The 72,089-nt window shown below is 39.8% G+C and overlaps 2 protein-coding genes across 3 annotated transcripts in view; both read right to left on the bottom strand.

The window, feature by feature from the left end:
* The window catches only part of gmds (GDP-mannose 4,6-dehydratase), a 201,305-nt gene extending 162,933 nt beyond the window's left edge, over positions 1–38,372 (bottom strand). The window contains exons 1-4 of the mRNA XM_085375860.1: positions 38,188–38,372; positions 23,265–23,309; positions 17,599–17,686; positions 16,777–16,886 (exon numbers count right to left, since the gene is read on the bottom strand). Coding sequence (XP_085231986.1) covers positions 16,777–16,886; positions 17,599–17,686; positions 23,265–23,309; positions 38,188–38,286 — 342 coding nt within the window. The 5' untranslated portion in view covers positions 38,287–38,372. The remainder of the gene's footprint in view (positions 1–16,776; positions 16,887–17,598; positions 17,687–23,264; positions 23,310–38,187) is intronic.
* Positions 38,373–46,602: 8,230 nt separating this feature from the next.
* Positions 46,603–69,292, bottom strand: mylk4b (myosin light chain kinase family, member 4b). 2 transcript variants are annotated; one of them, XM_085375583.1, is made up of 13 exons: positions 68,981–69,292; positions 54,487–54,568; positions 53,047–53,449; positions 52,634–52,854; positions 51,538–51,643; positions 50,814–50,907; positions 49,471–49,580; positions 49,244–49,385; positions 48,898–48,968; positions 48,687–48,815; positions 48,373–48,604; positions 47,956–48,004; positions 46,603–47,816 (listed from the first exon to the last, which is right to left on the bottom strand). In XM_085375583.1, exons 1-13 carry the CDS (start codon positions 69,116–69,118, stop codon positions 47,806–47,808), a joined length of 1,788 nt encoding a protein of 595 aa, XP_085231709.1. In that variant the 5' UTR covers positions 69,119–69,292; the 3' UTR covers positions 46,603–47,805. The 2 variants fall into 2 exon arrangements, with proteins under 2 accessions (XP_085231709.1, XP_085231708.1); XM_085375582.1 differs by lacking the exon at positions 68,981–69,292 and adding an exon at positions 55,569–56,276.
* Positions 69,293–72,089: the final 2,797 nt, after the last annotated feature.

Raw genomic sequence — 72,089 nt, 5'->3', positions numbered from 1 at the left:
AGGAAGATTGATGAGTTTAATAAATATTTAGCGTAATCCCTGGTTACCATCTCTTACCAACTACACCAAACTCATTAAACAAACGAGCCCTGCTTTGTGTGTTCATTGTGGTATTCGCATCGTATCGTAACAACAAACATGCTACGGGCTATTGTCAATCACTCGTCAAAGAACTAAAAAATGGAAGGAAGAATGTTAGAGGAGGAAAGGATCCAGGCATGATGGAGCTGTTCAGGAAAACAGTATTACAGCATTAATCTGGCAGTTATGTAGAATAGCATTTCTCCATTGTCAACATTGTACCTGGTTTGATCCCTTTCCTGTCTTTTGTTTTTCCTCACTTGATTTATTGGCGTCTTTTTTTTCTTGATTCATCTCAATGAAAATTGGACACCAAACCCAGAGAAGCCTAAACTTGCTATCGAATTTGCTTACCTGTAGACAACCTGTAATGACCCACACGAACCTGCAGGGGGCAACGTCCTATGACAGCTTCGAGTAATATTAAAACTTAAAACCAATTCAAAAATTTTTTATGTGCGTGCATTTTGTGAATTGTGGATCCAAGGAGATTGTTCATCATTATTATGTGGCTATAATGACCTATTCTTTATGGTTTAGTCAAGTTTTTCAAATTCCCCATATAAAAATAATACCTAATGACCAAACATCAACATTAATTACCAGTTTTTTGTTTTTGTTTCTCAATTCTTCAGAAGCTAGATTACTCTTAAGTATAAAATATTTCTATTCAATTTATTTATTGTAACAAATTAAAATGAAGGTTCTTATTGAATTTTCAGTGTTAGATCAATCAACTTATCAATTACTCTAGAAATTGGTGGGAAAATACCCAAAATAGCCTCAGTATTTTTCAACAGCTTGTTTTGTCTTATGAATATAAAATAAAAAATATATTTAGTTTCATTTGAACTGACAAATTATCCAAATGATTACATAATACTGGACAGAACTGTTTTTCCCCACATTGATTTCATTAACAAATTATCAACAACAATGTAAATTAAAGTCCAGCTTAGAAAACTGTGACTTTTAAAAAAATTCCCACTGAATAAATAAATTAATGAATCAATTCTGTTATTTTTTTCCCTTTATTTAATTATGGGGGTTTTTTGTTACAAAAATAAAAATAAAAATAAAATTGTAATGTGAAAAATGACTTTGGAGATTACTTTGGATGCAGAAGCCCACTGGTGCAGAATGTGGCTTACTTCTGCACACCTTCTGTTTGTGTGCTACAACCCTGACACAAACTACCAGGGGAATCGTCCACAGCAGCTCTCTACTGCCACCTATAAATCACACGAGAAACTACATCTCCAGAGTTTGGCTTCTGCTTGTCGAACGAACTGCACAGTTGATGTGAAATATTTGGGCCTTGATTTAAGATTAGACTTAGATGAAATCACATTTAGCTTTATGATACCATTTATTGACTGAGTGTATTTACTTTACTTCTTAACTAACCTCAAAAAGCTTCCCCCTCCCTCCCCACTTTCCTGCTCTCTCCTTCCTTCTATCTTTTCCCGAAATGCGTGTTTCCATGTGTTACAACTGTGCTGGAAAACAGAAAAAAAGAAAGAAAAAAAAGGCCTGAGTCATGAGTGGAGCAACAAATCTGACCCACAAGGAACAACCACAAAACATTCCCTGACTCTGAACGAGGAAAGTGCAGACTTGTTTCTCTTGGCACAGAAGCATCTATTCTTAAGCTAAAGTTCACTTTTTAAAACCATCTAGGCCAGGCAGCCTGCCTCGCATGAAGGCCTAACCTTTAAAAACAGGAATCGGTCCATTCGGGGAGCTATTCTGACCGCTGACTACCAGGCCACCAACGCAACGCGGTCCTGCTTTTCCTCATTCAACAGGTGGCGGGCATGAGAAAATGTGGGCACGGAGATTACACTCCATCTCCATTTGGCCAAAACTGCCAGTATTCTGATGCTGAAACGCAATTTTAAAACAATGGAAAGCACGGCACCTTAAATACTCGCAAACCGCACACACGCAGCTAATGAGTCCTTTGAGACAGAAAACACACACTTGAGCGGGGAATGCGCTAATTTGGTTCCAGGCGAGCCTTGATCCCAGTGAGATACACACACCACTGCAAGCGTGCCACTGAGGGCTGATTGGACGGTGTTAATGTAAACACCAATCAGAGAGTGAGCAAACCCAGCCAGTGGGCTATTACCAAGGCAAGACCGCTCATCATTCACAGAGTTTACGAAATGATAGTCACTGTCCTCTGAATGACTGTTTTCTCCTATGCTTTGTATGGACTCGGGACATTAAACAGATGCAGAACTTGTGTTTCACGCTCATGTATAAAAAGCCTACAAACGAGCAGCAAATTCTGTAATATAAAGGGTTGTAAAGTGAACTAATTACGAGTTTACTTATTCTCTATTGTGTTACAGCAGTCAGTGCTCATATTAAACATGCCGACAGGGTTTGTAGAAATGCAGTGTACAAGAGTCAAACGTTCAGGCTTCATTACGCTCCAAATGCTGGGTGACAGACAAAGGTTCTGCATGATATGATGGATAGTCCATCTTAGACTTACTGCTCGGTCTCTAAGCACAGAAGCTCCACCCACCTGCTTTAAAACATCCTTATTTCTGAGGGGCAGCCAATCAGAAGTAAGGTGGTTTAAAGCCAGTGCCAAAAAAAGGATTATTTTGAACTGTGATAATTCAACAATATGTTAGTTGCTTCCCAAAATAAAAAATATGGTCTGAAAAAGTATTAGGTGCCCTTAAAATACACATTTTGCCTTAGAAGCAGTCAAAATGACAGTCATGTTTCTCCAAAACAAATGTAAACAGATGGTTTTACCTTTTTGCAACACTGGGTATTATTTGCTCAGTTGTATAAATCCCAGTGTGTCCTCACTGTTCCACCAAACTGTTCTTAAAGAACAGTTGTGTTTTGGAATTAGCTATCGGGTAATAATAATAGGAAGAATACAGTAAGAGGAGTAACTACAATAAGTAGAAGAAGACCACTTTAAATTTAATACCACGAGAAAAAATATTAACATTTCGTAGAGTAATTCTAACTGTTCATAACTGCATGAGAATCATTTCTTGTTTATAAGCAGTTTAGTCGCCGTAAGGAGCAGCAAAGTCTTGGAATTTGCTAATGTCGTTTAGTTTAAAAAAAATAAAATAAAAAAAAAAGATTAACATCTAATGAATTTTAAGCCTCATGACAATGCATTGTTGACAATCTAATAGGTTTTTAAAGAGAGTTTTATTATCCTCAGATGAATAATTTCAACCCCAAAAGGAGCATGATTGCTTCAGTTCATCTAAAATACAAAACTCACCACCAAATTTGGAAACGAAGGGCTTTCACTGCAAAGCTAGGTTAGGCTTTTTTGGAGCAGAATTGGCACGTGAGGACAACATAGATCCCCAACAGTCAAGAGGGCCAATAACACAGGAAATTGTAGCTCCAAACAATGTAACATCCACTACCCACAAACGCTGCTGGATGATACACAAGGAGTCAAAACAACCGCATCACATTACTTACCAGTTAAACAAATTGCATAACAAGCCCACAGACTGTAGTAAGTAGTGGTATTACTGCCTGAGAGTAAACTGCTGGCAGGCTGCACAATAGCCACTTTAGGCCTATAAACGCATCAACACACCGAACAAACAGTGCAGCGCTTTGTGGGGAAACAGGCGTGTTAAATCCTGTGTGTCTCTGGCGTGGGAGCCTCTGCAAACCCGGATGGGGGAGAGACCAAAGGGTAATGGAGAGATGGAGTGAGCTGCAAGAAGATAATGGGATGATGGTAATTCTTTCTGAGGATGGAATTCAGATATGGATAATAAAGGATATACATGGAGGAAGTTTGTCTCCAGAGCGCAATCTGCACTTATGTCTTCAAAAGCCGTCAAAAACAAAACCTTCTGCTTCACTGTATACACTCTCTCACCTCCCCAAACTCTTTCCATCTTCTCTTCATCCCCTATTCTTCCCGTCATGTCATTTTCCCCTGTCATGACTGAGGTGTGTTAATAATTCAGCCCATCTCCCTGTGTGTCTGCTGTGACAGCTGCAGGTGGGAAACCTCGCACAGAGAGCAGAGTTAAGGGGTTTTGTTCGTGCCCTTCCTGTGAAGCGCTTCAGTGGGAGAACACAATGGGATCATACCGAACTACTCAGATGCAGAACAGATTAGTGTGAGCACTTCCTCATTTCAGTTCGTTGTTAATGCACATTTCACGAGTATGTTTCCGTACTACAAATGTTTCAGTACTTATTGTCACAAAGATGAATAATTCATCAACCATGGCTACTGTTTTTTGTTTTTATTCTTATATACTTGTTCAGTTTTTCTGGTATCTAAATCTTGTTTGATCACACTAGACAGCAGCCTGTCCAAGGTATATTCCATCTCCTGCCAAATTCTAACAACCTTTGATCCTAGTTGGATAAATAATAAGAAAACAGATGGAGTGATGGTTGCTTCTCTTCAGCTACTCTGGCTTCCTCCCACATTCCACAGACATGCATGTTAAGTTAGCTGGTGATTCTAAATTGGCTGTAGGTGTGAATGTAAGTGTGAAAGGCTGTCTGTGTTTGCACTGGCCCTGGCTGCGAACCTGTCCAGGGTTTAGCCTGCCTCTTGACCTGTGACAGCTGGCATAGGTCATTGAGATTTGTGTCGACTTTGAGGTGTAAAATAAAGCGATCGTGGCTCAAGAGTTGGCAGTTCGTCTTGTAATCGGAAAGTTGCCAGTTCGAGCCCCGGCTTGGACAGTCTCGGTCGTTGTGTCCTTGGGCAAGACACTTCACCTACCGCCTACTGGTGATGGCCAGAGGGGCCGATGGCGCGATATGGCAGCCTCGCTTCTGTCAGTCTGCCCCAGGACAGCTCTGGCTACTGTAGCTTGCCTCCACCAGTGTGTGAATGTGAGAGTGAAAGAATAGTGGAATTGTAAAGTGCTTTGAGGGTCTCGAAAAGCGCTATATAAATGCAATCCATTATTATTATTATTATTAAAAGCTATTAAAAACTGAAGTTGCTTACTACTAGCATCCTACTAGAACCGTGGCAATCATGTCCCAGTACTCTGCAGTCCACAGTCCCATCCCTTCACTGTTCAATTCTTCTGCGGTAAGTACAAAGCAGGAAACCATAGCATGGTTCTAACACAGAAGCTAAATGGAATGTTAATGTGTTAGATGCCAAATTTGCTGTAGCCAAATAAAAATTTAGTCAAGTTGGGTTAACTTGTTTTGGGCACTTAGGTCGGTATCAGAAAGCTCGTTTTCTGGTGAAGGACTATAGCTACCGTCACAGCTTCCTCAAATCCACCAGACTTTGCTGGGTGTGGAAAAATACAAACAAACAAACAAAAAGCAAAACGTAATTTTACCTGTTAGAACGCGCGCCCCCTTGGCTTAGCGCTGTCTCGTTTAGTTAGTTTAGTTTGTTCCAATTTGTGACTTTGGTGTTTTAACATGTCAGACCTGAGGAAAGCTAATATGTTAAAGCTTTAACATGACAGTTCACAAACCAATTGACACCACCATGGTTGTCATGGTTATGTTTTTACCCGTCTTTTTTATGTACAGTCTGTTTAACATGCTAACATGCCAACTCTATAAATGAAACTTTTACACCAAGAATATTAACATTGTTAAATGATAACACAGTTGGCGAAAAAGACCCAAAGTTGTGTTGACAATATAAACTCTTGGGCCCTGAGGTTCATAACCATGATTCTGAATTTGATTATGGTGTTAATATTTAGAGTTGGCAAATACTGTGTAGAAATCACAATTTCCAGAAGGAACTGATGTATTCAGCTGTACTTGAGTGTAGCTATGCATATCTCCCATTCCTTTTCAAATAGTAAGGTACTCTACTAATTCTGCTCTTCGAGGATCAAATACAGCTTGAAGATGTTACTTGGCAATGCTCCATAACCAGAGGATATTTTATTAGTGTGGAGTTGTGTAATAAACAATCCACCACAGGCTGACACTAAGAATATTGTTTTTACAAGCTCTTTTTACAAATTCTTTGGCCATCTTTCCTGCAGGCGGTGAAAACATATTTGAAATATTACTTTAGGAAAGAAGCCTAAGCACAAAGATCAAACTGATCAGTCGGAGTCAAAGAAGGTCCCTTCTGCTTTGTTTGCATGCTGATCTTTTGATATTGCAGCTGGCTGCCTTAGGCCCTCCAGTGCCGGTTGACTTTTCCCTGTGCACCTCCACCCCTGCAGCATTAGAAAATAGCCTCGACTCTGTTCTCACTGATGACTCTCTGCAGCGGAAACCAGCACCCACACATCCCATACTACAAATTAAGCTGCCTGGATGAGTCTCATGAAGGCAGAAGGGCTAGTGGGAAGCAAGAGAGACACACTGAGTAAGTGGTCAGTATGAGAGATCTTTTCCTCCGTGGCAGGGCAGACTCCACACCACTACTGCCAGTAATCTAGTACGCTCAGCTGTCGGGAGCGTGTAGCATGTGGTCGAGGAGGTTCCCAGGCTGGTTTTATTGGTGTGGAAATAAATAAACAGAGCGGACCCTCACCCCATTCATATACATGGATGTTCTGTTGCTGAAAATGTGTGTGGCATTATGGTGATCTAACCATGTGGGCGATGGGAGGACAGTCACAGCCTCTAACCGCAAAGAATGTGGATAGACAAGTCATCATTCTCACTCTCCCCTTCTCTTCTTTTCCTTTGTGTCAGTCATTCATTCAGGCCTCACTTACTTTGTACAAATACCGGAACGTCAGGAAACTGTTGTCTCGGCCAGTCAACAAAATTTTAATAATAAAATGAGACAGTTACAAACCTACAAAGAATTTCCTCAGTTCCATGTGGCTTATTAGTCTGTTTTACTTTATCGTTGTCTCAGAACTAGAAGTAAGCTGGAATCAGCAAAAAACAGCAAACAGCTGAAACATCTTTTGTTGATTGTTTGCAATTAAATTCGATCTAAAACAAAAAAAAAGAGTAAATTTTATACCTTAATTTTAGTGGCCAGACTTACAACTCCCAAACGATAATGCTACTCTCCTCTGGGTTGACCACTGACCACAACTTTATAAGGTAAACATTTGTGTTTTTGAGCATCTTCTGTCCACAAGTGGCCAAACGATCATTAAAGCTTTAACCTCCAGTTTCATTATTTATTATTATTTTTTCATTATTTACTTAAAAAAAAATGAAACCATCATAGTGAAAATCAGAAAAACAAATATAGTCATACACCCAAGAGATCTGCCGTCTGACTGGACTCTTTCAGCTTTAATAAGAAATTCAAGGACTGCATTCAAAATAAGTTGAACAGAGGGCGGATTGCTATAACTGAAACGTAATCTCCCACGCAGTCACATGAGACATTGGTTATTACCGGCTATCTGTGATCTGACTAAGCTCTTGGCTCTATATCCCATCAAACCCATGATGATGAAGGAGGATCAGTCCTGCCTGGAGACTGTGTGTCAGATCCCAATGTGGAAGGGCAGAGGGGGATGGGGGTGGGGGTGAGATCTCCTGGGATCACCGTGGAGCTCCGAGACAAAAGGGACATTGTGGCACAGACTGACCCATCCAAGAAAACATTACTTCCTGTCCCACCAGCTCCAGCAAATGAACAGCTCACTTCCCAGAACTAAGTCTCTTTTTAACATCATCTGCTGTTAACTGTTTCCAGCAGCAGTCACTCCTGACCATATGCAGACACAGTAACTATTTGCAGAAGAACTGAATTTAAAACAGTCTTGAAAAATACAAACAGGCAAAGAACATGATAAGTCATTACCCATTTATTGGTAGGAAAAAATCCAAGTAGGTGACAGACAAAACATGAGCTGAGAGTTTGGGTAGCTTGTTGATCTATCCATGTAATGAAAACATCAACCTGAAAATGTCACTAGTAAGCAACGCTTGTCTAAGATTTAGTGTTAAAAAGATTACTTTGGGACTTCCGGTGTCATGGTGGCGAGAGTAGCAGCATAAACAGGAGCTCCTGCATCGATAGCTAAAATAATCCGCAATTCAAGAATATAGTCCATTAAAAGCGACTTTCCCCTCAAGAATAATGAGCGGAGATAAAAATAAGAAGGGACGAGCCCCAGGCCGAAGCTTAGAAACGCGACTTGAGAGTAAGACAAATGAAACACGCTCTGAGCAAGAGGGCGAGAAGATGGCGGCGGAGGCCACAACATCAGCACTAGGCCCCCTCAGACAGGTGGTGAGTGAAGTAGTGGCAGAGGGCATGCAAGACCTTAAGGCAGAGATGAAGAAGGAGCTATCACTCGTGAGAACAAGTTTGAAAGAGGACATGAAAGCCCAAATGAGCGAGTTAACACACGAGATAACTCAACAGGTTACCGCCGCCACAAGCAGGATGGAGGAGGTGGGGAAACGTCTGGAAGAAATGGAAAGAAACATGGTAGGGAAGGAGAAATGGGACATTGGAGTGAGGGATGCCATTGTTCAGCTGCTGGATAACCAGAGGCAGCTCCAAGAGAAGGTTACGGATTTGGAGGGGCGCTCACGCCGTAATAACATACGGATATATGGCATCCCTGAGAACATAGAAGGCACCTCCATGCTAAGGTATGTGGAAAGCATGATGATATCGGAATATGGCACGTCGATCCCCCTTTGATCATGGAGTGGTGAGGGTCCGATGCAGGTGACTCACATGTTTTTTGTTTTTTAGTTTCCCTTTTTCTTTTAAAATAGGAAACGAGAGGGGCCCCACACTGTGGCATTTCCCCCCAGACTGAGAGGAGAGAAAAAAACCTCTCTTATTGAAGACCTGGTTAATTTGGTTAAGACAAGTTCTGTCTTTGTTCATGTGTGTTTATTATGTGTTCTGAGGGCTGGGAGTATTGTTATGTTGGTGCAGGAAAATAAGTTGGAAATACATAGAACATATGCAGTATTATAAGGTATTGTCTTTGAATATAAATATATAAAGAATCCCATTAAGAGGAGTAAGATAGTTTCAAAGCTAAAAAGGGAAAAAAATCGATATTGCGTTTCTACAAGAAACGCAATATCAAAGGAAGAACATGAGAAGTGGAAGAGAATGGGATTCAAAAATATTTATTATGCCTCACATAGATCTGGCAAAAAAAGAGGAGTGGCCATTCTGATACCGAACAAGGTTGGTTTTGAGTTTACTGGAGAACATAAAGATAAAGTGGGAAGATTTGTGTTGGTGAAAGGGAAAATGGAACAGGAAGACGTCACGCTGTGTAATATATATGCACCCCCTGGTAGTAGTACAGGGTTCTTTAAGGAGATATTCAGTCTTATTGCCACAGAAAGTGTTGGTACATGTATATGTGCAGGAGATTTTAATTTACTTCTCCATCCAAAATGGGATACAACTAGCCGAGACCAGAGGGGAACTAAATTAGAGAAACAAGTAAAAACAATGTTATCTGAGTTGGGGCTTATAGATATATGGAGATATTTACAAAAAAATGAACGCAAATTTACATTTTATTCAGTGAGACATGATATGTACTCGAGGATTGATTATTTCTTTACTTTTAGTAAAGATCTCCCAGAGTGAAGGATTGTATAATAGGACAGAGAGATTTATCTGATCATTCAGGACTGACTATGAAGATTGGGTTTAAAGTTAGCCCCAAAAACACTTTATGGAGGCTTAACACAGGTCTGTTAAATAATGACTCGTTTAAAAGAGAAATGGGACAGGAGTTAAAAACATATTTAGAACTCAATGACAATGGAACAGTTAATCCTACAATTTTATGGGATGCGGCTAAGGCATACCTTAGGGGTAAAATTATTGTAAAAGGTGCAGTCCTAAAGAAGGTGAGAGCAAAAAAGCTGTCAGATTTGCAGGAAAATTTGGAAAAATTGGAACAACTGCACACCGTTACAAGGTGCCCCCAGGTATTGGAGCAGATGAGGCCGGTTAAACAGGAGATCCACAAAATTTTAAGTGAGGAAATTGAAAAAAAAATTAAAATATAATAGACAACGGTGGTATGAGGCAGGACCCAAAGCTGCTAGGCTATTATCATGGAGACTCAGGAGGCAACAACAGGAGAACACTATTCATAAAGTTCGAAATTTAAAAAAAAAAAAGATAACTAATAAACTCGAAGAAATTCAGAGAGCATTTGAAGAATATTACGCTGAGCTATACACACAACCGGATAAAGCAGATGAGCATAAGATTCAGAATTTCTTATCCAGCCTAGATCTACCATTTATAGGTAAGCAGCAGAATGAAAAACTCATCAGAGAAATATCAGCAGCCCTCATCTGGGACTCTCCTCAGCTCTTACTGAGACAGTGGCGCGGCTGCCCCTCTGTTGGTCTTCCTTGGTCTCTTGTGTTCTGGGGGCCTCTGGATGTCTGGAGTTTTGATCTCCTCCATACCTGCTTCATACCCTGGAGGACGGGGCTGTGGCTCCCCACACTCCCTAGCAGATCGTTACATGGAGAAACCTTTGGAATACAAGCATGCTGATCCACACAGGTATGCACACAGGTGTACACACGGGTATTCACAGACGCGGACTACAGCTTTCTTGGCTGCTGCCTCAAAGCACATTGTGCGCTGTCTATCTTGCGTTCTGCACAATATCGTTTATTACTTAGTATCTACTGATATCTACTGCTAGCTAGTTTATTGTGATGGTGCCGTTTTTTTTATTATGTTGCTCTTTGTTGTTTGCTTTCTCTTCTGTTTTTTTCTCCATACAGGTGACCCAGGTGTTTTGTTTTTTTTGTTTGTTTGTTTTTTTTTCTTTCTTCCCTCCTTCTCACCGTCTCTTCTCCCCTTTGGTTTTCTTTCTCTCCCTCTCTTTCTTTCATTCTTTCTCCCTGTCCTATCCCCCAGTCATGTCTGTCCCGTTTGTAGGAACTGAAAATAAAATAAATTCATAATTATAATAAAGGTCAATCAAATGGACCAATATGGCAAGGCCATGATGATCCACTTGGTAAAATAAATCCGCTTGGCATCTTTCTTGGCCTTAAGACAACAATTCTGATGGCTAAAGATCCAAACGGGACACAAAAAAAAAAAAAAAAAAAGAGAAATATCAGCAGAAGAGATTAACATTGGGATCTCAAAACTCAAGACTTTTAAAGCCCCAGGATGTGATGGATTTCCACCAGAGTGGTATAGGCAGATGAGGGAACCCTTAATCTCGCTACTAAAGGCCTCTTTTAATTACACTCTGAGTGGGGGGGCGCTCCCACCATCGTGGCGGGAGGCGTATATCTCTGTCATACCAAAAGCAGGGATGGATAAAACTGACCCCAGAGGTTATAGACCTATTAGCGTGTTAAATATAGACTATAAACTATTTTGGCTAGGAGATTGAGTACATTGATGCCCACGCTGATAGAGGAGGATCAAACTGGCTTCATTGGTAACAGACAAACACACGATAATATCAGAAGGGCCATTCATATTATTGACCGGATACTTAAAGGGAAAACTGGAACAGTTCTCATTGGGCTTGATGCGGAAAAGGCATACGATACGGTCGGGTGGGAATTTCTGTTTCATGTGTTGAAGAGATTTGGGCTATGTGACAAGCAGAGATGGGCAGTTACTGTAATCTGATTACTTTTTTCAAGTAACGAGTAAAGTAAGGGATTACTATTGCAAAAACGGTAATTAGATTACCGTTACTTTCCCGTAGGAACGCTGCGTTACCGCGTTACTAAAACCGTGATTTTTTGCGAGAATGTCTCACGACAGTGACGTAAGCGAGTGCGCCGTTAGTGACAACAGCTGTGTGCAGATCAACAATGAATCACATATCAATTGTGGGAGAGAGTATGAGCGTGCAGCGTTTAAAGCGTGGAAGTACTGACCTTACTTTAAGTTTGATTCCATAAAAAGGGACAAAAACATTAGCGTCCATCGTGCGTGGGAAGAAAACTTCTTTTTACAGCGAAAAAAACCGCTAAATTTCCAAGCAAGCACCGAGTGCGCAACGACGTAATGGGAAACTCACAGAGAAACTCGCGGATTCTTCAACTAACCGCGGCACACCTGCACCAGGGTAAACCTCCGCCTACCGCAGTCCTGCTTTACAGGTGAAAATAGAGCAACAGGACCGCTGAGTCTTTGACTTTATTTATTTTCTGCTGTGTTTTACTTGCATCTATTTGAAAGAGTGAGTGTAAACACAAAAAATATTTTATTTTATGTGCTGGAATGTGCAGAAAATATGTTTAAATGTTAAACTAATTTATTCAAGTCAGAGAATGTTGCATATAATTAAATTTTTGCTTGATGCATAAAGTTAAAAGATTAAAACTGATAAAACAAGTTTAAAAAAAGAGACTTTTCCATTTGATTACATTTTGTATGATGGATTATGCAGAAAAAGTAGAATTGGGCTGAAAGATCTATCGCTTTATCACCTCTTCAGGTCGTAAATCGTGTTTTTAAAAAGTAACTAAGTAACTAAGTAATTAATTACTTTTGAAAATAAGTAATCAGTAAAGTAACGGGATTACTTTTTTGGGGAAGTAATCAGTAATTAGTTACTGATTACTTTTTTCAAGTAACTTGACCAACACTGGTGACAAGTTTATTCAATGTACAGGGAGTGCAGAATTATTAGGCAAGTTGTATTTTTGAGGAATAATTTTATTATTGAACAACAACCATGTTCTCAATGAACCCAAAAAACTCATTAATATCAAAGCTGAATGTTTGTGGAAGTAGTTTTTAGTTTGTTTTTAGTTTTAGCTATTTTAGGGGGATATCTGTGTGTGCAGGTGACTATTACTGTGCATAATTATTAGGCAACTTAACAACAAACAAATATATACCCATTTCAATTATTTATTTTTACCAGTGAAACCAATATAACATCTCCACATTCACAAATATACATTTCTGACATTCAAAAACAAAACAAAAACAAATCAGCGACCAATATAGCCATCTTTCTTTGCAAGGACACTCAAAAGCCTGCCATCCATGGATTCTGTCAGTGTTTTGATCTGTTCACCATCAACATTGCGTGCAGCAGCAACCACAGCCTCCCAGACACTGTTCAGAGAGGTGTACTGTTTTCCCTCCTTGTAAATCTCACATTTGATGATGGACCACAGGTTCTCAATGGGGTTCAGATCAGGTGAACAAGGAGGCCATGTCATTAGTTTTTCTTCTTTTATACCCTTTCTTGCCAGCCACGCTGTGGAGTACTTGGACGCGTGTGATGGAGCATTGTCCTGCATGAAAATCATGTTTTTCTTGAAGGATGCAGACTTCTTCCTGTACCACTGCTTGAAGAAGGTGTCTTCCAGAAACTGGCAGTAGGACTGGGAGTTGAGCTTGACTCCATCCTCAACCCGAAAAGGCCCCACAAGCTCATCTTTGATGATACCAGCCCAAACCAGTACTCCACCTCCACCTTGCTGGCGTCTGAGTCGGACTGGAGCTCTCTGCCCTTTACCAATCCAGCCACGGGCCCATCCATCTGGCCCATCAAGACTCACTCTCATTTCATCAGTCCATAAAACCTTAGAAAAACCAGTCTTGAGATATTTCTTGTCCCAGTCTTGACGTTTCAGCTTGTGTGTCTTGTTCAGTGGTGGTCGTCTTTCAGCCTTTCTTACCTTGGCCATGTCTCTGAGTATTGCACACCTTGTGCTTTCGGGCACTCCAGTGATGTTGCAGCTCTGAAATATGGCCAAACTGGTGGCAAGTGGCATCTTGGCAGCTGCACGCTTGACTTTTCTCAGTTCATGGGCAGTTATTTTGCGCCTTGGTTTTTCCACACGCTTCTTGCGACCCTGTTGACTATTTTGAATGAAACGCTTGATTGTTCGATGATCACGCTTCAGAAGCTTTGCAATTTTGAGACTGCTGCATCCCTCTGCAAGATATCTCACTGTTTTTGACTTTTCTGAGCCTGTCAAGTCCTTCTTTTGACCCATTTTGCCAAAGGAAAGGACGTTGCCTAATAATTATGCACACCTGATATAGGGTGTTGATGTCATTAGACCACACCCCTTCTCATTACAGAGATGCACAACACCTAATATGCTTAATTGGTAGTAGGCTTTCGAGCCTATACAGCTTGGAGTAAGACAACATGCATGAAGAGGATGATGTGGACAAAATACTCATTTGCCTAATAATTCTGCACTCCCTGTATAAGAATGACTCCAACAGCGAGGATCAAAGTTAATGGAAGCCTCTCAAATCGGATAACACTACAACCTGGCTGTAGGCAGGGCTGCCCGTTGAGCCCACTGCTCTTTAACCTTTTCATTGAACCGTTGGCTCAATGCATCAGGGAAGAGACTCGATTGGCGGGGGTTAGAACGGGGAATGTGGAAAATAAAATTTGCTTGTATGCAGACGACGTGCTGGTAGCGCTAGGAAACCCGGAAGAGGGAATTCCTCTGCTTATGGAAATACTGGAAGAATATGGCAGACTATCTGGTTATAGACTAAAAATTAAAAAAACTCAAATCTTGACATTTTTTTTTTAACCCCTCAAGACAATTGGTAGCAGGATATAGATTCGGATGGCATCAATCTCAAATGGAGTATTTGGGGATCCTGCTGACAAAAGACCTTGCATTGTTCTATGAAGTTAATTATAATCGGGTGAACAAGAAGATATATGAAGATCTGGAGAGGTGGGGTCTGCTCCACCTCGATCTGGGCAGCAGAGTTAGAGCAATAAAGATAAATATCCTCCCAAAGCTGCTATATTTGTTTGCAGCGCTTCCAGTGGAGGTTCCAGCAAAACAATTTAGGGAGTGGGATATGCATTGCTCAAGATTCATATGGGGAAATAAAAGGCCAAGAGTGAAATATGCAACAATGCAGCTGCCTGGTGAGCGGTGGGGCATGGCTCTACCGTGCTTTGAGGATTACTATCTGGCAGCCCAGATCAGACCTCTAGTGTGCTGGTGTAACTCTAAGTTTGAGGCAAAATGGAAGGACATTGAGCTTTCTTTGATGGATTTCCCAATACAGTCTTTTCTGGGGTCTCTTGAGAGTTTACCACAGGCATATCAGATGCAAAATTTATGTGTAAGTTTTTCCCTGAAAATATGAGCAGATGTGATTAAAATATTTGGTCTTAATAGGGAAATAGGGTTGCTGGGATGGCCAGCGTATCTCCCACGCTTCCTTCCAGCATTGTTAGACCATAAATTCAGGGAGTGGTCCAGGCATGGAATCACTGCAATCTGTAAGATAGTGAAGCATGGGGAGCTGATAAATTTTGAGGATGTGTCAGATTTACGAGATCGGCAGGGAAGATTTTTATCGTTACCTACAGGTTCGGAGCTTCTTCCAGAAGGAACAGAGGCGGTGGTTTACGACACCAACTCTCTGCCATCTATAATCCAGTTTTGAGATCCCTTCCCAGACGCCTTAACGCCCACTCACATCCTGGGCCATCTGATCTCAGGAATTTGCATGATAAGGTGGGGCCAGGTTTCACAATGAACTCACCCGAAACTCTGGCTGATTGGGACCCACGCCCAGTTTCACACCTTGGCTCAGGCGATTAGAGGATCATCAGGGGGTCCTTTTGTCCCTCTGTGGGGGGATACTCCCACTAGGTTTATATCTGGGACTCTCCACCATTTGACCTTAGAACTGAAGAAGCTTCTCGGATGAGAGGTGAAACGTCTTCAAGTAACTTAAAGAAGTCCAGACGTTTTTCTTTGCAAGCTCCTTTGCCTAGAGGCAGAAGAATACAGTTGACACCCAGTATTCATGGGGGTTATGGACCACAACCCCCCCAGGAATAGCTGAAATCTGCCAATACTTGAGACTACCTCTAAAACGCTTATGGCCTATTTGAATTTTCCCAGGAGCTTTGTGTTTGGAATTTGCACATTGTTTGGTGAACATTATTTAAGAAAAAAAAGACTTTTTATTGCAATTTTGCTGTTTTTACATTAATATTAATATTTGAAAATTAATAAAATTAGTCACAAAAGTGAAAATAATTAGCGAATATTTTGGATATGCTCTACCGAAAAAGAAAATCCATGAATAAGCACATTTCCCATGAATAATTTGGAGTTCGGTTCCACAGAAAGATCCGCAAATACTGAACCGGGAATATGTAGGGGTCGACTGTATCGTCTCTGATATTCATTTATCAGTGTCAGCAAGACTACGCAGACTAAGCCAAATGTCTTGAAAGTTGTCAGTAACCCATTATATTGGTGATATTTATAACTCAAAACTCTTTTCATATGATAAAGCATCTGTACTTTATTTAGGATTACAGACCAATGAAACCAGAATCTAACATTGTCAGATTTCACTGGAATACTTTTATTATAATGCCACAAAAGAGAAACCAAATCTACTTTGTAACTAACTTTATTCATACTTATCTGGTCTAACGTCATGGTTTGAAGGTTCACCATCATTAGAGTGCTGCTGGAATGCAAATTCATTGTTATCAAGTCTCTTTATCAGGTTTTTTTTTTCCTATATCCTTCTTCAAAGCAAATCCATGAGCAGTGGTTCCAGGGAATGGGAAGACGATTAAGAATGTTTATAGGAAAAGCACTCTTACTCCATCCAAAATCTCACAACTGCGTACTACCTACCATGATCCACAGTGACAAAGGAACAGCTGAAAGTAGCTTTTCAAATACTGTAGCGTGTTAATATGGGATTTGGGACAGAGCTTTGATTTGAAAGTACACTGCACAAACTAAAGAACCACGAGTGTTGTGACTTTGGGATCACACTACCTTGACGTGACTCTGAGCACCCAGGTTGTAGATCTCTGTAGGCTTCACCTGGCTTATGATCTTCACCAGACATGTGCTGTCAGTCAGGTCACCATAATGCAACTTCAAGTCTGATAGAGAGTGGGACAGCAAAACACATTTTCTTATCTCAACACCAAAAGAAAATAAATAAATAAATAAAAATCACACTTGTTGCTCCTTCATGTATTCACTCCTGATGACCAATGGAAGTCTAAGTCCTAATATCAGGATCAAGACCAACAAAAAAATATATTATTGTGTTTCTCCTTCCCCTCATCCTCAACCAGTCACAGCAGATGGCTGTCGCTCCCTGAGCCTGGTTCTGCCAGATGTTAAAAGGGAGTTTCTCCTTCCCGCTGTCCCCACTGTCAAGCACTTGCTTAATAAAAAGCACCTTGGGGAGAGTTGTAATTTGGCGCTATATGCATAAAATTGAATTTTAAAAGTCAAAATTCCAATATATCTGCCATTATTTTTTTCTCCTTTCAGACACACAAGTCATAAACATATTTCACTGACATTTTTTATACATTCATTTACTTCTTTATGCTCTCTAGTTGTGTTTGTGGCTTTCCAAACATGTGTGTCTCCAACAGGTAAGTTGCAGATTGCCTTCCGGTGGACAAACTGTGCAACATCATCACACATAACATGAAAGGGTGTTTCTCCCCTCTCTTCTTTACCTTTTAAATGCATCAGCTACTATAAATGGCAGTAGTGACAGATTGGATAATAGGAAATATCAGCTGATATTTTAATTTGGTTACTCTTTTTTCCTCCGTAAATAAATGAGATACTTACTGCCCTCAGTATGCGTCTGTGGATCTTGGTAAAGATGCTCAATGCGACCTGTGTTGAAGGAGCTGGAACGCCGCAAAATACCATGAACCTGAGAGAAAAGGGGGAAGAAGAATTGTTAAATTTAAAAAAAAAAATCTAGTGTCTTAAAACATAACACACACAAAAAAATTAAACTACAATTTACACCATTCATGTCAGTTAATTTGTCATTGTTATTACGATTTCAACATGGGTAAATACAGACTAAACATATTCTGAGGCATGCTGCAGTTTAAAAAAAGGTTTGCTTACAACGATTACTCCATTCAAGTTTTAATTAAGGCAAACAAATCGTACTAAACTAATAACACACTAACAGAATTATTTGTATTATTATTATTTTATTTCGTTTTCAATGAGTAATTGCACAGCTGATAAAAAAAGAGGCCTGCTCTTACAGTAAAACCACTGTGTGTTCAGCAGAAGTCGGCAAGAGGTGAACTCTGCCTATATAGTCAAACTACATCTTTAATTATATACACTGAGGTGTCAAAACTAGAGATGGACCGATCCGATATTACGTATCGGTATCGGTCCGATACTGACCTAAATTACTGGATCGGATATCGGAGAAAAATAAAAAATGTAATCTGATCCATTAAATATCACGAAAGCACCTCACAAAACTTGCAACACGACGTAACTCGCCTCAGAACGTTAGCACGTCGGAGCAGTATGCATCACGTGATAGAGCGGCTGTGGCATGCGGGACCTGTGGTGGTCTGGATAGCATTTGGAGCTTCGCTAGCAACCCGGCATTTCATCTCCGACAAAGTTATCCCCGAGAGAAGTAAAGCAAGTGTGTAAGTCCATCTCTGAATGTTTGTAAAGCATTCCTGCGTTAAGCTTAACAAACGATATATGGAGCGACTGCCTCTTCTTGCTGCTACTTCAATCATGAAACTGCTTAATGATCAGCTGATCGGCTTTTCTGTCGCGAGTCCATCTCTCTGGTTTGTTTTTGGCCCACTTTGCACCAGAAAGAGGAAACCAGTGGATAAACAACAGCAGCAAGTTTAAGCTTGATCAGCTGTTGTTAGAATGTATTTAATATTACTTTCTACACCAGGATCTTTTTTTTTCGTAGCTGACGCTGGTAACTGTGCAGGGGCGGATCTAGCAAAGTTTAGCCAGGGGGGCCGATAGGGCATTAACAGGGAAAAGGGGGCACAAAGACATAGTTTTCTTTCTTATTCTCATTTAAAATGTCTAGCTTTTAATAAATAATTATCTGACACCCAAAGTTTTAATTTGATGTAAAATGAATAGAAGTCCATTACTGTATATAGTAACTATTAAGTCTAATATATATACCCTAGTAAGCTATAGTACTTTTTCCTTTGGGAAGGTACCATCTGTGCAGTCTGCAATTTTGTTGAAGAAAGATGTTGAATCTATTTAATATTTTAATATATTGAAAAATAATTTATTTCTGTGCATTTTTTCCCCACACTGCATCAAATTAAGGTTGATTACGTCAATTAAGCATCATGAGGTGGAGCATGAGGGGTGGTTCCCTATTTTTTATTTATTTATTTTTGTTGTTGCTGGGAGTTGGAACCCTATTAGTTAGGTTGCTTAATATTTACGCTAAGTACTCTTTAAAATACCAGAATAGGGAGGATGGTGTAGGTTTAAGTTTATTAGATTGATCAGTATTGCTGAACTATGAAATATATATATATATATATATATATATATATATTTTTTTTTTTTTTTTTTTTTTTTTTTTTTTTTTACATACAGGTATAACAGAATAGCATTAGTGTAGTTGTTGTTTTAAACTTGAGTATGAACTTATACAAAATGCAGCAAGATATTTTTAAAAAACAGTTTTGTTGATTAAAAAACACTATATCGGATTCATATCGGTATCGGCAGATATCCAAATTTATGGTATCGGTATCGGACATAAAAAAAGTGGTATCGTGCCATCTCTAGTCAAAACTCATTAAGGGTACTGGGGAGGTCATCAAATATCGTCTCTATTCGGGAAAGAGTTAAATTTAGGAGTTCTTAGAACTTCCTTTAGCTGCAGCGACCTCCATCAGACACTTCCTCTAGCTGCTTGTGAGACTTCCAAAACAATGAGGAGGAATTTTGGTACATTCCTTTTACAAACAAAAGAGATTCAATTCATTTGTATTTCTGGGATTTTCATTTTCAGTTATTCTGTCCGTGTGTGCGCTGAGTCATTGTCTTCCTGCATCAGTCCTAAATTTCACCTGACTCACTGAAGTTCTTCAGTAAAAATGCCTGGATATCATTTTCATGTCTTTAATCTCTCAGTGACCCAAAGGCATCCACACCCTTACAAATTGCGATGGCCCCTCCACTAAGCATCACAGATTTTTGCAGATTTCTGTGTGACTTGCTGTTGCCTTTGGTTTCTTTTTACATTTGTTAGAACTAAACACTGACCTGTCGGTGGAATCTTTGCTGGATGCCCGCTGGTACAAAGAGTCAAAACAGATTGGACTTGCCTGTAATTTACAATTTGCCGTAAAAGTTTTTTAACGTTTCCCAGCTATTTCTCTAGTTCCAGTAGTCAAAGCCTAATAATAAGGAAACTGGCTCTTATCTTTGACAGATCACTGGAACTGCCACAATCTGTTTCACTGCATACATTGATATAATAGCATTATGTTTAATGGCTCCACCTCAACATTTTGTTTTGTTTTTTCGCTGCCTGTGATCTGTGATCTGTACTCCACATTCTTAGAGGAAGGTCTGCTCAGGGAAGATAACAGGACCTGATCCAAGGGGAGTCCATTAGTGGGACGCTGTTCCCTGACCTCACTTCCTTTATTCACTGTGCACTTCCTGCCTGCCTGTGCACTCCTCTTTAATGCCACTCCTCACAGCACCTCCAACCCTTCCACATCAGCATCCCAAACCTGGAGCTTTTGTTTTTTTCAATAGGATGAGGGCCATGTGACACATCAAACTTATTGGTAATGTCACAAGAAAAACAATGGTGTGCTTGGTTTCAACGTAACTTTATTCTTTCATGAGTTATTTACAAGTTTCTCTTTGTTCACAACCATTGACATGTCGAAGAGGTTAACACGTGAGGAGCGGATCGAAATTGTGTTGATATCTGGTGAACACAGTAACCGGGTCATTGCAGCAGATTTCAATGCAAGACACCCTACGAGACCACCCATCTCCCGTGCTACAGTTAGCAAACTGCTTGCTAAGTTTCGTGAAACTGGTTCAGTGTTGGATTTGCCAAAATGTGGACGCAAAAAAAACTGTCACTAATGAAGAAACATCAGTGGCTGTCCTAGCTTCAGTCAGCAAGAGCCCACAGCGTAGCACTCGCTGCATGTCACTGGAGAGTGGCATTAGTTGAACATCCCTTCGGCGGATATTAGCTACTCACAAATGGCACCGTTACAAACTCCAGCTACTGCAGCATCTCAACGAGGATGACCCAGATGAATTTGCAGAATGGGCAAAACAAAAATTGGAACAGGACCCTCAGTTCACGCAGAAGATTTTGTTCAGTGATGAGGCAAACTTATGTAAATGGTGAAGTTAACAAACAAAACCACCGTTATTGGTCTGACACTAACCCACATTGGATGGATCCCTCCAAGACTGTTGGAACAACAAAAGTGATGGTTTGGTGTGGTATATGGGGTACAACGGTAGTGGGTCCATTCTTTATCAATGGAAACCTCAAGGCCACTGGATATTTGAAATTGCTACATGATGATGTGTTTCCCTCTTTGTGCACTGAAGCTGGCACGTTCCCTGAGTTTTTCCAGCAAGATGGTGCACCACCACATTATGGGTGCCAGGTCCGAGCATTCCTAGATGAGCAGTTTCCTGGAAAGTGGATTGGTCGTCGTGGGCCAGCTGAATGGCCCCCAAGGTCTCCCGATCTGACCCCCTTAGACTTTTATCTTTGGGGTCATCTGAAGGCAATTGTCTATGGTGTGAAGATACGAGATGTGCAGCACCTGAAACTACGGATACTGGATGCCTGTGCTGGCATTTCTCCTGCGGTGTTGCTATCAGTGTGTGAAGAGTGGGAGAAGAGGGTTGCATTGACAATCCAACACAATGGGCAGCACATTGAACACATTTTATAAGTGGTCAGAAACTTGTAAATAACTCATGAAAGAATAAAGTTACGTTGAAACCAAGCACACCATTGTTTTTCTTGTGACATAAGTTTGATGTGTCACATGGACTCTTCCTATTGAAAAAACAAAAGTTGTATCCAAGATGGCCGACTTCTAAATGGCCACCATGGTCACCACCCATCTGGAGGAGTTTGCCCCCTCACATATACTAATGTGCCACAAACAGGACTTTAATATCACCAACCATTCCCATTTTATTACAGTGTATCCATATAAATGGCCCACCCTGTAGTTTCACGCATCAGTTAAAACACTCGACTCCAAGTACACAACGCCCAGCTGGAAACACTCCACGCAAGTCGAGCTGCCCGAGATTCACAGAATTTACAGAAAATGTTAATTTTTTGTGATTTATATTGTTATCGGACGATATATGTCTTATATCGGGATATGAGATTTTGGTCATATCGCACAGCCCTAAAGCTAGGTGTTTCTCCTGCACATCAGAGGGGAAGTGAAGTCATGCTGCGACTGTCAGGAGATGTAATGAAAACTCCTGAAACATGTATGTTAACGTACGTGTGACCTTCTGTAGCCACGACTACACTACAAATGCAGCATACGGCTTCACTCTTTGCCCTCCACATAAACTCTTTACCTGAATACAGTTCACATATACTTCAAGGTCTCTGGGCAATGGACGGGATAGAGAAACCAAAAACTTCTGATTACATAAGACTCAAAGATTTTGTTCTGATTACACCAGTATTAGTTTGGCCACTATGGAAAAGTCTCAGCATAAGCCAGCTCCTTTTCTAGATCTGCAATAAGCCAGCGTCCTCTTCCCACTTTGGGCACAGCTCAAAACACTGCCAGTGGAAAACTGAAGTTTAGTAAGAGACCAGGGTGCAATACAACCGGTTTCTTAACTTCCAGTGCTTCTTCTTGTCTTGTTGGGTCACAAAAGTAATATTACTCTAGTTTTTGATACTTTTTCTCTATGAGAAGAACATTATTTCTCTATCCTGTCCATTCCATTTTTAGAATTCACCCATCCAATCTCACCCAGCAGCACAGACACATATTAATGCCTCCCACACACACAACTTTAAACAACTTAAAAAGAAAGAAAGAAAAAGAAACCATTGTTAGCCTCTGAGTTCACTGACAGACTGTTGACTTTGCGTGTTCCTGAGCACACTGAACAGCAGGTGAAAGCTAGTGACCTCACTCGTATGGCTGTCTAATAACAACCATTTCCCTGTTAATGGTTTGACCTGGGGTAAAAGGACAGGGGTTAAAAAGCTCATGCTGCACTAGGGGCCTTATCAGGGTGAGGTGTGAGTCAGCCAGTGTAAGTAGCTGACTGTCAAGATACGTCACACTCCCTCGGGAATACCCACAAACTGCGGCAACATACACACAGAATGTCGTTCTGTGTGTATGTTGGCATTCACAAGTATCTGCGCACATATGTGCATCTGTGCATGTGTGCGTGCGTGTATATGTGTACAGAGGGGATTTTTATTTTACCTCATAGCCTTTAGCGAGCAGGAACTCCGCCAGGTAGGAACCATCCTGAAAAAGCACAAGACAACACCAGTTAAGACCTGTCAAATAACACTGCAAAGACAAAGAGTGTGATTCACACATACACACCAAATCACAGCAACACAACCAAAACACGATAAAACATTCACCGCCCATTTCGGCTGAATTAATTTTATCACAACGTTTAAATGATTACAGGATGAGAAAATGTTTGACGTGTTAGAGCACCTTTTATTTCCTCTACGGACTCCAGAGATTCAAATTCAATGCTCCTACTAAAACTGAGGATTTAGGAATATAATTAAAGGACACAAGTGATTTATCAGAGAAAAAAGAAATAGATTCTTGTGGCATGATAAATAAAATAGTATTTTCTCTTGTTCAGTCCAATAAGAGTTACATTTCTGGCGATGTGTCTATGACCTAAGCTAACACATTAAGTCACAATTAAGCTTGAGGTCAACTTTGGATTTAAATTTGTGGTATGTTGTTGAGGGAAGAAAAATAAAATTAGCAGTCAAATAATAAATAAATAAGTAAAATAAAAATTCCAGAGTCTCTACTACGGTGTTGAAATTAAATACTTCAGTACTGGCTAATACTGGATCCTGGGATCGTCAGGCATGACGTCCACATGGATCAGGATCGCTGGGCACACACTGGACCTACTTTGAAACGTGTGTGTGTGTTTGTGTACGTGTGCTGGTGATGTGAGAGCACGATCACTGTCAATAAGGTCTTGTTCCCCTCACCCATGTTACTCCATGTCTTTTTACTTGCTCAGATTTTCCGACCACACGTTCTGGAACACTGTGGAACATTCCAACCCAGTCATGGCATCCATCCCTCAATCCCCCTCACACGCACACACATGCACACGCACACACACGTATGGCCACACTGCCAAGATGCCAGCCTGAGGCTTCCTCCTCATGTCTGGGGGAAACGGTGAAGGTGGGGGGGGAAAGGACCGCAGAAGGAAAGGCTACTAGAGGTTGGGGAGCATGCAGGAACCTGCACTCAGCACCAGGATGGTGGTGTCTTGGGCTACACGCACTTTTAAGTGACAGTAATAGTAATAATAATTATAACAACAACAGTGTAAAGGCATAAAATCTGTTCCTTTTTCTTGGGTATTGTAATCAGAATTGCTGTAGCATTTTGTACAATCTGAAGCCATTTTAATGCTTTCTGATTGACGCCCATAGGAAGACCATTTCAATAATTTAAACGTGAGGAAACAAAAGCATAAATGACAGTACGAGTGTCACAGAATTGATCAGATTCTTGCAAAATATCCAAGGTAGTCGTAGTAAGGCCTGGGTGACCTTGTTTATGTACTTCTCAAAGCACATTTCTGACGGCTGATTTTACATAGTAAAACCTGATGAAGGCGTCGTCTCATATCAAACCAGTTTGTGAAACAACGCCATTTGACCACAGCTCAAGGCAAACGTGGCGAACGGTAAAAGACGGCGTGAAAAGCAAACACACAAAGGCCTGAGAGATGACGGATCACTGAAGAGACAATAACGGCACAAATACTGGATGTGACCGGAAAAAAAGGTGAATTTAAGTTCAAAGTGTGCTTGTTTTCTCACTTACATACTCGTGCCTCATTTCTGGATGTCAGCAATAGCAACTGCCCCAACCAGATAAATAATCCAAAACATTACTTTACAAATAACAATTATAACGATATTTTTCCCCCCTTTGACAAACCCCAATGTTAAGCTTAATCTGTAGTATCGTCTTACTGAATACAACCCTTTGTTGATTTTTGGTCCCCATTGCGGTCAAAAAGGCGGATGAAGCAGTGTATGCTCTAGGGTGGAGTTACCCTGAAAAGTTGCTCTCTGTCTCTTTTTGCAGTCAGGTCCAAATCACTAGTTCCTTTTGGTTTTTAAAACACAATTATGTAATGGCCATTCTGGTGCAGGATGACATACAATAACTGCACCAATAACTGGTGTAGGTTAATTAAAACCAACAGCTATTTCATTTGTATTAATAATTGTATAATATTTCTTCGCCTTATTAGTAAAAACTGGCGTTTCAAACACAGTGAGATAAATACATTGTGGCCCTTTGCAAAGGTTTGCTCGACATATAGACCAGATGATTAATTAACAGATTATAGCTGCAGCCCTCTGTACTACACTACATGCCTACTTAAAGATCCTGTATCTGCAGGTTGAGCAACCTGGCAGTAAGTTGGCACTGATGCCCAACCTGTTTCTGGCTAAATCCACGTGGGAGATGGGCATGGACGCTGGCAGCCCCTCACCCGTCCCCACGGCGTTCAAAGCTCCGGCCGGTGTCATGTTTTCCTGCCCGTTTGCCAGGGTCAATGCGTTCCATGCCAGACCAATATGGAAAACAAGTCTGAAGAGCTACAGCTCTGTTTCAAAACAAGAGGCTCCTTTGAGGCCATATTAGCCCATAAACCCTGGCCTCACCTCGCCGTTTCCTGTTATGGGGAGCCTGGCGCTTGCTGCGAGTGAGGGGGGCAAGTACACGCACGTTCACCTGCCAGGTCAATGCCACACCACAAAGATTCATTTACACCTATGACACAATATGATCACTCTTCTCCAAAGCTATAGTGCTTGTATTGTATTAAAAAGAGGCTGCTCGGTGACAGGCGTATGAAGGGTAAGCCAAGCAGTGACTGTCTCACATCTGAAAGCTAATTCTGAGTCTGACCTCAGAATCTCAATGAGTATCTGCAGTAAGTAATTCTGCAGGAGGAGCACAAATGTCAACACACGTACAGGTGTGACCACCATATTTATCACCTGACAGGGTGGTGTTACACTTGCAGTAATCTAATGCCAAACAGACTTTGAAGTTTAAATCTCCACCCGATTAAATCTTCGAAGTACAGTTTAGTCCAACAATGTGACAAATGTTTATTTATGTGTAAATGCATATTGTATATATGCATACCTGTGGAGATATTTGTTGTAAGCAAAGGTGCTGCAAGTAGTAAATCAAATAACATAAGGGCATGTTCAGCATTTAAGTGTTACACAAATACTGTGCATAATTACGTGATATAATAATAATAGTAACTAGATTTATCTAGATTTACTGGAAATCCATACACTTAAAGTTCTATCCTAATGAAATGTCAGTGAACGTAACGCTAAAGAACGCAAAACAAAGATTAAGGCCAAATACATTCAGTGATAAAAAGATCAGGAGAAAGGCAGAAAAAAAGCAAATGTCAATGCTGAACAGTTAAATCCATCCTTGTGTTTAAAATGTGGCACGAGTGCTATCATTATCCCCAATCAGCATCAATATTACAATTGTTAACGGATCATCATCGTGTGGTTTCATTAAGAGGCCTCTGTATCAGAACCATGAGTCCGGGGTTAGAGGAAAGTAATTCAGTTTTTGCTTTTTCACTTTAAATACACTTAAAAACATGATGTGCTCCTGCTGTAGTGCACAGACGTACAGCACTGTATTTCCCTCAGACCCTAAAGTAAAGTAGCAACATAAATTTGAATAAATAAGTAAATCAGATTAGACTTTAGATCGCTTTGCTACTTAAGCATTAAAGAATACAACATTAACTTGCATACACAAATATTAAAACCCAAATTTTTAGGGTTAAACTTCTGATTTGAGTCACAATATACAGTTCAAAATGAAGAATGAGGTGAAGTATTAAAAAATAAAATGTATTTATTTTGATAATCTGAACTGTTTTACTTATAAACAGCCTGAAAGTGTTATTTACACTGTAATACACATTAAAAATACATTATGAACTAATTGTGTATGCTAGACGCCAAACTGTTTAGAACAGGTTTAAGACATCCAATAAAAAATACAAGTCAAAAATTAAAACACAACAACAACAAACAAACAAACAAAAACACACCATCCAGTGATTTTAACCCAGTTAATAAATCCAAGGTTTTTTTAACCTGGTTTTGACCAAACAGTTCTTCTTCTGATGTCTTCAAGCATTACTTAGAACAACACAGCCATGCTCATGGCTTTAACCAAAGAGCCTGATGTTTTTGGACAAACATGAACACTGTGAGTTTGGTACCCCCTGCTGGTGAAGTGAGATTTTGTATCCAGTTCTTTCCCTGGGTCAGCTTTGTGACCTAAAATACCAAAGTAAGTTGATATCACCTGTCCAACATTAAGCAGAAAAAGCCCAAATGGAAAACGTTTTTATTCCCAGTCTGAAATTTTAAGGGCTTAGCCTGTGTGCTTACCAACATGATTTATGTAAACACAGGGGCCATACATGGATTTATTTGTCATTGTGCATAAGCTACAAATGCATCACTCTAATGTGTTTTCTTTAGACCACAGGCAGAAGCTGCCAAGCACGCCACTAGTCTGCAATTAGGCCTGATATGGTATAATGAAGCTGTAATCACAGACCACGATACACAAAACCCTGTGCACACGCAGACTCACACACTGCATTAAGTAGGAACATTTGGTGTGCTACATGAAGAGCAGCCTGAATCTCTTTCCTCTACTTTAGGACCATTCAGGCATGTCCCTGAAATAATGAGTGAACAGCACTCGCAGAAGCAATTAAGAAGCTGCGCAAGGACCCACAGCCTTAAGATCTACGGACACTATTTTTAATTTAGAGCAGTAAAAGATCAAAGACTAAAGTCAAAAAGTCTTTTTTTGTGTGTGACTTAAATCTAAGGAAAAAAAAAATCTTATGCAAACCTTATGTTTAAGTGAGTTTAAGATTTTCAGTTAACTGTCAAAACTGTCCCTTTTAATTTTCTGTCACTCAGTTTGTTTCCCTGCTCTTGCACATATTTAGGACACCCTCGCAGCCACTTTTCTATTTTTGAAAAAGAAAACCACAGCAGGCCGTGTTTGACTACCTGACCTGACAAGTCATTTCAGACTGATTTATTTTACCAGTGTGTGTTAAGTACTAACATACCACATACAGGAGTGTGTTTGTGTGCACTTACATGCAGTTTCACATTTCTTGCACACTAATTAGTGGTTGGACTTTCAGCTGGAAGCATGTGGTATGTGTATACAGTTACATTAGAAACAAGGACTTTCCATGGCCATACTATAACTGAGGTCACTTAACTCTTCTAGCCCTCAGGACACAAACCGTATCAAAAAACTAAAGTATGTGCTGTGCAGTCCTTCTAACATGCCAATGAAACATGAAATGAAAATAGTGGCATGACGGTTAATATATCACAAGGCTCATCTAAAATGTCCTTGTGTTCAAAGGGATAACGATGCAGAGCTGGAAAATATACAATATACCTGCCTTCTACTAAAGTAAGAATCACTGAATAACTTGACAGACGTAGATACCTGTGGTATCAATGTGAACATCCTAGTAATTAAAAAAAAAAAAAAAACTGATCTTGTCTGACCTTTGATCTTCAAACTCATCCGAGAATTTTAGTAAAGCATTTTTCTTCAACTCGACTTTTAGGGTTTTCCATTAAGGAGTAGTACTTGGTACTGGGGTTCCAAGTACAGCTGAGTCAATCAGAAAATGTGATGTCACGCTGCATGCCGCTCAATGTTGTCACTCAACGAGTAATGAGAGGAACTCCTTCACAAAGCTAAAATTTTTGAAACCCAGCAATCAGGGAAACCGTGACACAAAAACCAACGCTGAGGACCCCGAGTTGAGCTGTAGACCAAGCAGCGGACATCCTCCATTGTTGAGCTGCGTTTATGTGTGCGTTTATTTTTTATTTTTTATTCCTATTTATTCTATTTATCCCCTTTGTATATTTTATTTATATTTGTCTCTGTATTTATATATATGTGTGTGTGTGTGTGTGTGTGTGTGTGTGTGTGTGTGTGTGTGTGTGTGTGTGTGTGTGTGTGTGTGTGTGTGTGTGTGTGTATATATATATATATATATATAACAATTCTGTAACTGTAACTTCGGTCGTTGCTGTGCTTTTTGGAAGTCGAATTTCCCAGAGGAACCCACCCGAGGGATTAATAAAGTTCTATCTTATCTTATCTTATCTCTTATCTTATGTCGCATACAAATGACATCATCTTAGGACTTTCAGACGCATTGCTATAACAACCCCACGCACATTAGGCGCTAATCTATTGTAAGGGGAAAAGACCAAAAATGAGTAGTCGAGCTGAGCTGAGCCGGTGCTAGTGGAAAAGAGGCTGTAGCTACACCTGTGGTATCAATTTCAAAAGCCTACGTCGCCTCATTCTCTGGTTATCGCATTCGCAGGATTTTCAGAAAACTTGACCTCTGACGTCGAGAACTCATGAGAATTTGTAGTAGATGCACCTATGTTTTTTACCATTTACAACTAACTGCAGCTGGACTTGGCTTACATCTCTTTTCCTGAATAAATAGAAGCTGACAGACTTCATTCAGAGGAGGACTCGGCCTTTAAGGAGCCATCAGCAGCCGTTATGAGCAACAGCGGAGATGTGTGCACGGATTCTTAGCTTTATGATTATTATTACTGGCACAGGCAAACACTCTATCCAGTGTTGCTAACAGTGGAGTCTAGGGAAGGAGGCAAGGAAGGAATGAGAGTGTATAAAACACCAACAAAGGATGAAGGAAAGAGGCCTGTAGGTTGAACATCAAAAAGCTTGCGGGGTCATACTGCAATCTAGTGCTGTTTTCCCAACCAGAGGGGTTGAAGAAAGAAGTGCTGGTCTCAAAGCCAAAGTAAAGTTTTACTGTGGAACAGAGAAGGTGAACCTGTCCTCTTTGTAACCCCAGCTAATAAAAAAACCACACTATCAACCAGAACCCCTGCCCAGCTCCACAGCTTTGCCTTGGCACTCAGGTGGTCTCCCATACCTCACACTCTCTCAACCCAATACTTCACACCAAGACAGCAGTCAAAAGTATTCAGGCCGAGCAGCGTGTTGCCCTGAAATTTATGAACAGTAGTTAGCCAACTGATTTACAGCATCGCAGTGACCCCGGTGGCCTGACAAGTGACTTCTGAGATGTTGTATCCAGATGCCTGCCTGCTTGCCTCCTGCATAGGCTCTCAGTAGTCAGTAATAGTAAAGCCATGACTGGTGAAATAAAAATGAATTAACACTGTTATTCTTTTTTCCTGTTAAAGAGGGTGAGGGGAGATGGACCTTTGCTTGTTAAAGGAATGTGAGATGTTGAAAATGACTTTCCAAGACCGCTGAAAGTTGTCTCTCCAGGGCCGGATTCTGGTAAAGGTCAACGGACTACTTTTATTCCCTACCATGAAATATTTCTCAGGTTTCTGCTTAAGTTTGCTTCAGTGCAAATCATCACATGGCAACAGAAATTCCTCTTATATCTGTACGCTACATATGACATACACACACACCACTGATATCTAGGTCATGGACAGGTTATATTATTTCTACTTCTTTAGATAAAGCAGAACAAATACATGGAAGAGTGAGACGTAAAAAGACTATGAGTAAAGGAACAGGTAACGAGAGCAGAATCTTCTCGTGTCATATCGATATAACATTTATAATACATTGAAAATGTTGAAAGTTTGACACAAATTATGTTTCCTTTAATATTAAATTGACTAGATTAGAATATCTTGGAAATAGTAGTTAAAATCCCAGATTATATCTTTATTCCTTTTATCTGTAGGCAATAACTTTACAGTCTATGAGCTTTATAACAGAGTACTAACAAATTCCATCTGTATGATCTTCAGTACAGTCAGAAAACAGGAGCTGTTCTTTATACTAAACTAATCCAGTGATGCTGTATGTTAGACACTCTTTGCATCTAGAACAGGGGTGCCCAATCCCGGTCCTCGAGAGCTACCGTCCTGCAGCTTTTAGATGCATCCTTGTTCCCACACACCTGAATCAAATGAATGGCTTGTTATCAGGCCTTTGCCAAACATGATGGCATGCTGAAGAGATCAAACCATTTGATTCAGCTGTGTTGGAGTAGGGATGCATCTAAAAGCTGCAGGACGGTAGCTCTCGAGGACCGGGATTGGGCACCCCTGATCTAGAATGATGGTTGGCTAAAGAGGCTAACACTTGAAACTGCTAGTGTGACATCGCCATCAGCATCTCATCACACATCTCAGAACAGATCTGACCAATTCCAGCCACTCCATTTGGAAACAAGCACGCTGGAACACAAAACACGCACTGGTACTGAATACACAAATAGTATAATAACACTATAACATCAGGACCAGCTCGCTGTCGCTTGATGTTGACCTGTGCTCACAATGTGCTCGCACTAATCAACTAGCGGAAAAGTGAGAAAACGCTAGAGTCCAATGGTGTGCACCATCTTTATTTCGTTATCCCTGTAAGAAACACCTAACGATAAATGTGAAGTACTGTGCAACCATCTGGAGCCACCCCCCCATTCCTTAACATTTTTCTAAGAAAATGGAAAACAAATGCAGTGATTTATTAAAAGTGTGCAAATGATGCAAATACTTAAGTTGTTACTTTCTAATCATTTTACAAATAATTATAGCTCTTGGTGGCAAGTTATTTTTCTGAACCTACTAATAAACTGACAAAATTGATTACAGCAAACAACACAATACTTAACATCTAAATACATTCATGTAAAAAAAAAGAGAGAGAGAATCATTGAAACATTAAAAATGAACTTTGGTTAAACTGTGGTATTAGTTATGCTAAAATAAGGGGCATACAAAATAAATGGCCCACTGTGTAAGTTGGGCTACAGCGTAATTTTGCCACTGGTAGGATAAATCAGGTGTAAGACTGCAGCTCTTTACGTTTTCAGACTTAAGAACACAAATCCAAACAAATATGTTAATACACTATATAATAAACAAACAGCCCTAAAACGGCGTTTGCACAATTCTAAAAAGCCTGAAAGTCGTGACTTGGTAAGATCTCTCTTAGGCAAGCTTCTTGTAATTAGTATTCATGAATAACAGTCAACAAAACATTTTAAAAGTGGACACAATTGCCAGAATTTGTCAGTTTGTCCCGGGAGCTATTCATTTGAAAAATCCCATTAGGGTTGTGTCTTGCACAGGGCGCTTCAACGTACAGACACAGGAGCTGGGGATCAAACTACCAACCTTCTGAATAGTTGACAAAACAACTGTTAGATACAGATATTTCTCTAATAGGTTGATGGAGATCAAAGAAGAGCTCAAAGGAAATGAAAATTTCATTTAAACCTGCACATAAAAACATCTTTAATTATTTTTATTTCCTTCAGTGTTTAAGCTTTTTTGTGTGTTCACAATCCTGTTATGAAACACGTAGCTGAAAGCACAAAATTGATGTGAACAAAAGAGTGTAAAGCAAGTATTAATGCACCCTAACAATACACCCTGTATTAGGGCTGTTCGATATAACGATATATATCGGATGACGATATAAAAACGTCTACCATTTCCTATTACGCTATCGTTTGTTTCGTCGTGTCGTAAAATAAACTGTTTACAGCAACATTTTTTCACTGTAGTGGCTTTATTAATTTCTTCAAGTTCTCTCTTTCTCTTATATTTAATATAACCACACTATGGACGGACAAGCGCCTGTTTTTAGGTTAGCAACAGTGACGGTAAAACCATCGCGTGGCTCTGCTGTCCGCTTGTTTGTGTTCCACGTAAACCTTTCACAATAAAGCTCAAGATCCTGTTGAGACTTTTCAAAATAAACTGAATCACGTGAAAGAGTATTCACAGTGCTTACGGATGAGAAGCAAAAACGAGCCGTCAGATGCTAAAAACTAAACCTTAGACTCAAACGTTAGAACAGGCGTTTCCCTGCGTAATAAATACAAAGAAAAAGGCGGTCGTTACAACCTGTGGCTAAAAATATAGTTTTATGCATTGGTTAAAACACTCGACTCCAGGTACAGGACACGCAGGTGGAAAAAGTTCACGTAAGTCGAGCTGCCCGAGATTCACAGAATTTACAGAAAATATTACGTTTTTGTGATTTATATCGTTGTCAGGACGATAAATGTTTTATATCGGGGATATGAGATTTTGGTCATATCGCACAGCCCTACCCTGTATTATTTTGCTAATGGCAATGAAAAAATTCTGTAGAACACATGTGAGTCATCTGAATGTGCTTTCTGCACTAGTAAACCTGCAGTCGCAAGATTTTCAAAGCTGTCACATGCAAAGTTCGTACAGGTGTTTTTTTTACACATCAACACTAAATGGATCACGTACCAGTTCAAAATTATATTTCTGCACTGCAAAGCTACCAAAGCACTGTGTGATCTCAGTGCAAAGCGTGTTCACTTTATCAGCAAAATGCATATTTGGGAACACTGTAGTGGTGACTTGGCTTGACACTGTTTGGTAATAGGGAAAGTGAGCAAAGTTCCTTTGCTGCGTTTGACTGACTTGAAAAGACCTTATACATACGCATCATACATATCTGTGATCACACAGCCTCATCCCCCAAGCTGAAGGTTTAGTGTAATAAGAGGCTTAGTTATGTCGCACAGAAAAACCAACTTACACCTCCACTTTTTGCCCCATTGCACTATAGTGTTCTGTTCACCCCCTGCATCTTCTCCCACATCATTCCTACAAATCTACCTTTTTCGCAGCGACTCCATCTGTTTTTTAGTCGCATAAATTAGTTCCAAGCAGTTTCATATCAATTACACATTTAGATACTTCATTAAAGATTCCTTTTGCCCTGGTTGTAGTATGCAATGATTTAAAGCCCAAACGTTCCTCTATGACACATAAACTGCAGCCCCACAGATGAAGATGGCCAGCTGTGCTGTGTCAGTAGTGTCAGTGCTCTCATCCACAGCCACAGAGTATTCAATGAAATCTTTTCCCTTTTCCATCAACTGTGCTTGTAAATCAGAGACAAGATCACACATCCAATCAGCAACAGTATTTGTGCTTAAGCCAACATTTGAAAATGCTTGTGTTTCTGTGGACACAAGATGCCGCACACTTTAATCGTGGAGTATTTCAAAAGCTCTTCCTCTTTCTTCTCTGCTACTACAAAACCTGCTTTCACAGCAGCTCTCTGGCTTTGCTTTGATGTGACATCAGATTATCAGATTCTTCTCAAACTTCCAAATTCTGCACCTACTGCTATGTATCCAGGTTTTTGTACTTGTCCCAATGTCGTGTTGCATAGCGCTGTTTTTATTCTTTAATTGCTGGCAATGTCAATAAAATGATACTATCCCTCCCTCCTGTTTTCAAAATACACTCTTAGCTTAGCCATTTCTTAGGGACTAACCTAAATGTCAATATATAAACTCTGACTTGAATTCATCCACATACTACTGTGTAGAGGTGGGAATCACCATACATATTATTGCAATTTTTTAAAATATTTTGCGATATTCAGATTCTGTACATAAAGGTAAACTTTATCAATATTCATTATATCTAATATCAAAGTCTCACACTCAGTCTTTCTCTCATTTCAGTCAGTTTTATTGTTGACAAACTGAACGGTTTGTATTACAGTCTAGTCCAACTTAACTGAATGCAACCATCTGGTACAATTATAGCTATTCTGAACTATGCAATTTATGAAAACTATGCAGCCCCTTCAGCAACTGAAGAATTTGAAAGTAAATTAAAACAAAATATAATTTTACATTAAATAAAAAAGTTTTAAACTTAATTAAAATAAAACTTGTCTTAAATTAAAATAAGTAAACTGTCATGTTTATTGCTGCCAAAAAAAAAAAGTTAAACACATTTGGACATTGAAGGAATGTCAGGATTCTTGCTCAGAAAAAGGAGCTGATCAACATGCTCTGAAGTCAGAGTCCACAAAAACTTTTTTTGTAACAAAATATCGATTTCTGCTGTCCCTGTATCGATACATTATTAGCAAACAAAATATCACGATACTACACAGTATTGATTTTTTCCCCCACCCCTACTACTGTGTTACTAATGCATTATGGGACCGTTGTTTATACAAGTCTGAGTTATATGAGACAAAGATTGCTTTGGGATTTTAACCTTAAATGGTGGACTTTAGAAACTCGTCAGACTGGTGAGCTGCTGTGTTGTAAAATGACAAAACCATACATATGACCAGGATGTAAGCTCTTTATGCAGTGGAGTTGGATTTTTATGATTTTTATGATTTTTATATTCAACAACATTTTGGAAAATACTTCAAGTACTTACTGGCGAGTTAAAATTCTAACACATTTAACTGCTGTAGTTACATGAGACTATACACCCTACAGGGAAATCTTTAGGTTTTAAGTGTGTGTTCAGGGGGACTGAATACCACCATTACACCTCGGGCACTCTTACATCTCGGGCACACAGAAATTGTTGTGGCTTCTTTGACACACATCAACAGAGAGCAAGGGGACTACACCCTAAAAAGTTGTGCTTTAAGTGTATGCATTGCCATGAGATGCAAAGATTCAAACTGAAAACTGAAATACAAAAATACATAAACTATACAGTATGTGTTTCCAGGGAAAAAGATGCAGAAATGTGTGCACATATCACAGAAAAATGCCTCAGAGTCACACAAGCGTGAATGTGAGCTTGAAGCCATTTATAATTATTAACATGTTTGATGAGCAGGTGATCCCCATAAAAAGAGTCTGAGAAAATGTCCGGGAACATAGCAGTAGTAGTAACTAAAAATAAAGTTACCATTCCTTGTGTTTGTGAGGATCAGCCACAATAACACACCTTTGCCTAGCTATCTAGCTTCTCTCTGTATTACATCATACAGCTCCAGCAGATCCCAGAAGCAATGTCTGAGATCTCTGTTCAGAAGAGTGCAGTGCCAGGAACAGCAAAGAATCTCCCAGGCCTCTGGTAAAGGACCCGAGCTTTAGGGATAAAGGAGAGTGTGGGGAATGCAATTTTTTTTTGTATGTATGTATTTAATTATTTCTTTATTACAATGAAAGGCTGACCATATCGAATTAATGTCTGAATATAAATGAAATAAATGCGAATATATTGAATGAAGAGTGATGTTACAGAAGCTTTGGCATCACCTGTTGTTTTAGATGCATAATGTTAAAACATGTCATGTGTCACAGTGTCACAGTGTTACTTCTTGTTCGAGTTGCATGCTTTAAAATAGGCTGTAATAAACTGGCTATGCTTCAGCATCCTATTTGGACCTTTATGTTTTGCACTCCACTTCACTCAGTGATTCATTTCATTTTCTTTTTTCTTTTTACTTTAATGTCTACTTACTGTTAGCTGTTGGCATAAAAAAATTACACTGTTAAGTTTGTAAGAAATAAGGAAAATTTGAATTTAATTTTACATAATCTTCCTTTAGGACTGCTAAAGGTTCTACGATGAAGCAGTAGCTACATTTGTCATCTGTAGTAAAACACTGAAGCATCTCTTTTATTAGTTTGGACAGTACATGCATTTTCCATGGAATTGTGTCTTATTTCTATTACTTAGGAATGCTGCACCACCTGCTGACTTTTTCTACATCTCTAGTTCTGTTTACTGTGGTCCACGTCAGTTGATGACTTTGTAGACTTGTAGCTTTTCCCCGTCCTTTGTCGTTCACGCAGGGGAAAGATTCAAGTTAAATCCAAGTAAATGCGTCACTGCAAACCATGTGACAATATTTGGTCCACTTATATTCATTTATTTATTTATCTATACAGGCGTATGGACTGCCTATGTGTGCTTCCACTGCTGGCCGAACCACCATAATTTCCCTATTAGTTAATTAAGAAACACGCCTGACTTAGCTGGTTATCATCACAGCTCAACACCTGTGTGTGTGAAGCTGTGTCATGGTGACATTGCTTTGTTCAAAAAGAGCACATGTGCTTCATCCTTCATAAATGCTGACAGTTAAGCTGCTAGATTTGTATCACTCTGGGAATAGGAAACATCCGGCTCCACAGTAAAGAACTTGTTCAATGGGCTGTTGCAACCCGGAGCTTATCTTTCCAGGAAATGATGTGATGATTAAACAGCAGTAAGTTCAGAGGATTTGCAGCTGACCAGTAATGGAAATAATTTATAGTAACTGATAGTTTCGTCCAAACTAGTCTACAAATTGATGATGTGACACGATGACTTGTGTTTCTAGAGTAGTGTCAACACTGCCTTTCGTTATGGTTTGCTGTGTGTCATTCACTATGCCATTCACGGTCTGCAGTGCGTCTCTGGAAACAACAAATTTTATTGTAATTTACTGTGTATTGTATTGTAATCATAAACTTGTACACATGGGTTACTGTGTAGCATGGTTTGCAGGATTGCTGGTGGCTACTTTCAAGTCTTAGGCAACTTTTTTTGTTTACGTTGTTTTTTAAATCTCAGCTGATGGTTTACAGAGTTTAAAGGTTTAAGGTTAATTCTACACAGAGACACCTAAACATTCATGTTCTGTCATTTTTTAATTTAAATGTTCACATCACCACGTTGTCTGTGACCAGAACAGGTTGAAAAGCTGACAAACCAGAAAGCATGACGAGTTCCACCTGAACTACCTGTTTGACTCCCTTTATCTGACACCAGTGCGCTGTCACTGGCTGTGTGTGGACTCACAGAGCCAGAAACGTGTACTCTGACGACATTCTTGAAAACTTGGAAGTATACTACAAAGACAACTGACTAGAAAGAGCAGAAGCGTTTTCTCTTAAAGCGTGAATGAGACGCAAAATTAATTCCCTTTCTGGGAGAATTTCAATGCGACATAAAATCGCACACATCAACAATCCTATGCAAAATACACAAAGAGCACATTTGAATGGGATGGTGAATTACCGCCTTTCTAACTCCTGACAGGTGTAAGTGACACCGGCAGCTTTAATCACACGTTTCCTCTCAAAATTAACCACGAACGAGGAGGTACTGAGGCTTTCACCAGCAGTGACGATTAAAGTGCGCCATTGGAAAGCAAGGTTTTATAAACTGGGGTTTGTCCATCCCATCCCACAGTGCAGTAACTTTACCTGCCCGGTGATGCCGGTGATAACGGCTACTTTCTTCTCATTCTTCGGCTCTCCATGAACATCGGAGCTAACGGTGGCAGTCTCGAAGCACTGAGCCATCTCTGACCGGGTGAATGTTTACGGTTTGCTGCCTCACTGACCAGCCGGACCCAGCAAAAGGCTTCCGTCAATTTACCGTCTGAGTACCACCGACCCTCCGCCGCTTCCGTAAACCAAGTTGGAAACTGCTGCACGCTGTTAGGTATGAGGAAGCATGATGAAGTTGGCCAATGGGAACCGAGCGAGAAGAAGCAGTAAAACACGCTTGCCTAAAGAGAGGAAAGCCTGTGAGCGCTAAATAGTTTTTTCTTGCAACAGCGTCACTAGAAGGACGGAGGGAGAAATGCAACCAATGACTGTTTCTAACAGCTAAGAAAAAGACTTTTGAACACTTCGCAAGTATTTGTTCACAATATAGGCCATAACTCACAAACCTGAGCACAACTGAAACTTTTAAATGTAGTTTAAAAATAAAACATTTTAGAGTGATCCTGATTATTTTCTGTTTTGTTTATATTATAGGCAGCACAATGTGATTAGCACTGTTGCCTCACAACAAGGAGGTCCTGAGTCTACGGTGGTGAGGTTTGCTGTTGTGGTACGCAAGCTGCTTGGCATACACCTTGTAATGAAGAAAATGACTTGTGAACATTATAGTAATAACATTTAATTGTTTTTAGGCATGTTATGTCTAATACTTTATTAGGAGAGATCAGCTCAAAGTGTTCTCTCCTTTCACCAAGCTCCATGAAAAAAGCTCGAACACTAACACGCAATTTTTGTGGTGATGTAGTGCACTTCACGTCACTTGTCCATAACGAAGCAAGCCTGGTTACACACCTCACAAAAGTCTTCCTAGTGCACAGTGTAAGACACACAGCCAGGGGCGATAGGTCAGACAATCAATGTATTCAGACACTGGATAAATAGTATAACTGTAATAAGTTACTTGAATTTTCAAAAATCGCCAGTATATGTTTCAAAGAACATAACTATTACTAACATAACATGACTATTTAAATGTTTTACATTTATATTTTCATTTTCTATTCCTACATCTGTCTCTTCCAGCACTACTCTCACCTTCTCATCTCCTTCCTCCTCACCATACCAGTATCTCTTGTTTTTTTCAGACTCTAGTCATCTAAGCCAGTAAACAACACCAAAGAAGAATCAACAGCACAATAAGCTCTTTGGCCTTGGCAGAAAGGATTTGGCACATTTTTCGCCAAACCCACAAATGCATTGTCCTTAAAATGTGGCTTCATTTAGGGGAAATAAACAGGCTTTCCAATGGTACAAGATGTATTACCAAACACAAAATTCCTTACTCTTGCTTCTTTTAAAAAATATATATAGAGAGAAAACATTTTTATTTGAGCCAAAATTACAAATTTATACCAAGGATGTTAGCCTAAACTGTGAGTGGGGATGTATAATGAAGTGAATTGAGTAAGTTTCCATTTGATGCAAAGCAGATGCTGCCAAAAGCCTGGCATCTTAATCTTAGGAAAACCATCATGCAAATATCATAACTTCAATGAAGCAACCAAATATGCTCAAATATTCCTTACAAAGCCCAACGGAAAGTGATCCAGATCCACATCAAAATGTAATGGCTTTTATTTTTTGCTCACACCGAATCACCAAATTTCTTCATATTTAGCTAGAAAATTAGACAAACAGATACAGAAAGAAACAGAAATGGCCACATGTCTATCCCCACATAGCAACTTGGCTGAAGTTTGATTGTCTCCAAATCTGGAAAAATATGTTTTTCTAACTCAAAAGACATTTCAGAGAAATTTCAGAGGAAAGTCTAGTGTGGGCAGTTACATCTGTCACAGAATTGGTCTCTCCAGGGGCCAAAATAAACACAATTCACGACCAGAACTTGATAGGTTGACCCAGATAGGGGAGTCATTTAAAAAGATGATCCACAATGACTTAAGACAGTATCTTAAAAGAAGCAATCAGAGCTGCTCTTCATCTCTTATTGTTCTTGTACATTTGATCATGTATGACAACATCTGCTCCAGCTGAGAGTGTCAGTAGCCTCGAGAAAGTGTTCTCTTTCTGCTCAGCTTTTCTGGGAGCACAGCATGGTGGGAGGTGTGATTTCATTAGAGTGTAAAGTAAACATCATCATGAAAAAAGGAAAAAAGAAAAGAAATGTTCCCTGGGTCCTGAGAAGCACAGCAGTCTGACGATCCACCCAGCCTGATCAAACAAGAACAACACACAGCTCTGTTACAGCCCGAGGCTCCTCACTTGTTTGGGCAGCAGGTGTCTTGCTGTGCGTTTCCAGATATTTGAGTGACTGTGTGTGCACTGCTGTGCAGAGAGCTTCATTCTTCACACGTGTGTCGAGTGTGCAGAAACACCACAGAGTGCAGGTCTGAGTTCAAATGAAAGAACTTGAGATCAGATGGTCACTTTGATAGGATATCTAGCAATTCCTTCTTGGCAACTGAGAAGAACATTTCTCAGGAGTTTAAGTTGTTAATAGTGGGCTCTTTCAGGATGACAAGGCCTCCAGAGATCTTTTTGAAATAAAGAAAAGTTGTAAATTAGGACAATGCCTGTATTTTGAATAAAGAAAATGAGCACAGAGAAAGAAGTCCTTTGCCAAGGTCAGTGTCTTATCTTACAAAGGTATCAACAGTAAACAAAAATTCCATGTAGTACCCTTTGACTTTATGACAAGTGGGTGTGGCAGCAGTTACATCCACAAGCACCATGCAGCTGACAGAGAAACTGGGAGACACGTCACACTCATACAGTAGCAACTTGTCCCACAGTAGGCTTTTCCAGAAGTATACTCTGCTTTATCTTCTTTCTGAGACCAGTGAAGCCTCACTTTACTAAATAAATATTACGTTATATTTAATAAGACTTCTCAGGAAAGTGTACTGAGGTCAAAGGTCAGTCCATCCTTCTAAAACTCCCTCCTACTGCTACTACAATTTTAGTCATATTTCAACAAAACTTGTGTCAGGTAATGACTTCCAAGGTTAAATGTGGTTTACTGTGGTATTCCACATAAATACAACTGTTGATGTACCAAATAAGTGGGTTTTTTTGGATCAGTGGGACCAGTGGAAATCATGACAAAATGACCGTTTGTATTAAATGAAAACAGAATTATTAATGAATGCAAGTGTGTTGCCTGGCTTAGAGGAAACATTTGCATCCGGTCTCTAGGAATCTTCTGACAATAAGACGTTCTAAGTGAGTGAGTCATCAATGAATTTTCAGGATCTTAGTTGCCTTTGTAACTTCATTCATTCCTTTCTTACTGCCAGTGAACAGTGCTGTCACAAAGAACAACGTACTGGTCAGCCAGAGGTAGTACAGGAGAGGCTAGCGTGGAGCCTGAGGCCATGTTAAGTCCATAGAACCTAGCAAATGTGCACAATGTTGCCCAGGTTGCTCCTGCACATTTGCTAGATTCTCCACTAGTGTAACACCTCTCAGTCCCAGATGTGGTGGCAGTGCAACATGTCATGCATGGATTGAAGACTGGGTCCAAACTGTTGTCCCATGCATTAACACCAACAACTCTTATACACCATCCATGTTAAAAGAGTAAGGTATCGTTAACAGAAGGTTCAAAGTCAGCGAAGAATGACAGATCCCCTTGTGGCCATGCATCCCAGCCGGGACAAAAGCTCAAACCTCCTTGAAAGATCCTGTGGGTCCCTGCTCAGCAGACTGAGAGGTGTCAGGAACCAGACGTCCAAAGCCACCAAGAGAACCCTGTGGCCAAATGCATCACACTGTTAACCAAGCAAGTGAAGTTTGTGGACGACACTACAGTGGTGGGTCTTATCACCAAAGGTGATGAAACGGCCTACCGGGAGGAGGTCAGTGCCCTGACCCACTGGTGTCAAGACAAGACAAAGACATATATATATATATATATATATATATATATATGTACACACACACAAAGATATACATATTTAGTATACACATTCCGTAATGCACATACACTCTTATATTGTACATATATTTATTCATATACTTCACAGATTTACCCATTCTTATATTTTGCTTGTTCTTATGTTATTGTATTTTTACACACCTCTGTTGCTTGTGAAGCTCACACACAAGAATTTCACTCACATGCACTGTATCAGTGTGCCTGCACATGTGATGTGACAATAAAAGTGATTTGATTTGATTTGATTTGAAGCACATTAGGGGAATCAAAGGGAAAGCATAAAGGAGACTCCCTGGCTAGGCACTGGTGAGAGCCTACCCTTAGTTGGGCGCCAGCCTATACCAAGAAAAACCATAGATGGCAGAGTTGTGCGCTTGGACAGAAAGATGTCCAACCAGGCTATGCTGTACTGATTCCAAATCATTTGCACTACTTGTGGGTGCAACTTACACTCCCCTTAGGGGACTCTGTGGCAAGAGTGTCAGTCTGTTTTTTTGGTCTGCCCGGGAGATTCATGGTTCTCAGGGAAGTAAACTGTGAATGCACTCATGTTAGAAACCTCTGGGCTAAGTGACTGAGTGACCTCATCACCCAGATGGTTTATGTGAAAGGCTGCTGAGGTGCTTTCTGTTCAAATGAGGACGTGGTTGCCCTAGATGTCGGGAACTCTTCTCCCTGGGGTGGCTGTAGCTCCGGAGGTAGAGCTTCTACTGAGGTAGTATTTACTGACTGGAAGGTTAGTGGTTTGATTCCTTGGCTCCCCCAGTCTGCATGCCAACTGTCCTTGGGCAAGATACTAACCCCATTTGCCCCTGTCTCGTTGCTGCTGTCTTACAGTTTATCCATCTTTAAGTATATAAGCTCTTACATTTTTCATGTCCTTGAGTTGCATTATCTGCCCCTCCCTCTCCCATTACTGCTTTGTGTATTTTCCCTAGTCTTCAGACACTAATAAACATTTCAGATTTCATTGAGATGAGGCTGGGGAATGAGCAAGTGAATTTTCGTTGGTCTTGGATGTCCTCTTCCTTTCCTTTTCCCAGAGCCTTGCTCGCACTTCAGAGTTTTGATTTACGCTGATAAAAAGGGGCTCATTCTGGTACAGCAATCAGATATTTTGATGGATGTTAAAAGATCCCCGAGTTGATGGCAATACAAATTTCAGCAGGTCACAGGGTGGTTTTATGTGACAATGTAAACTCACAACCCCAGCCCGTTATCTGGTGGATTTATGAGAAAAATGTAATTCTCAGCTGGAAAACTCACTGGAGCTGTCTGCTAACTCAGCATATCAACTAATCAGTGAATCGCCCTCATTCTCATACTGGTTTTTGTTTCCTCTCTTTTTTTGTTTTTAACTTTGACCCATAAAATTGGTTATCTTCTCTTTGTTGGACTGTCGTTTTTCTTTTGCAAATAGCCAAAAATCCCTCGCTGTGCACAGGGACATGTTTGTTATTGCTGGAGAATGAGACTGAGGGGGACTCAGTTGGAACTCAGTTGTTAAATGAGGTTTGGATTCTCAGCAGCTGACTGTGTGAAGTAATGATGCTTCCAGCCGCTGATTTCCCGTAATGCTGCATTAATCACTGGACATACAATCCTTAGTAGGGATTCAAGCACAGAATCTCATGAGTCATATCAAATATTTAAATACAGTTACATCCTTTCAATCATTTGCTGTTGTGCAGTCTTCCTTTGGCTTGGGTTAAATATTTTGACAGTTATTTAAAGTGGGATTTTGGAGATAAGTGGATTAAAACGGCTAGTAAAACCAGGAGACAGGGAACAACGGAAAACGAGTAACTTTAAAAAAAAAATTAAACACTACACGTGGTCTGTGCATAGTGAAATTAAAATAATGGGAATCACATCTGAAACAGTCAAAGAGGCCTTCATACAAATCTACACAAGGCCAAGTTTAGCAACCTACAGCTACTTTTGGTCTTAAGAATTGCAGATACACTATAGATTACAAGGATTAAATGTAACCTTAGGCATGTTTTCACGATTTAAGGTACATTTCTCTTTCTGCGAGGCTGTAGAATGCTGATTTGTAGAAATTGAGTAATATGAAAATTAAGTAGTTAATATACCTCAAATACAAATAATCCTTTGCGTTTCTCTCCGTACCCTATTTTGTATCTGGTTCAGATTTTGAGATGAAAGGGTCAAATATCTGGTGAGTTTCTTTTGGTTTGGTTTGTTTTTTGGAAACATGGAAAGAGTCAGGATGCATTTACAAACTTATGAAAACATAAGAAATTATAACATGTTCAATTAAGAAGATTTTGTAGCAGGACAATCATCCCAAATGAACTTTAAAACTCAGAAGATTAAAGATGACCAAGGAATGCATTTTCATGGACTTTCCTCTACGTGCGCTTGTGGTTTCAATGAATCCGGTGAATCCATCTATGCAGCTTGTTTGAAATTGTTAAGCAGATATTATGCAAGGGCGCAAAGGCAAGAAGTAAATCATGGATGGAAATAAGCCACCCCCCATAAAATCTTATTTCATTTTAATGATCAGATTGTTCAAACATGTTATTTCTTTAGTTGTCAGAAAATAATGTGTCCCAGTCTCCAGTGAGACAAAGAGGGACTATTCCTCCGTTTCCTCCAGGAAAGGGCAGAGCAGGCTGTACCTGCTGCGGAGACTCAGGTCGTTTGGAGTGGAGGGCCCACTCCTGAAGACCTTCTATGACTCTGTTGTGGCTTCTGCTATCTTTTATGGCGTGGTCTGCTGGGGCGGCAGCATCTCTGCTGGGGACAGGAAGAGACTGAACAGGGTGATCCGAAGGGCCAGCTCTGTTCTAGGATGCCCTCTGGACCCAGTGGAGGTGGTGAGTGACAGGAGAACGGCGGCTAAGCTGTCATCCCTGTTGGACAACATCTCCCACCCCATGCAGCAGACTGTGACAGCACTGAGCAGCTCCTTCAGTGGGAGACTGCGGCACCCACGGTGTGGGACGGAGAGATTTCGCAGGTCTTTCCTCCCCACTGCTGTCAGACTCCATAATAAAGACTTTAACTGATCAAGCACACACATCCATACATATGCAATAATACTAAGTGCAATAATCCTTTCTGTCATCGTTGTATTTTTACTCAGTTGTATATAGTATTTGTATTTGTATTCTATTTTTATCTTATTGTATATTTATTTTATTTTATTCTACTGTATATAGTATTTTATTTTATTCTATTCTGTACAGTTGTGTACTGTATTTATTCTTATTGTATTCTAATTTTTGCCTCATAACTTTTGCACTGTCCACTTCCTGCTGTGACAAAACAAATTTCCCACGTGTGGGACTAATAAAGGTTATCTTATCTTATCTTATCTTTCCCCACATGAGGGATTTTCCTCTGAACTGAGCAACTCTAGTTGAGGTAAACAGGCGAGATAACTCACTGCACTTCTGCAGTAGGGCAGAAAAGGATACACACCATATGTGTGCTATTGGTATTTCTGTGCTTGCATGGGTTCTGTCAAGGTACTCTGGCTTCCTCCCACAATCCAAAGACATGCAGTTAGTGTGTTTAGGTTAATTGGTTATTCTAAATTACCCATAAGTGTGAATGTGATTGCAAATTCTTTTCTGTCTCTCGGTGTTATCGCTGCAATAGACTTGCGACCTGTCCAGGGTGTACCCCGCCTCTCGACAGCTGGGATAGACTTCAGGCTACCCGTAATAAGTGGAAGAGCATGGATGAAGCAGCAGCTGTATGTGAAATTTGTTATAAATCCATAAAATTGAAAGATGCACATGACAAGTTTTATGTTAACCAGACTAGACTTTGTTGAACACTCCTAAAAATAACCCTTTACGTGAACTTAAATAATCGTGGAAAGGATTTCCACATTAATAAATGGCTTTCTATTCACACTTCTGTTTGTATTTGAGTTGGCCTAACAAAATTTGCATGAGTTGGATCATTTCCATCAAATTAAGTTGGACTCAAGTGCAGTAAATAAGTTGATTCATCATTAATTAATTAAGTTGGTCCAACTCAAGTACATTAAGCTGGAATAACAGAATTGCATAATGCTTAAATAAAGCAAGCTCTAACTGGGTCTTGAAATGCCAGATTATGTACAGAACCAGTGCCAAGTAAAGGCTTTTGACTTTGACCTACCTGAGACAAGTCACACAGTGGCTTCAGTGCTTGCTGTACCTTCTTTATCTTTATGATATGACAGCGTACACAAGAGAGGAAAGGGGGGACCTAGACCACTGTATTGAGGGCTAGAGGCTTTGTTACATGGGTTACCTACTCTGCTGTGAGCAACAGGGGTGCCCTACTTTAGAACCTTTTAAAAAATCAAAGAAAATTCCAAAGCAGAAGTATCTTTACTGTCATATTTCTTTTTCAATTTCCAAAAATACCCAGTAAGTAAGATGCACTATGAATGTTGTCTGGTGTGAGTTATTTATTAACATAATAATATTTCATAATTACTGATCTCTCATAATTGCACAAGAAAACCTGAAAAAGAAATAATAAATTCAAATGCACAAGTATTGAATTCACAGAGCTTTTCTGCTTCCAAATGGAAAAGCAAACAACTGAGCGTTGAAGTCACATTCAGTTTTCATCTCCTTGAAAGGGATGACAAAGCAATGGCTGGTGTCTTCTCTGCTCTGTTGTTGGCTCTCCGTCAAACTGAGCTGCACAGATGCACTTACCATCTGTGCATATCTACATTAAATCCTGCTCTTCTCCATTGAAAAAAAATCACTTATTGAATAAAAGCTCTTCAAGTACATTCTGGTGTTGAACCAGTAAATAAATGAACATAAGAATCCACTTCAGTCATGAAAAAAAAAAAATATATATATTATTCACAGGTAGTATTCTGTTGTTCGTGATGCCTTCATGGAAGGTGAAAGGGCTACTCCAAACTGCCGAAGCAAGACAAGGTGGCGGCATAAATGCATACAGAAGGTGATAGGGCTTAAAAATTAGGGTGAACGATGGCACAAACCAAGATATATTCACTGGTTCACTGATCACTAACATTTTGTCAATCCTCAACGGGAAGTGAGGGTATGCAGTGCTGTGCTGTACACAAAATAAATTAATCAGCTATGACTTCTAATTCAATCAAATTCTAAATATACTTAAAGTTATGTTCAAGAAAAAAAACATTTCGTTTTTATAAGACTTGTAAATTAAAAGAAAAAAAATCGCAAAAATATATTATTCAAATAAGAGAATTCAGTCTATATTGTGTTTAAAAATGTTTTCTGACTCTTAGAGAAAATAAATGAAGAAAGTGCAAAGCATGCAAGAAAACAGGACAATATGACAAACTGTGGCTGAATAACAATGATGGTTTGATGCTATACACAGCTGATCTGTCATATATGTGGAAGCAGACAGGTCACGTGGCCTTTATGTGTCCAACAGTTTGGGTTCTTCATCATCAGTGTTTTCAGACACTACAGAATAGGAGTGTCTGTTATTACCGTGCATCACACTATCTGGAGTCAGAACTGCAAGATATGGAGCGATGCAGAAGACGGATGGAGGAGAGTAGTTATCAAGTTCATACACAGGTACAGCAGCATTGGTCCAGTGTTGGGCTCCAGCTCCTTTCATTATCAAAAGGCATGCCGAGGGTCTCACATAGTTTCTAAGAGGAAAGCAAACAATATGTTTGGCTTAATAGAAGAAAAGTTGAGAAACTGTCCTACAATAGGCTCTTTGGGTTGAAAATTAATTAAAACATTTATATATAAGCTAACAGGAAAATGAAGACAAAAATCTCTTACTTGTCTTACTCTCTGAAGGAGGACCATGCGTGGAGTGGCACTTAGTTTTCTGCAGTAAGAGGATCCAGTAAAACTGTTTGTTATTACACTCTTTGAATTAGGATAGCAAACAGGCTTCAAAGATGCATAACACAAACACTTTTAAGTCTTCCTTTCATGTTTACAATAGATATTACACACATATTGGTTCATTTGCTTACATGCAAAATTTACATCTAATGTTGTTACATAAGTACAAATCTAATCAAGTGAAATTTACTTGAATGGTACACATTCATATTTGAATTAATAAACTTTTGATCTTTTATATTTCAGATGCATTTTACTAATAAAAAGAAGCATTTTTAAAATTGTATTTTGTATTATTCACTGTTTACTATAAAGTAAATTTTGCGGTAAGGTGAATTTAGTATTTACCTTGCGATTTAGTTGATAGTGCAGACTCCGGTCTGACAGCCAGGGATGTTTGAGGGACTCTGTTGCACTCATCCTCCAGCTCTTGCTTTTCACCAGAAGACGTGTGATAAAGTCTTTAGCTTCATCTGAGACGTCTTTAAACTCCTCTTCCTCAAAGTTCCACTCACAGGCCAGGATGTTGTTCAGCGTCTCGTTGTCATCATCCCCCAGAAACGGAGACAAGCCGCTGAGTCTGGACATTAAGAATAATACAGATGTCAGGAACTGTACAGGTTGTGTCTCTGTGTGTGCACTGAATGAACTCCTTGACTCACAGCATATAGGTGATGACTCCAAGACTCCACATGTCCGTTGGGAATGACACAAACTCGTAGTTGATGACTTCAGGAGCTAAAAACTCAGGCGTTCCAAAGTTGACCTTTAGCTTCTCCCTAGGCTTATACCTGTCAGAGGAACCAGAACCATAAGAGAAAAACATACTCAAATAAACCAGTGCATGAAAGATGAGGTGACTATAAATCTTACCTCCTGGCAAGGCCAAAGTCAATGATTTTAATCTTGTTAGTAGCTCTGCTGACACAAAGAATGTTCTCAGGCTGAAAAAGAACACAGATTCTGGTGTCACATATACTGTGTTTTAGAGGCCGTTCTTCTTTTTGGCATAGGTGCAAAAGATAAAGAAAAGAACACAGACAACACCCTAAATTTTATTTCATTAACAGAGATGGAAGCTTTTATTTTGAAACTTTATAAACTTGTCTTTTCATTAGACTGTTTAGGCTCCAAATGAATGTTGTAACATATTGAAAAATAAATAAAAATACTGAAAGAGATTATTCCTACTGTGATGCGAAGACTCAAGTAGGTTTACCTTGAGGTCGAGATGTAAGATGTACATTTTATGCATGTACTGCAGCCCTTCACAGATTTGCCGTATAAATAGCACCGTGTCCAACTCTGTGAGGTTGTAGTTCTCGTCAATGATGCGGTCAAACAGCTCCCCTCCTTCCACACTACCACACAAAGAGAGACACTGTTACAGCCAGTTCGAATTTGTAGAGGCTCTTTTTGTATTGTCACAGACACACACAAACTTACTATTCCATGACCAGGATGATGTCGTTACGCGACTCAAATGCAGCGTATAGCTGAATGAGGTTGGCGTGGTTCAGCTGGTTCATCACCTGGATCTCATTCCTCACCACCTCCTGATAGACGGAAATGAAATGTAAATCAAATTTAAAATCACATATAGGAAAATGACACGTAAATATGGAAGTTAATGAATGACAAAACTATATTAATTTTAATTCAATTGTATTTTTTAGAGCCAAATCACAACAGTTGCCTCAAGGAGCTTTATATTGTAGGTTAAAGATTTAATAATACAGAGAAAATCCCAACAAACAGAAAATGAGCAGCACTTGGTGATAGTGAAAAGGAAAAACTGCCTTTTAACAGGAAGAAACCTCTAGCAGAACAAGGCTCAGGGAGGGGCGGGGCCATCTGCTTTGACCAATTGGGGGTAAGGAGAGGAAAACAAGAAAAAGCCAGTCTGCAAGATTTTTAAAGCTTACAAGGAATAAGTTATGAACACAAATAAGTCATGCTTGTCTTGAGGATTTTCAGTGTGTAACATATCAGCTGTTGAATTTGTAAAAAAAAAAAAAAAAAGACCTTAAAAGCCAAGTGCTGGTTATATTTTGCCTTATTGAAGCATGTCAAAAAGTGCAAGAGTGCCTTTTGCTTCACTGCACAATTATTCCTCTTTGGTCCCTCATATCATAAAACTGGAGCGATCAAACAGGCAGGGTCCTTTCTATGATTTAAGCTACTGCAGACTGCTATAGAAAGGTTGGTTTGGTCAAGATGGTATGTTAGGGACGAGGTAGATCAAATCCTTCATGGCAGTTTTTGCTTGTGGTTCAGTTTAAAATGTTCAATGGAAACAGAAGTTACAGACCTAAGGGACTTGATTAAAAAGTAAATATTTATATTAGCAGCATGCAACTCATAGCAGCCTGTGCTACAGCCATTCGGGGGCATAGTTAGATACAAATAAGACAAAACAGACGTACAGTCAGACACAAAGTGCCAGCTGTTTGGTCGTGGATCATCAGCGACAGCCATGTGGGTCATTTGAGGATCTGGCTACAAGTTTAATGAGCTTTTTAAATACTTCAGATTATAATCTAACCACACAGCTATACTCTGACATCTGACCTCCACCGCATATCTAGTTGACTGAGAGAAATAAAGACACAATGGGGCTGACAAATGCCCATTACCTCAGCGTGTCTATTTTTAAAATCGAATCCTTTATAGTGCAGTGATAAAAGTGACCATGTATTAGACTGTCTGAGAAAACTGGCATCTCAGCAGCATCGCTAAACCTGGATTCTGTTTCGTATTCAGCATTAACCAGCCAATCATTGCTGCACCTTCTCTTTCTGGCTCCGGGCTTTGATGATCTTGGCAGCCAGAGTCAGACCAGACGAGTTCTCTACGCACTTGTGGACTTGTCCAAAACGTCCCCTAATGAAAGAAAAGCAAACACACGGAGGAGTTAGAGGTGTGGACAGATGGGATGAAGAGCCGGAGAACAACCATTCTGTAAATTGGATTTTATTATTAAAAACAAATATTCCTGGCGCTGAAATATGATGTTTCACGTTTGCTGCTCAAGCGTATTTGGATACGGTTTTGATTGGTTTTGTTCAGGATCTCTTTAATGTTTATGTCGGACCAATTAAACAAAGGGGTTTTATGAATCAGCTGCCATTAAAAAGCTGAAAATTCTTTTAAATATCAAAATAACAATTTGTTTGTGACTCTTACTTATGTCTATACATTATAATAGTTTATTGACTCGTATAGAAATTCAGGCTATGCTCTTGTGTAATTTGACAAATGTGTTTGCGTGCTAAGGAGTAATCTTCTATTTGAGAGGCAGGATTTAGCGCTGGTCTGTTACATCAGAGAGCCCCCTGAGGGTCAGCACCATTTGCCCTTTGGGGGGCAACTAAAATTATTAGCGCAGGGTGTGAGATTGTCTGTTATTTCATTATTGAGTGCCAGTGCACACTAAGCATCTGTGCCTGTAACTGAGCGAAATGAAAATAAAGTTCTGTAATGAGAGATGAATGTTCTGAGTGTTTCCCTCACCCTCCCAGGACCTCCTCTCTGTTGATAGTGTAATAGGTGGCGATCTGGTGGGGTTTGGGAGTAACGATGCGGTGGTCGAAAGGTGCTAGCGGTGGAGGACTTGAGTCTGAAGAAGAAATGAAAAAGAAAGGCAAAGAGAAGACAAGTTACTGTTACTGAGTGCAGAGAGGGAACGAAAGGCTGAGGAAGAGGTCTCAGCACCCAGAAACAAAGTAGTTTAAAATAGCAGCATGCCGGCGTCTCATTATGTGCTCCGCCAGCTGTGCTCGCTGACATGTTAGTGACGCTCGCACAGGCATGCTGTTATGACACTGAAGCTGATTTAAAGTCTGAGGAACGCAGAGGCAAATGTCATAAAGTAACTCATCAAGCTGAGTCTACACGGAGAGCCTATAGGATGCATGAATACTGCGCTGAGCAGTCCAGGATTTTGAAACACTGAGGTCATGAAGCCTAAATGCATCTTTTATGGATAGCACTGGAAATGGAAAAAAAAAAAAACCCTCAAAGATGCACTATGAAAAGTGTCTGACCGTTTTTTGCTGACTGTCACATATCTTTTATTTGCAGCTTATAGCAGATTTAAACAACAGAAGTTGACCTAAAGTGCTTTTTTACATCTCCCCCCAAAAAATACATTAAAGCTGAAATGCATGTTTTGTTGTGTTAAGTAAAAATCACTGTGTTTTAATGATCATTAAAATGTGTTTTGAGTTTTCAGATTGATGATGATTCATCTCATTCATCATGAAACCCTGTCCTCCTCTAATAGTGCCCTGCATGTTCCTGGGATTGGATCGATATTGAAATTTGCAGTATTGCACAGCACTACTTCTTGATCTTTGTCAGTCTGCGGTCTCTACTCCCTCACATAAGATACAGTATTGATAAGATACTGCATGTATACAATATATTGACTGACACTGACGGTGATTCAGAGGCCTAAATTTCAAAACACAAGTTCCTGAAATCTTTCCTTACCTGATTTCTACAAACACTCCCATTTACATGTCGTAGCATTAGTTGTAGAAAGCAACAGCCTACACCCCAACCTCCCTGGACCGTTCAGAAAAGAAGCACTCACACACTTTCTTACCAATAATAAACTCCTTTATTTCCTCCGCCGCCTCCCCTTCGTCTTCTGTCTTCGCTTGGTCAGATATGGAGACCTGTGGCTCGGCTCCCTCTACGACCTGTCCATCAGCCCTTTCCACTTTACTGTCCTCCACCCGGCTCTTTTTGAGGTCGTCTTTTCCAAGGTCTTCTTCCGGGACGTGGCGTTTGCTACAAGTGGCCACATCACCAGCCTCCTCGGAGCTTCAGAAAGGAAGGCACAGAATATGAATGTGTGATGTGGTTTGAAGTTCCCCTTTTCCTCCCCCAACAAAATAATTTCCTCTTAGCTGGCTTAATGATCCAAAGAAGTACAAGTAAAGAAAATAAATAGTTAACTTAATGAATTTAATAGCAAGTAGCATAAAGATATATGGTAGCTTTGCTAAGACACACCTGTCATACTGAAGCACAGAGGCCCTGCAGAGCCAGGCTTTTTCTGATTTTGATGATTCTTCTCTATGCGTTGTCTTCACATCATCTTTCACTTTTCCACGATTTTCAAGACTAACATCTTCTCCATTTTGCTTTTCTTCTTCTTTTTCTTGTTCTTCTGGCTCAGAGTCTTCAAATATACCCCCCTCTCCTTCCTCATCCTGCCTTTCCTCAGCCTCCTCCTGCCTTTCGTCTGACTGGGCAACAGAGGTGTGCGGTTCTTCAAGGATCAGCGTTTCCAGATCCTGTCTTCCACTTCTTCCATCCCCCTCAGCCTCTATGTTTATGTGCGAATGCTCGGTGTTCTGCCTGTTGAGCTTTTCCACCTGTTCCTGGAGCACAGGCTCATTCAGGGAGGAGGTGTCTGTAGTGAAGAAAATACACGGATACAACCAGATGTTTGGTGAAAACGCTGTATTATATTTACTAAAAATGAATGTAATCAGATGATTGATAATCCTCAGATAGATGGAATTCACTCATCACATATTTACATCTTATGCTAGTCTGGGTGGTCACTTGCTCGATAAGTCTGGCCCAATTCAGATAAAAATCTCACATCATCCTCTGGATAGTTTGTTGCAGAGTGTTGTGAAGACACGAGTGCAGATCCGGTTCTCAGATCCATATTAAAGCTGTCAAGCTAAGACCTAAATTCTGATCTGTCATCTGTGTTTCAAATTTTGCTCATATATACATTTATTATGCGAGCTTGACATGTAAACATGGGGGATTATTGCAGACAAATACTGTTTAAATTTTATTCACTTTGCCTTTTGTGTTCTGACTGTTTACATGTTGGTCGATGTGAATGTATCCTATTTATTTAGATACTGTTTCATTCTCCTACTTGGGTCTCTTATACTGTCTTCCCTCACTTTTGTCAGATTGCGATGTCTTCAGTGTCTTTTTGCATTTTTTTCTTCTCATTGCCTGAATTTGTAGTGTTTTGTTTGATTTCTCATATATTTAAATAAAGGCTGAACTGCCTCTTGTCTCCCTTTTTATGCTGTTATCCTTCAAACATGATGAAAACTGTATTTATGTCTGCCAAAAAGTCAGCAGATGTAGCAGTGCAGCCATGCGAGACTTCCAGGGATCATTACATAGCTTGTCTACATATAAGATTTAAAATTTTTAAAGGCCTTCTTAATATGTTTCCCATCATTTACTTATATTTTATGTTTTTATGCTAAACAGAACACATATCTTATATTACAAAAACAATTCTCAGAAATCCTGAACTGGTCTCCCTGTTATATTAAAGTCCGTTATATTCCATGATGTACATATATTTCAGATTTATGATGTATTATATGCAGATAACGAGTTTAGAAATTTTGTGGTGGGCTCTGCATAAACTTGTGATTGTGGATTGTGTAATATCTTGTTTGAGTGTACCTGACGTTTCTTGCGGTTTTCTCTTTTTCTGGGCCTTTAAACCTTTCAGGCTCAGCTTGGCTTTTTCCTTATCATCCTTTGCCTGGATGTTAACAGAGGAAAGAAAGATCAGGTTTTAGACATTGTGCGTAACATTCAAAAGTGGGACAAAACCTGCAATTGGTGGAAACTTCTCATAGAAAGGAAAATTGCTGATAGATGCAGATATTTCCATTTGTGCAATAATGTGACAACAAGCTTCAAAGCAGTTTCTGTTGGGAAGGTTTTCCCTCATAACTCAAGTGTATTGATGTCTTGCTCAGCAGATGCCTCCTTCTAGCCAAAGAGGAAATATGTGGCATTTCAACTACAGCAGTTGAAATGCTACACATCACTCGAATCAGTTCCACACTTTAAAAGAGAAATATTCACTTTATCCCTGCATACAGTATATATGACAGTCGCCATATGGTGCAACAAATCTGTCTCCTTAACCCTGTATCTAAAAAAAGCCTCTGAATCAGCAGTGTAACCATAGATTATATGAATGCATGAACTATGCAATATATGTTGCATGTGTTACACATCTGTAACATATATTCATATTTGGTTACAGCACTAGGAAGTGAGTCTCTCTAATAAATCATGGCATTAAGAACGATTAAGAATTTGACGACTGTTGGACTGAAGCTGTGCAGCTGCACTGCAAGCTGATAAAGACGTGGTCTGGGAAAGATAACCAATGTGACATTAATCATTTACACCTCGGAGGCCGATCACAGTCTCAATGGTAAATCACTTAACATTACAGCAGGCACAGCAGAGCCAAGACCAGCCACATAGGAGTCATATCTAAACTCACAGGAGTTAAAAGGCAGAGTTTTAAAAAACATTGCCATTTAAATGTTATTTGAACTGTCACATATACACAATATGAATACATTCAGTCAAGAGGATACCAATGCAACCATGCTCACTATACAGTGAGACCTTTCACTTTCACTGCCATGTTCAACAATGCAGATAAAAATGATGGAACTTTAAAAGTGCTTTTGCTAGATTCTAGTGGAAAACTTGCTCATGATGTCGTTTAAACTTCTCACCTTCCTGTTGGCTTTCCGTCCAGGCTGTTTGAACAGAAGCTCCACCAACCTGGAGCTCTTTACCACCTCACCGATGAAGCTTATCACCTGCTGGGTGCCCTCCACCAGTTTCTCCACCCCCTCCAACCTGCGTCCCTGACTCTCCATGTGCTCACTGGCCCTCTCCATGGCCCCATGCAGCTCCCTGCATACTGCTTCTACCCCAGACCCACGGCTTTTTCCATGGCTTTCTTCACGTATTGAAGCTAGATCCAAACCCATACCCCTGACATCCTGCGACAGGCCATCCAGCTTGATCAAGACAGTCTGTTGCATGTTGAGCAAACGCTCCATCTGAGAGCTCAGGAAGTCCATTCGACTTTCCACAGATCGCAGGGCAACATCATGAGGAGAGCAAGAGGATGATGATGAAGAAGAGGAAGAAGCAGCTTGAGACTTTTCTGATCCATTTAGAGAAAGCTTCCTTCCACCTGGCTTCTGCCCGTGAAGAGGGTTTGGATCATAAACCTTGGCTAAAGAGTTAACAAGGCTGGAGCTCATGATTGACCTAAACGTGACTTCTAATAAAAAGCGTTTATTTAATCTAAAGTCCAGTTACTCTCACAAAGTCTCAACTAGCACAAAAAACATAGTGCCAGACAAAGCTGCAGACAAGTTAAAAGGACTGGAGGGACAACAGATAGCTCTCTTCCAATCCTTCACCACCGAGCTGAGTTTTAAGAATAGCAAATGGCTGTTCTCCCAATTACAGTGCAACACCGCTGTGGACGTAAGGGACTCGGTGGCCAGTGATAAGAGCTGAGGGCTCGAGTGTACAGTGGGGGATGCTGGGGAGGGTCGCTATGTGACATTTGAGATACTTCAAAAGCCCTTCAGTCAGGTGTTAGAATCCCAAGAATGCTGAACTAAATATGATGCTGTAAAAAGCAAGATAAACAAATATAGTTTAGGGCCAATAAAGAAAAGCATAACATCTCTAAATCTGAAGAGCCCGTGCCATTTTTCAGCAGGTTTAGTCACATTACACCATTAATCGCATTTTCATTTTGTTTTTCACATTGTAACAAGATTGAAGGAGGGATGCCAGCACGTGCGAAGTGGTAAAAAAGTTACTAATTAAAGAGGACTGAGATTATTTCTGAACACTGCCAAATACTATCAGTTTATCGCTTTTTATACCTAACTTGTTTCACTCAGAGTAGCAGAGAGGAGCCATTAAAATTTTTACCAAATCACCACCATTCTGACTATTTAGCAGACTGTTTTCTATCTTTCTGCAGTGTATTGCTGCATTTTTGAGTTATTTTGATTGTATTTATGGTTAAATATGAATATTAAAGATTTTTTTATTTGCTGTTCATTAAGTTTAAAAGTCATCATTTATTTTACAGCTCACTAATCCTGAGCCAACACTGTTCAAGGACAGAAGTTGAGTAAAAGTTAAAGGGTTTGGTTTTCCTCTGGAGGCCACCAAGTGGAAAGAACTTCCGAGGTTCCCAATATAAGCCTGCTGTCCACACACCGTGAGGGACACAAAGACAACGGGACACAGGTGATCCAGCTGACACCTAAGAACTGTTGATGCAGAGGAGAGGGGGATTGTGGGAGAGGAAACTTCCTGCACATGTGTTGCTGTACAGAATTAAAGAGGACAGACATACACACTGTCGCTGACACACGAGTTCATATTCATGAACAGGCCCACCTACTGAGACGTGACTCTGCACATTGACCTCAAACTTTTCCACATCTCAGTACAGTCTATCAGGAGTAGGCTGAGCGACAAAGCGCTGGCGCCTATATACTGGCACCCATTTGTCAACAACGGAAAAACCTGACCTATACTCTGCTCCTCACGCTGTTCCCAAGTACGGACAGCTCATCAGCTGTCAGGGTTAACACTTGTATCCCCAGTGGCTATTTGCTATTGAAGGTGAGAATGATAAAGGACACGGTGCAAGTGCAGACAGAATGCAAAACATATGGTTGAAATACATGTTTCCTTACTGAAGGAGATCAGTAATCCGGCAAAAGTGTTTTCACACTAAACTGCTTTATAAAGATTATTGCAAAGCCTCTGTTTGACATTAATCAAAGATAAAATACTGTAATTAGTCAGGGTCTAAAACGATATTCAGTGAAACTTCAGAAACAGCTCTCATGCTAAAGTGGATTACTGCAAGTAAACATATAGAAAAATCTGTTTTTTGTAGCTTTTTCAAGCAATTGCTTTGTACGGTGGCCCTAAGAGGTCAAACTGTTTAAGAAAACACCTGAAATTATAAGAAAAACAACTGCAAAAGCACATAAAACGCAACAGAAGTTGTATAAAACACAAAGGACGTAGAAAAAAAATGCAGCCCAAGCTCACAAAAAAAATAATCACAAAACATGACAAAAATACTATATGAGGGAGAAAAAGATGAATGCACAATATCTTCCATCTTTTCCATCTCCATCTGAGGATTCAGCAGTGCTGTGAAGGAGGAAAAAGATGGAAGAGATTGTGCATTCATCTTTTTCCTCCTTCACAGCACTGGTGAATCCTCTCCTTCATGCCTTCACTATCTCAGTGCAGTGTTTTGGTTTCTGTCACTTCAGGAGCTGGTCCGTCACAGTTTTGTTTCCCCCAAAACGCTTCTGTTGTGCTTTTTGACATTTTTTTTAATAGTTCTCTTCTATTTTATTCAACTTCTGATGTGTGTTTTATGTGCTTTTGGAACATTTTCACATTTGGTGGTGCTTTCTGAAGGTGCAGTACATTTGGCCTCACAGGGGCACCATAGTTTTGCACTTGAAACACCACAAACTAAACACCACAGATTCAACCACAAAGAGGTTTTTATATCTCTGTATCAACGGCCTGTTTCATAAAGGTATTTCTCAGGAGTTTTGCGGATAACTTGGACTCAGGGAAGAACTGGGTGATCAAAAGTCACTATGTGAAAACAATTTCGAAAATATCTAGTCAAAGAAAATCCAGTCAGGATTCATTCATGAATGACACTATAGTTAACATGTCAGATGGCAAGGCCACCATTCTTTCTCTTGCTCTCTTTATTTTTTGTTGTCTTTAATTAATTAAAACATGTTCTATGTACGCTTGGTGTTCATTTTAAAGTAAGCTGCTCTGACTACATGAATACTTTTGTTAAACTTCAGTACTATATATGTTACAGCAAGTTAGCACAGATCTCAAGCATCTCTTTTGAAAAACTTCAGAAAGTTTTGCACTTAGCCATAGCCACTAAACAATGACCTATAGGAAACACACACAGGCAGTCAAATACACACATGTAATGACTCAAAAGAATTGCTGCCATTAAAATGCTACATACACACAAAAACACTGCATCTCAGGAAAAATTATTATTTTCAGGAGCTGTCTTTTTTGGTTTCTCTTTCTCTCCTTCAAAGATCCTTGCTTCGCCCAAGCTCAGTGAGTTGCTGCCACGCCGTCATGGAGAGTATTGACAGTGTTTATTGTTTCTAAAGGAAGAAGAGGTTACACAGACGTTTCCTGCCACTGCGGTCTTTTTGATTTACATTTGAGAATACTCAAATAGGAATGCCATGATATTTTATATGAAATAAACATCAAATGTGATATGCTGCTCTGTGGTCATAATTGCACTGTGTAAAACCTTTATCTTTTTCAAAGCTACTATTTGTGTAACAAAAAAAAAAAAATCAGACCAGATACATTTTAACAGCATTAAACAATTTTTTCACAGGCAACAACAAACAATACTGCTACAACAAAAAAATATTTTATTATTTAGATTATATTATACTGTCATATACTCAAAAGTATATTGTGCTTGTTTTAGAAATATATAAGTAAAAAGGGAGTAAACAGTACACTATTTTATATGAATGTATCTTCCTTTTCCCTACTTCTTTATTTCCTTATATCAGCATCAGCTCTGAATCACTGCATACTCCATAACAACTACCTTTTGTGGGGACAAATTGTGATACAGTAGATGGCTAAATAAATCTCCACACAGACTCCACACTACAATAGCCAAGAGCCAGTAGGGTCGGAGCAGAGTGCTGGTAGATTGGTCTGGTGGAAGGTTTAACTGTACCCTGTCAGACAAGCTCTGAAATCCCTAGTCAGAAAAGGTTACATGGTAACACGAGAGGCTGTGTGGTACAGGAGCACAGTTTGGGAATGAGGCTGACGCAGCCTAGCCACTCTCACCGCATATAGAATTACTCAGCAGGAAGACACAGACAATTTATAATGCTTCTTCTACTGCCGTGGGCTTTCCAGTAATCCATTATCACTCCCAGAGCCACAATTATAGTCTGTGTCACACATAACAAATGCACGCCTTGGGATGGTTGCTGTTGTGGTAAACCTGGTCCATATTTAACAATGCTGTAGCTTGGCGAGGGAAAGCTGAAATAAGAGGGACATGGTAAGTAGGTAATTTACTTAAGTGATGGATTTTTTCATATTTTTGAGACAAACATTTTTTCCTAGGCTTGCTTATTTATAAACTAGAACACAGAAAAATGGTCTAAAATGTGTTTTCAGTTTCTCGAAATGACAGCAAAATATAAATGTGCATGTGTCAGTAGATTCATGCATGCCTTTTCTATATTTTGCTTCAAATTGATATACTTGAAAAGCAGTTTGGGTCAGGTAGACGAGTGTTTTAAAGGACATAGGAAGAAGTAGGGCTTGTGGATTAAATTGGTGCCTCCTATCCAAATGATTAGACCAGGAAGGGAAGGGATACAGACGAGACATTTTGGACCCACCGACAACAGCTCAGTGGCGGCTCTTTGAGCTTTGGCATGTTCCAGGGTGCTGGTCCAGCTCTGGGACCCCTGGATAATCCAGGGTTTCCCTCCCAAATGGCATCCCTAACCACATAAGATTCACCATACCATGAATATGACTCACACCACGCAACCTTGCTGAGACCAAAGATAGTTGCATTCAGAGAGGGGGTCCTCATCAACCCAGCAGTGTGCTTGACCTGAACAGTAACGAACCACATGCACACTCTTCACACAGACTTCATTTTTACATTTTACATTTTCTTAGAGGTTTTAGTTTGAAATTCTGGAAAAACCCTGAAAAGCTATTTCAGCCCTGCATGCCAGCCAAAGTATGCAAACCCAAGATACCGTCTCTTCATAGTTGTACATTTGAAATAGAAAATTTCAACATATTTTGCACAATCTACACTTTTTCCTTACAGTTCCCTATTAGAGATTTAGTCGTTGGGAGCAACATGAGTCAATTTGAAACTAAAGTTTTGCTAAACCTGCACCATGCAAAGCTGTAGTGATCTGTTCAGCAGGTTATGTAACATTTTGCGTTTAATGACAGGATTGTTCCGTTGTTGATAGACCATATAAGTCTGGCGAGTAGATGCCAATAGGAACAAGTGCACATATTATCTCCGCAGCTCCACCTGCTGCTTTTTTATCTGTCAAACCTGCATGTGTCACCACTGGCCGATGACAGTCTGTTCTTTCCACAGTTTAGCTGCCATGATAACCAGATGGTAGATTTAGCTCTCAGCAGCCTCAGAGCTCAGTGGGACAGGAAAAAATTCTCTTCATAGAACAGAGGTGCTTTATTACGTCAGAAAAGTTTGTGTGTATGTGAAGCGTGTTTGTGGTGCAGGGGGTAGCGAGGATAAGCATGCGGACGTGTTACATGCTAAACAGCATGAATGCATAACCCCGAGTGATATCACACAAATGTCAAATATCAAAACTGTATCACATTCCATTTTATGCTAAACTAAAAGCTAATGGTTTAGATTTATTATATCAAAGCTTTTCTCGTACAGAAATCACACTTGCTTAAGTGCTGGCAATGGGCTCGGGCTCATTTTCATGATGCAAACATGCAGATAGACACAGTCCACAGGCACGAACCAGAGACACTTCTGGTATTTACAGGTAATTCAATAACCATGTTGATGCACTTAGGATATCTGGAGACCCCTAGAGCATCCTCCGCAATACTTTTTGGGCTACTTCTTACTTTGGGATACTTTGAGTGTTTATAGAAGGAAATATTCTACATATAAAATTGAAACAAAATCATTGGATATTTAAGGCTTATTATACACTAACTATTAGCTTAGGGCCACGCAGAGACAATTTTGCGAGATAGGATCTAAAAAGTTAAGCCGACACATATTTTTGTTTCAATGCCCCAAAACATGCAAAAGCAGCAAATCTGATACATCATACGTCCAGAGATGGTTTCAATACAAATGGGTTGTTTGGTACAGTCTGAAGTGAAGTCATTTCGTGCATTTTTGCTTTTCATGTGCTTTTTTTTCATAACATGTACCGCTGACAAATGAAACCCTACTTGTGACCCTCACCCTAAAAGTGAGAAGTATAGACATGCACATTCCTGAAGAGATTTGCTATTTATGTCCAATCCAATCTCATCACATTGTCACATCTGGGAAACGTTACGATGCAACACCATCATTTTCAGATAGACCTCCACAATACCCAACTCTTTAACAGAATTGAACAGAGTAGAAGCTGCATGTTTGCAGCGGTACATAAAAGTGTCTGACAGCAATCAAAGTAAGTGCTGTGATTTAAAAAAACAAATGGTGAAAGAGAAACACTTAAATACTTCTTCCTAAATCTGTTGCCGTAGATATATGTTAATGGATTTCTATAATCTGTAGTGATCTGGTCAGGATGTGCAACACTATCATTCTATAATAGTCTTTTAGGTACTAGTTTAAAGTAACATATAACAATGTAACAAGAAGCACTGCACACAGACGTCCACCAAATCAGCTCACTCTCTGGGCAGTATTTACTTTTAACAGAACAGCATTGTAATTTGTGTCTATTCATTTTGCTTTCTTTGTTGATTTTTTCCTAGCGTGGTAAAAATTAGCACAAAGGGCAGGATTTTGTTATTTGCTCTGTTGAAAACTATTTTAATATATGTGACATAATTTTTGACATAATTCCTTAGACAAAACAAGGGCAGTAACATACTTTTAAATAGCTCTATATAGTATTGAAAGACCTTCAGATGAATCTATTAATCTAGAAGGAGAGGTCAGAGGTTATTCACAACTGTGTAAATCTTTATACGATACTTAATTACAGCATCATATCGTATAATTACACTATGTAAAAATAAGTCTGGTGGCTGTATTTTAAAATCAAGTATTTTGCACTTTGGTCTTCTTGCCACTAGATGGAAGTCTGTGATCACAGACCCATCATGGACGGCTCTGCCATAGACTGTCTCTGGTCTATGCGCACAACTGTTGACTACTTGGGAATCTGGAAATAAAAGCATGTTGTCAGAGTGTAGCACCCAGCTGTTCCCTGGTTACTGTGACCCCTGACCTAATGCCCCTGTACAAACATTTAATCGCACAAATCCAAATAGTCAGTGCTTGCCATGGAAGATCTGCTGTACATGGTGACAGATCATAAACACAGCATCCAATCGCATATCTGTTTTACTGAGAGATGAAATTCCATGCTGGCTGGCATTCTCTTACTAACATTAGCTAATTTTGTTTTTGCCTCTTTCAGCACATTTTACATGCATAGCATTTTCTATTAAAGTGCTTAGCATATTTGATTAGTTGATTTAATTAAATAGCTATAATGAGCCCATGAACACTCATTTTACTTGTCCATTCATTACATGCTGCACTTTACATCCCAATGCATCCTTTATAAAGCAGCCTAATTAAGATGATGCTTCTCTCTCTGCTGTGTATTTTGTCAATGCTGATGCTCTGCTGCAAACTCAGGGGAAATAGTATAATCTGGATTAAAATGGGATACATTTTAAACGGACTCATTTGCTATTTTAAAAAGAGCAACACACATACTCTTAATCAGTCTAAAAGCTCTGCAAAATGTCCAGTTTTTACTGAAAATGCCCTTAGATATAGAATAATTGTTGTATATGTAATTTATATTGCTACTGTAAGCAACACAGGCCATTACTTTCCTTGAGATTAGTTTGCTGCACTCTGTTTATCTCAATAATGACTGACTCAGTCTGACTACTCAAACTGTTTTGACTCTCAGGTAAAGAAAAAATAGAAAAAATAAACATGTTGACTTTATAAACTAGTTTTAAAAAAAACTAATCGGGTTATGTGGGCTAACAAATGAAGGTTTTTGTGCTTTTTGGACAGGTTTCAGTGGTTGTTCTAAATCTGCCTGCTTTAAAGACTGCTGGGAAGCTGTCTTGTTTGCTGTTGTTTTAACTACTATTCTTTAATCTGCTAATGTGTCGACAAATCCAAACGATCCCAAAGACAATAATGAAAAATGACTTGAATGTTTTAGCAGCATTTTCTCTCATTCAAAGTATTTCAGGCTTAAGGCCTGGCCAAGCAAGTTTTCCAAATGAATCGGTGCCAAATACCTGAGTCAGAGCCTACGCACAAAGAAAAATCCACTGAAGCTCACATAACAAATTAGGCTATTATGTGATTTCTTTCTAAGTGATTTTGTTCCCGTCTCTGTGTGGTCTGCCTCAAGTCTTTTGTTCAGTACTGTATATTTTTGGCATGAATCAATGAAAGTTTTCTGCACACTGTACATCACATCTCAATGATATTTACTGGAGATCTGCAAACCCATGCAGGCACAGCAAAGCTTTCTTAACGAGACTGCAGTGCTAACAGTCCACCACTGATCCGATCAAGTCAATGTACTGAACCTCTTTGCTAAAATGTCAATGATGGTGCATTTCGAAGCTTTTTGTAGCATTATTTTAGAAAAATACAGCCTGCTGTCGTATACAGATCGCTGAGGACGTCTGGGCTTCGGTTCTGGTGAGTTAAAGTCTGTATTTGTTCAGTCTGTCACTTAGCATTAATAAGCAGTTAGCATCAATAATATACACTCTATGAGAACACTTGCCAAAGATCTTTCAGATGGCTCTGGTAGTTGTGACTGTGCCAAATATGAACTAGTGAGTGTTTCCAACAAAATAAACATGTGGGTCAGCCCACATAAAGTAAATACATAGTACTGAAACAATTTGCTTACTACCTAGCCTTCATGGAGAAAACTCTTTTTGATAACCAGATGAAGAATAATTAGATTTCTCCACTTCAAACTTCAAAGTACAATAAACTCACACTTCTATGTACATGCCAACAATATTACCATCTACTGATAGTGACGCTAAAGAAATTTAAACCTAAAATTGTTTAACACATCAGCACCATTTTTTGATGATAACACCATAAACCTTGAAATTTCTCAACATTTAAATATAAAAGGTAAAAGGAATAAAAAAAGAAATACAGTGATCATCATTGTGTTAGAGCGATACAACAGGAAAGAAAAAGGATACGGAAATTACTCCTTTTGGAGCTCTGCATTGACACACAGCTTTGCCCGTGTATATTTATTTGTGTTTGTTGACAATGAAAAGTAAACAACTGGGGGGAAAAGTCTACTTCTGAGTAGAAAATAAGAATTAAAAGGACGGGTATGTTTCACCAAAACCCATTTTATACCCAACACCTGTTTAACAGAAAACAGCTTTTTAAACAGCCTGTTTTTGGTTTTAGGATACAGGGCAATAGTGCAGTAAAAGAAAAACATGTGACTATGTATCCACCAAATATAACTGTTTCCCAGCTTGCACATGGCATAATGTGAAAATATCTTTTTCAATATAAAAGTCATTAGTCTAAAAAAATGAATCTACATTATTTCTAAAAGTAGTTTTGCTCAGTTTAGACAATTAAGCCTATAAAACAAGGCGGCTCTCGGTTCTGAATGTCTTTCTTTGTGTTTTTTCATTGTGTCATGACTGTGAGACTCAAACCATTATGGGCTCTTCTCTATCCCTCATGTATTTGCATGTGTGCTAATTTTATCTGAGCTATGTGAGTGTGAGAATCTGAAGCTGGAGAAACCCTTCTCACATTAGTCATACTCACATGTATTAACACAAGCTGCAGTTTACTCTTCACAAGCCTCATACAAAAACCCACGGTTCAAATTATCTTATCAAATTCAGATGACTGGTTTTGATTGTAAACTTACAATACTGGATTTGATTGGCTCCAGCCTCCCCGGTGATCCTGAATTGGATAACCGGAAGAGGATGGATGGATGCATGAAAGTCATGGTAATTATTTAACTTATTTGCCTATTATATCAGCTACAACTGATCTGTAACACCAATATTTATACAAATTCATTTGGAATTTCATAATTGCATTAGCCAAGCATATTGTAGCTGAAATTTGCTTTTAAGACAATCAACCCATAAAAGCTGATCCCTGGACTCACTGTTTGAGAGAATGGGGCTTGTAGTGTAAAACTACCTTGAGTCTTTGTGGCAGTCAGTATGACAAAAGAGCTGAGTTACATAAATGTACACATTTGAACACTTTGACTTAATTAAAACAATTAAATGCCTCCCTGCTGAGGCAATTTTGTTTTATCAATGATGCAAGAGAAGGGAAACAAAACATTGCCAGTGTGGTGACTCTTCAGTTTGTGGTGTGTGAACAGCCTTCCTCTTTGTGTCTCATGCTCTCACACTGTTGTTTAATAGAAAATTTAACAAAAGAAAAAAGTTATGTTAAACAGGCTTTTTTCCACACTCCAGTTGAAGACAAGATTAAGGCTTTTTCCCCATTTCAGTCCCAACACTAGTCCTTTAATGTTAAATAGAATGCAAAAGACTGTACGTGCATCTCTTGCTTAGTTACGCACACCTGTCTGTAAGTGACAGCAAGATCTGACAATGAGGTGACAAAATGTTAACAGGATGAGAAATGTGACCATCCTGAGTACTATCACAGCTGTCCTGGTGTCATATGTCTCATAAGTTACTTTTAATTTAAAGATCACAGATTGCACTTTCAAACTATATATATCTTGATTGAACATGTGTACATGTATATTTTCATCATCTCTTTCTCATTCTGTCTTTCTCCTCCTCCAGCATTGCTCTGTCGAATGTCACAAAAATCACACAGTTTGATTACATTCTTACATCATGCATGAGTTTATTCTTAAACTAAGCGACCACTTAAAACACAGCAGCAAAAATAGAAGTGCTTACCAACAGAAATGTTCTTGATGTCCTTAGTATCAGTGTTATTGGACAAAGGTGAAATTCATTGACTCATTTACTTGTATCGAACTCCAAAAGTATCCACAATCACGCCTCGCGTTTAGCGTCTATGCTTACTGACTGTTGTGGTTGTTGGTGTGTGTCTGGCAGTGATCTGCAGAGCTATAGCCGAGTTGTGTGCAACAGCAACCGCAGTTAATAAAAGTATGCTGAAAGCATGAACGAGTGGTCGAGTCTGTCGTGGATCTTTCACAGTAAGAAAACATAACTTACTGCAATCAGCAATCTACTGACATATGGTGGTGACATTTTACACACTGTACACTTAATATAGAGTCTATGAAAAAGAATCCTCCAACATTTAAAGTCTTTAATCGGGTTCACCGGTAACGATCGAATCACGAACCGCGAGAAAGGAGTCATGAGTTTCACGTGGTTGTGGGTAAGTAGCGGTGGCTGCAGTGACTCCAGACTTGCTTGCAGAAGTATGAGATGAGTTTGGCTGTAGTATGGACATATGCCGTGCATCCAGAGTGGGACACGATGACTTGAGAACAGTGTTTTGGATGTAAAACGTCACATTCAGCCATTTGTTTTAAAATTGACCGCAAGCTTCTGTCCATTACTTTTAGTTTTGCCTTTTGAAATCACATGATTCTTTTTGATACACCCTGTTAAGTAGCTATTATTTTATTATTTATTATTTTGTTCTGCTGGCTGTTTTTTTGTGCAAACACAACGTTAAAGACAAGCATTGCATTTAAATTAGTGAACTTTGGCATGAATGGACCATTGCAATCGTTTAGAAAAAACCATGAAGTGGAGTTTGTTTTAACAAAGGCTTTTCCTACAGCTTGAATGTCATTCAGGTGTGCAGTGATATTTTCGATTCTGCAGAGGGCTGTCTTGCTTTAACACCGTGGACAGATTTCTTTTAAACAGGATTAACCCGCTGCACCTACAGGCTACGAATCACTTTAAAAACCCTGAAAGTTGCTGTGACAGTAGTAGAAATGATAAGCAGAGCTATAAATCTAACGGTAGTCAATCAGTGTGAGGAGAAGAAGACAGAGCAATAAAACGATTAAGCTGATACTGACAGACATTAACTGCCGAAGCACCACAGCACCCAGCTTTATGGGGAGTGGGTCACATTTACTTCCTGCTGGATTATGTTAACATAATAAACCGGCTTACTGGACACAGTATGCTTAAGTGTGGAGGGCATAGGCTTGTCTGCATGGAGTGGTGGAGTTAAGTGCAGTTGGATATCAATATAGATGTCACTCCTGGTGACATGTGTTTGACGCATGTATGATGACGTTATGTTTTCCACTGACACTCACACGTTGCCTTCAGAGGCATGAAATGTGGCTTCACATGCCTCAATACTATTGTTGTTGTTGGGTTTCATTAAAGCAGCATGTTGACTGGGCGTCAGCAGTTCAACCTCAGTGCAGATGAAAAATGTCAGTGATGCCAGAGATAACTGAGCTGATTAGTCTTACTGCCACTTTACAGTTACTGTCTATAAAACGGACCTCATCAGTCAAGTCAGCGGACCACGTTCACATGATCAGAAACACAACTCTTCTTCTTGGAGTGAAATCAGACACTACCAACAGATAACACCAGCATAGCTGAGCTGAGATATTTTAGGATCTTCATTGCAAAGATATGATAATCAAAATACCTGCACGCAGTGCCAATGGCTTCTGCGTGTGTGTGCATGTGTGCTCTTTTAGCATGGAGGCCTTCTCACTTCAGATCATCCATATAGGTGCCAGTGCTGCACATTATTAAACAGAATCTGTTATTTTATTATTAACAGAAATTTTGCCAATCATCTGAAAGTCCAGAAAATCAGTTTGTGCAAAAACTAATACACATTAATTACTGTGGTGTTTATTCGAATCATCATTAAAACTAATTTGTTTCTCTTTTTCATTTCACTTTTATTTTACCTGGAGGTTAATTGATATAAGAATTTCTCTTACAGGACAGACGTGGTCAAAGCAACAATCACCACTAACAAACAGAATCTCAGAATCAGATTGCATCACTCTGGCATCAAGACAGCATCCCTCTGAGTGATAATGTGACAACATCCGTTACTTAATTTCTGCTTAATAGAGAGCTGCAGCTTGTCAGGCTCTAACATATTCCACAACATGAGCGATGCCAGATTTCCCCATTTCTATATTTCTTACTGTTTACACTTGTGCTGTTTAGATTGAGTGACCCTCATGCATGCTCCCATATTCACCTGTGCAGATGTAGCACAGCTGCATTGACCTAAACTACTGTCTCACTCTGTTACCTCTGCATCTGAAGATGATGTAGTCTTTCTTCTCTTCTTTGTGGAGAATAATTTCCACAGCCGTCGCCACAGAAAAGTGGCCACCAGACACACACTGCCTAAGATCCAAAGATCTTTATCCCTTAGGAAGTTCTCCATGATGGAAGCCTTCCTCTTCCTCTTCCTGTCCCCGCTGTCTGCCTGCACGGGCTGTCCGTCTTATTTCAGGCTCTTTGCTGGCTTGGGTGGCTGGCAACAAGATGTTGACAAGGGAAGAGGCAGCAGGCCTTATTTATGAAATAGCTAGGCTCCTGTATCATGTAATGCTAAATCGTTTGCTTGCAGCGGTATCAGAAGAGGACAGGGTTTCTGTGGAGTCGAGCCACCCGCCCACCCAGCCACCCATTCACCCTCCACCCGGCTTCCTCCCTACCTCCCACCACAGGACCTAAAAGGAGAGAACACGCTGTCTCTGAGACGAGAAGGGGACAGGTGGTGTAGGGTTCAGGGTGTCGTTGCTGTACGCAGAATCAGATGCCTGCTGCTGTCCCTGCTGCTGCAGGCATGTCAGTGAGACCCCTGTGGTATCCTTTAACTTCAGACACAGCACTTCATACATGTTTCAGCCCTCTTTAGTCTGCCTCCCAGGCAGCCGCTTTTTCCTACTTAAGCCTCACATATAGGCAAAGACAAGTGCATGCATCACTGCAGACACACCTCATGGCAAACAGTTACACAAGCATGCATGACTGGAAACAAACACTTGCAACTGAGTGCTGCTAAATTTGCATTCTCTTCAACAGCACAGGTGACATTAAAACAAGAGCTGAAGCTGAAGTCTTTGTAAGTGCAGTATGGTGTCCATAGTGAGTCAAAGACGGGGAAAAGGGGACCTTCTTTTTAAGGTAATATTGTGTATTAATTATTGGAGGTCACGTAAAAAGGAATATTTGTATGGAACTCTACGTAGTCCTATGAAAAGTGTGTTTACTAGCTTGGATCACCACATTTAGCAACAATAACTTCTCCGTATCACTTTATTATTTGTTTATGCACAGCTCCCTTAAGGTTCAACTACACCATTTCAGTCAGATTGAGGTCTGGACTTTGACCGGGCCATCGCAACATCTTGAGGTTTTCCTTTTTCAGTCCTTCTGCTGCTGATTTGCTGCCGTGCATAGGAACCTTGTTCTGTCGTATGACCAGTTGTGACAAAGTTTCAGTTGTCAGAAAAGCAACACCTCACAACTGACTCTAGAATACTTTGGTATACAGATGAGTTTATGGTAATTTTCTTGACGGCAAGGTGCTCTGGTCCCGTTACTGCTAAAAAGCCCCACCATTAAGGCTCGACAGTTAGCACGAGGTGTTTGTCCTGCTGTTTGGTGTCACTCTGCGTTATGGTCAGACATTTCTACTTTGGTCTTATTTATCCAAAGGACATTGTTTCTGAAGTCTTGTGGTTTGTTCAGATACAACTTTGCAAACCTAGGCCATGTTACCGTGTTTTTTTTAGAGAGAAGAGGCTGTCTCCAGGCAACCCTTCCAAACAAACCACGCATGTTTGTACCCTACAATAATATCTCTCTGTATAATTTCAGGGTCTTTACCTTACCGTGTAAAGCACTTTGAGGTGACTGTTGTTGTGATTTGCCGTTATAAATAAAAATGGGAAGGAACTGAATTGTTCTGACTCTTTGTTATTTTACTGTAATGAACTTGAACATAACACACTAAAGGCGGTTTTATGGTGCAGCAGAGTTTGGTGCGCGCTCCACTCGGGGGATGCCTGCAGAGAGATTTTGAGATTTAGCTCCTGTGTTTTTTGCTGACTTTGAGTGAAGTTGCTGGGATGTGAACTCCTGCAAAGACTGTAGCATTGTGTTAACACACCTGAATGCTTCAGCAAACTGCCAAGAATTTTATAGCGCTGCTCGCACTCGCTGTTGATCAGTCAACCGTGTGTATTTTATTATCAGCACCTGGCTGCTATTTATGATTTTAATTCTTCAGGAAGCAGTAAGGGTACACTTATTTAATGTGTAAAATTCTGAATTTATATTAATAATATAATAATGGATTGCATTATATAGCGCTTTTCAAGACTGTCAGAGCACTTTACAATTCCACTATTCATTCACACACTGGTGGAGGCAAGCTACAGTTGTAGCTGCTCTGGGGCAGACTGACAGAAGCGAGGCTGCCATATTGCACCATCGGGCCCTCTGGCAATCACCACTAGGCGGTAGGTGAAGTGTCTTGCCCAAGAAAACAACGACCGAGATTGTCCGAGCCGGGGCTCGAACTGGCAACCTTCCGATTACAAGACGAACTGCCAACACTTGAGCCACGATCGCCCCCTAATTTCACTTTGAAAAGAGGAGAAAGAAAGACAAAAGACTTCTCATGCTTGCCTATCTTTATAGAGTTGTCTTTATAGATCTGGTCAGTTGTACAGTGATAGTGGAACATGTTAATGTTTGTTTTTTTGTGTAAAGTTTTATTTTGCTGTTTTCATGTTTTCAGCTTTTTCTTAAGAATATTTTACTTTGGTGCTTCTAAATGTTTCTTTAAGAGATATTGAGACTTTTTCTTGTCCTCTTTGTCAAAACTTACTTTATCAGTTTGACAAAAGTGTAGAATAGACCTTTTCAAAAAGACAAAGGACTTTACAGGTGTTCACATAATATTGAAGATTCTTCACTGCAGCACTCTAAGGCAAGCTTGATTTAACAAGCAACAACAGTTGGGGGTGGGGGGTTAAGTGGTCATAAATGTTGCTGAGCAGGAACCCTGGGAGGACAAACATTCCCCAGTGGGAATATGAGGAGAACCTCTGCACAAACAGATCAGGGGCAGAAGGGTCAGCATTAGGTAACGATGCTGGTGGATCTGGAAACTAGCCTGCGATATTACGACAACATATAGTTGTTCCTAAGAGACAGTGTTTTGTGGAGCATTGTTGTGTGTAGATTCTATTCCACCACAGGTATAGTGTATTCTTAATTTGTCATTTATTACCTTTAAACTGGCTCCAAAAAGTACGCTGGTACAAACATAAAAGCCATTTTAGGCCTGCGTGTGCGCGCGTGTGTGTGTGTAATAATATTCTCCTGAGAAAAGCAAAAAC

The sequence above is a fragment of the Diplotaxodon limnothrissa genome, linkage group LG17, assembly GCF_057381915.1.
Source record: "Diplotaxodon limnothrissa isolate DT_005_m linkage group LG17, D_limnothrissa_male_GT1.1, whole genome shotgun sequence".
NCBI classification, from domain to species: domain Eukaryota; kingdom Metazoa; phylum Chordata; class Actinopteri; order Cichliformes; family Cichlidae; genus Diplotaxodon; species Diplotaxodon limnothrissa.
This window is presented reverse-complemented; position numbering and strand designations above follow the sequence as displayed.

Bases quoted from the DNA above. Each gene is read 5' to 3' on its own strand.
- mylk4b (XM_085375582.1), bottom strand. From the start codon at position 56,108: ATGAGCTCCAGCCTTGTTAACTCTTTAGCCAAGGTTTATGATCCAAAC. The intron at 50,908-51,537 runs GTGAGGGAAACA...TTCTTTCATTAG, and splicing joins AGAGAGGAGGTCCTGGGAGG to GGGACGTTTTGGACAAGTCC. The intron at 48,969-49,243 runs GTAAACCTACTT...GTTCTTTTTCAG, and splicing joins TCTTACATCTCGACCTCAAG to CCTGAGAACATTCTTTGTGT.